The sequence below is a fragment of the Mesoplodon mirus genome (assembly GCF_964341445.2).
Source record: "Mesoplodon mirus genome assembly, chromosome: 10".
NCBI lineage: Eukaryota > Metazoa > Chordata > Mammalia > Artiodactyla > Ziphiidae > Mesoplodon > Mesoplodon mirus.
The window spans coordinates 46,827,019-46,899,107 of NC_138986.1; positions in this window are offsets into that span (position 1 = coordinate 46,827,019).

A 72,089-nucleotide genomic window follows, 5' to 3' on the forward strand; every position below is an offset into this window, starting at 1 on the left:
TCAGTCTCTGTGACACAGATCTCAGCAGAGAAAGGCAGAGCTGAGCAAGCCCAGGAACGGCATGAAAAAGTTTTCATATGGATCCAACAATCAAATGTATTGAGTCAAAATTTATTATATATCCATGTTGAAGTGGCAGGTTTTTATGAAAAAAAAATTGTATTTTCTAAGAACTTTTTATGTTAATTGAGAACTATAAACTGAAATCTTAGTAGGAAAGTATAGCATTTAGTTTTTCACCAAGGAGGAATATCCAAGGCAAACAAAATTGTTGCATTTATGAACTCATTCAGCTTTATATAGTTCCTTAGGATTATATATTTATCTCAACTAATGTTAAGTCAGGCATTAAAAACCTGATATTTATTGAGCTCCTGCCCCAGTAGAGATTCGCAGTCGCCACAGTGAGTTGGTAGCCTCGCTGTTCCTCCACAGATGCCATCTTGAATGAAATGAATGTCACAGAAGGCACTCAGATAGAGCAACATAAATTAATCCCAACTTTATGGAAACCTTTATGGCATATATTTACAATACATGACGTCTTTATATCCGACAATAAAACAAACTTTTTGAATTCTGCTGAACTGATACCATTATAATCACTAGAGAGGGATTAAAAAGAAAATTCCTTTTAGATATTCATTATATACTGCTGCTTAATCTCAAAGCTTTTTGATGAAAATATATGGCTGTTTTGCCCCCATGATGACAAATAACCAGATGTTTGGGAATATCCAGAAGTTCCTCTGAATATTTTTTAACTTTCCTCACTGTTTGGAGTGACATCAACACAGCTAACATACGGGAATTGCAGCTTGAATGGCAATATGTAGCTAAGAACAAATACAACTATCTTTTTGGTAACTGTCTGTTTTGGCATATCGGCTATACTATAGTTATACAGATGGTTTTAAAAATTAGATGAATAGAAGAGTATGCCTCACTACCATTGCAATTAACCTGGAAGGAACAAATACTACAAAACCCATCCCTTTACCGTCAAGCCTTAGTTTCCCGTTTCTTTTGCCCTAACCTCCTAGTGGCATCTTCTTTCATTCTCCCTCTACTTGGTCAAATCATTATAGCTTTATGAATACTATTTATTGAAGGTCTAACACACGCCCTCTGTGCTAATCAAAAACTTTAAAACAATCTTATGATACTAAGCACTCTTTGCTTATCCATTCATTGTTTCAATCGCTTATCCAGTGTTTATTGAGTGCCTGCTCTCTGTTAAGTGCCAAGAATCCTGACATTATTTCCATTTTACAGGAAAAAGATACACATTGCAAGAGTTATTCACATTTTAAAGAAAGGAAAATTGAACTTTAGGAAGTTTAGGGACATTACCCAAGGTCACAAAATCTAGCACATGTAGCCCTAGGATTCCAGCTTACGAAATCTGACTTCAGTGTCAACAGTCTTGACTAGTATAATGGTTCTGATTCTCCTGCCTTTAGGCACTGTGTTTTCTCCTTTCTTAAGAAAGCCTTTAATTAATTTATTTATTCACACTGAGATGCACCTACTTGATAAGCATCTATATGTGGTAGACTGTGGGCATTGTTTTTTCTGGCCTATCAAGCTTTCTTAATTCATTTTCCCTAGTTACAGACCCTGTCCTTGGGTCACATGGATTAAACATAAAACCCATGCCTGACCATCTTGGTGAGTCATGGTAGACCATAATCCAGACAACAGTTACTGGCTTATGGAGAGTGTATGCAACTCAAATCAAGTAAATTAGATTACCTCTCTGGGATTAATATATGGATAATAGGAGGGAAAAAAATCACTCTTTCTCTTTCATGAGTACTGATAAGGTGAGGTTGCTGGACCTTGGTAAGACCTGTCTGCAGAAGAGAATAGGGCCAACATGTAAAGAAAATGAAAGATAAATGGATAAAGAGAAGACATGGAAAAGTAAGGAGAAAGAGAGTGAAAGAGAGAATCTCCTGACAGCGTTGAATCCCCAATTTCAGTCCCTGAGTCTTTTTCTTTTCTTTTTTCTCTCTTGTTCTGTGAATTTCTAAAGCATCTACAAGACAAAAAATTTTTTTTTGTTTGTTTATGGGAGTTTTAATTGGGTCTCTTATAATGCAAGGAATCATGACTAATTCTCTCTTCCAGTGTCATATATATTTGTATAAGACATAAAACCTTAAGCAAATGAGTCTCCAATGTGGGAAATCTTAGCATTTATAAGCCAGTACTAAAGGTATACCTTGGTGCAGGAAGACTTGCCTCGTACCACATATCTTATGCTTATTGACTTCTTCTAAGAGATTTCCTATTGTTCAGGGCTCCTTTACTTCACAGAGTCCAATTCTCTGGACCAGAATTATTTGGCTGATATAATCTGTTGAACTGGAATGCTTTTAGGTGAGATGGGAACACTTCAGTTGTTCACAGTTCCTACCATTACTATTTTTTTACATCTTGCCTGCATGGCTTCTTCCTGGCTCTGAAGACATTTACATTTATAATCCCTATACTAGAAAGTTCTTTGTCACTCTTTGCATCAAAAAAGTGATTAATTTCTTATTTATCAGTTTATAATTTGATAACTCCTATTTACATGTCTGACTCCTATGGAGGGAAAGAAACTTAAATTTTACCATAAAGTCTGAAAACCTGACTACTCAGAAGAAATTACATGTAAAATCTTATCAGTTATTATTCATGTTTATAATCGTCAGGTATTCAGTTGCTAAAGTTAAGCAGCATGCTACTGATGTTATGGATTATAATCCCAAGGTCACATCATTTTCTCCATAATAAAAGTTAGCCTACAACTATTATACAGGGTGGTTTTAAAACTAATTGGATACTGGACATAAATCTTAAAAGTCAATAGCGTATTGGCTATGGAGACAGGTGGAATGGTAGCTGACTCTTTTAGTTCAAAAAAATGATGTTTAGCTGCTTCAAGGAGGTAGAATGGAAATGAGTACTTGAGTTCATTCAGTCTCCATTCAGACAAATTCAATAAAAAGTCAAGGAAAATAGCATTTGGCGATATTGGCAAGGGTATAATGGGAATGATAAATTATGAATTCTAAACTGGATTGTGAGTGAAGTTATATGAGACAAGGCTTAGTTGGTTGAAAAAAGGAGAATCATATGAATAAAAAGATGGATGGATGGATGGATGAATAGATGGGGAATCATCTAGAACAAATGCAGGCATTTGTCAATTGACGTTATATATGTCTTAAAAAACACTGAGATTTTTTTGTAGTACAAGTTTGAGAGAAAACTAAGAATACCCTATCCTGACTGTCAAGAATTCCTTTCTGTTGAAGTCCTAATATTCAATATAAATCTTTGGCCAGGAATATTTTCATCACTTCCTGTAGAAAAGCCCTGGGGGAATTACACTGAACACCTTAGCATACCATACGGTGTTTTCACAATGAGATTTAATTTCAGATCATCTGTTTCTAGCCAGTTTTAAGTGGGAACACTTCCTAGATATGCTGCATGTAGTGCAACAGGAGTAGTATCAAACCATCCCATTTGAACAGGAAATTAATGTTGATGGAATCTATATAGGCTGATTTCTTTTTAATGGGACCATCCACTCCATTTATATGCAACTAACATCTTTTAAGCTTATAATTTGATAGGTTCCGTGGTAGATATTAGGGATATAAATCTTAATAGATTGTTTCTTCTCTTTAGAAGCATAAAGTCCAGGAGGGGAATCATATATGTAAGCAGTGTAATGACATAGGTATAGCAGAGTACACTGGGATCACAAAAATAGGAAAATCTGACTGCCTACTGAATTGGTGAAAGTTCATAAAGTAGTCAACATTTGTGCTGGGTCTTGATGGATAGATCAACAAGTGAGATTGTGTAAGATCTGAGTATTAATCATAAAATATTCACTTCTGCACCTCTCCCCCTTTGCATGGAGCATATTTCTCTCCCACATTGATACTGGGTTTGACCATGTGCATTGTTTTATCCATATGAGCTCAGTGGCCATGATGCAAGCAGAGTCCTTAAATGTGCTACTGTGATCTAGGGTAACAACTTATATTCAGTAATCTTCCAGAAGGAGAACATACCCTGGATAGCTGCTGGTTCAAGGAGAATGAGAAAATACATGGAGCTGACCTAATTTCTAATCTATAGCTTGGAGCCAAGCCTGGTAGATCCCAGCTGAGCCTTACCTAAAACAGAGCTGCCCACACAATGCATAAGAGGAAAACAAAACTGTGTGATGCTGTAAACCACTGTACTGGGTGTTGAGGTAGTTTGTTACACCTTACTATTGCCACATAACTAAATAATACAGAGGGAAAGTCTTGCCTGGTAGGGGAAATGCTGTATGAAAGAACATGGTTATTACTTTGCTATGACTAGACATTGGGTGATTATAAGGGAAAGAAGGGAACTGGAAGACACAGTTTGAAGCCCAATAGTGAATCTGAATTGTTGGACCGAATCCCATAGGTGGTGTAATGTCATCAAAGTGTTTTTCACTGAGGAAATGACATAATCATACTCCACAGAGTTAATCCTGCAATTTTATCTAGGAGGGTATCTACCAGAAAACTCACTCATTCAACAGATAATTAATGAGCACCAACTATGTGCCAGACATTTGGGATATATTAGTAAACAAAAATAAGATCTCTGCTCTTACCTCTTAGTGGAGGAAAGTAGACAATAAACAACAAGTATAATAAGCAAGGTATATGGTGTATTAGAAAGTGATAAGTACTGTGGAAAAAATAAGAAAAAGCAGAGCATGCAAGGGAGGGCTGCAATTTTTAAAAGGTTAGATGGGGTAGGTCTCATTGAGAAAGCAACATCATCTTGGAATCTGCAGTATCAAGGATTTTTCAAGATTGGCAGCTATCATGTAGCTGTAAGCATCTAGCCAAAAATTCCATTAAAATGACTCTATAATTAACGGTATAAACTGTTCCTTAGAAAAAGCTTATGACTCACACAACTTGTAAAGCATCAGATAGAAAGAAGTTGTAGAACATTATGACTCCAATAGTAACAGCAAAGACGTCTTCGTCAATATGTACAGTGTTCTATTCTGTGATAAAGTGGTTCATGAATAGGCAGTAACTGCTGCTGCTGGCCCACCTGGCGTCTTGTGATGAAACATGTTTTCAGCACCAGGATCTGAGTCTTCACTGGTGAGAAACGGTGATTTATGTTCACCGAGGCATACCGCAAAACCTTGGCAGTCAACACCAACTTGGCATTCTGGAAGGTATCTTTATGCTGGAGAATTCAAACACTGTGCCAGGCCTTCCTCTTAAGAAACAGTTGAACTGACTCCGTTATGGTTTCAAGTTATATATTGTTTTAAGGAAGATAGCATGAAGTTATTCGAATGGTGCAAAAAGAGTCTAAGTCCTTTCTTTGCTTTACGGTGGACACATCATGGAATACAAGTATCTTAGTGTTTTGTGCTAAGTGGAACTCTGCTGATAGGAGCTGTACAATATAGATACTGTGGTATAAGGTGCTACATGATTTTATTCATTTCCTAGTTTGCTCTCTGAAGTAGCATAGATTTGTGGAAATCTTTCGGCAAGACAATTCTTTTTTTTTATAGATAAAGTAAAAATCTATTTTATTTTTATTTATTTATTTATTTATTTTTGCGGTACACGGGCCTCTCACTGTTGTGGCCTCTCACGTTGCGGAGCACAGGCTCTGGACGCGCAGGCTCAGCGGCCATGGCTCACGGGCCCAGCCGCTCCGTGGCATGTGGGATCTTGCCGGACCGGGGCACAAACCCGTGTCCCCTGCATCGGCAGGCAGACTCTCAACCACTGCGCCACCAGGGAAGCCCTATTTTATTTTTTAAATTTATTTGTATGTACTTATTTGTGTATGTATTTATTTTTATTGAAGTATAGTGGCTGTACAATATTATATAAGTTACAGGTGTACAATGTAGTGATTCATAATTTTTAAAGGTTATACTCCACTTATAGTTATAAAATATTGGCTATATTCCCCATGTTGTACAATATATCCTTATAGCTTATTTTATAGCTAATAGTTTGTACCTCTTACTCCCCTACCCCTATATAGCCCCTCCCACCTTCCCTCTCCCCACTGGTAACCACTAGTTTGTTCTCTATATCTGTGAATCTGCTTCTTTTTTGTTATATTCACTAGTTTGTTGTATTTTTTAGATTCCACATAAAAGTGATATAAGTATTTTTATTTCTCTGTCTGACTTATTTCATTTAGCATAATGCCCTCCAAGTCCATCCATGTTACCGCAAATGGCAAAAATTCATTATTTTTCATGGCTGAGTATTATTCCATTGTGTATGTATATCACATCTTCTTTATCCATTCATCTGTTAAGGGACACTTAGGTTGCTTTCATATCTTGGCAATTGTAAATAATGCTGCTATGAACATTGGGGTGCATGTATCTGTTTGAATTAGAGTTTTGGGGTTTTTTTTTTTTTTGATATATACCCAGGAGTAGAATTGCTGGATCATATGATAGTTCTATTTTTAGTTTTTTGAGAAATCTCCATGCTGTTTTCCACAGTGGCTGCCCCAGTTTACATTCCCACCAACAGTGTACAAGGGTCCCCTTTTCTCCACATCCTCACCAACACTTGTTGTTTGTGTTCTTTTTGATGATAGCCATTCTGACAGGTGTGAGGTGATATCTCATTGTGGTTTTGATTTACATTTCCCTGATGATTAGCGATGTTGAGCATCTTTTCATGTGCCTGTTGGCCATCTGTATTTCCTCTTTGGAAAAATGTCTATTCAGTTCTTCTGCCCATTTTTTAATTGTATTGTTTACTTTTTGATGTTGAGTTGTGTGAGCTGTTTATATTGTTGGGTATTAATCCCAACATATCATTTGCAAAGATTGATCATATCATTTGCAAATATTTCCTCCCATTCAGTAGGTTGCCTGCAAGACAATTTTAGCTAGTCCATCTTGACACCTCCCTCACCCTCATCCTTCACATGCTGCCCTACTAAGTCCATCTCTCCACTGCTGATTCTCTGTCTTCTCTGACGTCAACACAGTTCACAGCCACTCTCATCTCAGAATCCTCCCAGCTCTCCTCACAATGTGTGTTCTTGTACACCTACCCTCTGTGCTCTGCATTACAACTTGAGTGATCTTCAAAAAATGTAAATCAGGGCCTCCCTGGTGGCGCAGTGGTTGAGAGTCCGCCTGCCGATGCAGGGGATACGGGTTCGTGCCCCGGTCTGGGAGGATCCCATATGCCGCGGAGCGGCTGGGCCCGTGAGCCATGGCCGCTGAGCCTGCGCATCCGGAGCCTGTGCTCCGCAACGGGAGAGGCCACAACAGTGAGAGGCCCGCGTACGGAAAAAAAAAAAAAAAAATGTAAATCAGTCACTGACCTGTGTAAATCTCTTCACTAGTACTCCACCGTTGTTTTCTGTTTTTCCATCTTCTATTTTTAATAAAAACTTATTTATTCATTACACATTTAGATGTTTCACATTCTATTTCCAGTCTAAAAAGTTACTCTTGAATTTTGAGAATACACATGTAACAAAGTCTACCCTTTGGATATGAGTTAAAAAGTCACTTGGTCAAGGAAAGTTTTCTCTTGACATAAGTGCTCATAACATCCTGTTTTATTATTTCATAGAACTTATTTTTATCATACATAGAATTAATTATGTAATTAATTTATTACATCTGTCTCATTCCCTCCTCCTTCACCTTACCACCAGCAAAGGCCATTAACACCAAGGGCAGGTTCCTATCGAGTTCATGCCAAATCCTTAATGCCAATCATAATACCCAGCATTTAACATTTATTTAGAGAGTAGATGGTTAAATGGATTAATGAATCAATCAATCAATCAATATATCATTCATATACCAAACTACAATTTACCACTGAAAACCAGCATAAAACAGATAAGAACTCCCTAACAGAGATGTTTCATTGTGTAAAGCAAAAGTTGTATAGAGATAATATCTTTCACACAAAGTTGTAATGTACAATTCAAGCTGTAAGTAATTATCTTCATGAAGAAAGAAAGAAAGAAAGAAAAAAGAAAAAGAAAGAAAGGGAAAGAGACAGAGACAGAGAGAGAGGGAAGAAAAGAAAAGTAAAGCAAAGCAAAGGAATCAGAGAAGTCTATGGAACCCATCTCACTAAAACTGCAGAATAGACACTGAGTTGAGAAAAAACACATGCAAAGTTGTAGGACATGGAATAACATTTTGATATAACTAACATATTTTTGGTTCTAAATTATATCAATTCCATTTTTAGTCTCCTGGCCTTTTCTCCATGAAAACAAAACTATGCAATTGAGCCATTTGAAGCTTATTGGCTCTGAGCCAATAGAGGACTGAGTGACAACTGGAAGAGAATTCACGTTGGGGTGCATTTCTGAGAAAGGGATTCTATAACCTTTCTCCTATTCCTGAAGTGAGTTTGAAGGGAGGGCATGTAAAAAGAAACTCCAGTTAAATGTTGGTGATTCTGAAAATAGAAACTATCCTCTTCCCAACTGGATTTTGGAAATAACATTCTCAAGAAAGCGTCTACTGCCTTGGTAGGGTTACAAAGAAGAGATGGATCATAGAGGCAAGTCTTGGCAGGGAGGGCCTGAAGAAGCACCATCAAGTCTCCATGACCCTGGAGTTCCATGAGAAAACAAACATGGCGGGACTCTGTGGTCAGGCTGGGCAAAACGCAGGTGCAGAGGCCCACCCCACCCCCCAGCCATAGGAACACATCCCTCTTGGAAGAAGTGAGCATGAAGACCATCCATAGGGCTAGAGAGGATAAGTTATAGTTCAGTGGATATACCACTGTGACAGAGGATGGCTGCCACAAAGCTGATGCCTGCTGCATGTCATTATGGCATGTAAGTGCCTGGAATGTTCCCCTACAGAGAAGATGCAGTGAAAGTGGAATCTGGAATTGAGTGAATTTAAGCTTGAAGTGATTGATGATATTCTGGGATGGCTGAGTCTACCTAGACTTGAAAAAATTAAGTTTTCTGCCATCAAAAATAATAATAGCTCAAAGTAAAGATTTAGTTAAGTTGAAAGAAAAGAAGGTAGTTATATATTTGCACACCTGAGTTTGCGTCTTGAAAATTCCTATTTGTTCCATTAGCAAATGTGCAGATGTAACCAGCACTTTATAGATTTTATATCCCAGCTGCATATTAAAGTAGCTGGCATTTGTTTCACTAAAAAAGAGAAAAAGCATAAATTTTATCGTTGGTGCTAATCCCTCCTAGAAGGGAATCCTGTTCCCTAATAAAAATATTTCCCTGCAAAAAATACTTAGATCCCCCTAATATCTTTCTTCAAGCATTATGGAAAGGGGGCAAACTTTCATTTACCAAAGACAAATACCCATATTTGTAATGCTACAGGATATGTTTCAAGGACAGCCTCTCCCCGCAAATAATTCAGGCACATAAGACTCAGCTCTATTGTACACATGGCATTCTCCCTGGGCATGATCATGAATGAGTCTGAATATTGGGAAATGTTCCCACTTCCTTCTTCTGGGATATCATACCTATTCTAGGAGGGCAGTCCTCTAGTTCTTTGTCCTTCTGATTCCCTCCTCTGCCCCTCTCCTAGTCCCCTTTGGAGATGGGATATTGCACATGATTAAGGCCTGAGATACCTGGACAGCAGCAGCCTCCCACTCCATGCTCCTATGGCTCCCCAACTTCCCAACTTTGACCCCAAAACAGCATTCTTCAGCTTCCACTTGGGAGGTTACTCTTTGCCTGTCTTAGCACTTGTCCACCATTTTGAAGAGTAGAGGATCATTCTTCACAAATTAACCCATGGATCACATTAATTTCCTGGGGCCATTCTCTGCCAGCACTTCTGCATAGGTACAGGTCCAAGTCTCTTGAAAGCATCATAAAGAGTAGCTCTCAACACATTGCAAATTCAGGGCTTACTAGGGAGTTCCACTTTCTATGACAGTTCTAATTTGCTTCCTTGCATTTCTGGGCTCTGTACCCGGCATTATGTGGGTGCCCTCCTTCCTTCCCTCCTTCCTTCCTTCCTTCCTTCCCTCCCTCCCTCCCTTTCTTTAATGGTTGTTATACAAGAGACTAAGGTAAGCTTTCTAAATTTGCACTAGATTTGGCTGGTACTGAATGAAGATTCCCAAAGTTTCATTTCTCTCATAAATATGCATAAACCAATAGAGAGTCAACATTTCCACCCAGGAATGAAAAAATAGTTTTCAGGGCAGTGGCATCATTTGTAGAGACTATTTGGGCTTTATTTAAAATAATACATGTTGGCTTATTGATATTTCTGCATAGGTTTTAGTGAATCCTACATTTTTGAAAGTTCAGCTAAGCCTCTCTGGTTTGGGGGTGTTTTAGAGATAACAGAGTGGCTCTGGATTTTGTACCCCAGTCAGTTGAAGTAATTCATCCAATAGGCAAACCCACACACTAAGAATGCTCCATAGAATCTCAACTGTTTGGATGAAACATGAGGCCTCTTTTCCTCAAAAATCTGTGGAAATTGTGTTGTTGCAAATAATACTTTGAGAAGAAGCCTGAGGGGTTTTTTATCCTTCTTTTTCAAACCATATATTTATTCTCTCCCTCTAAATCCCTCTCCACATATAACTAAATGTGTGTATATATTTTCCCATGTTGTACCCATCCTCTGATGCTCACATTATATATCATTATATATTAGATACTATATATACATCATATATATTAGTAAAAATTCTCAATTTTTTTCTTTTAATTATCCCTTCAAGGCAAAAGATTATGCATCAACTCTGGGGGGTCTCTTCCTAGTTTATCCAGATTACATGGAATCTGTAGGATTATCTTCCAAGTTTGTTGTCTGAGCCTACACTGTTCCCTTGTCTTAATAATGAGGATATTTTCTTTAGAAATGTTAAAGATTTTTTAAAAATATACCATTGAATTTTGGAGAGACCATTTACAAACTTGTACTTTTCTCAACTTTCCTGAATGTAAATCAATTTTTAAAATTGTGTGTTCAACTCATATTTTTAAAAATAATAATCCTTTCTAGATGGTGCTTGAAATGAGATAGGTGTGAGTTTTAAATCCCATTTAAGCCACTTGTATTGAATGGCCTTGAGCAAGCTCTCAGCTTAATGAACCTAAGTTTTCCCACATATAAAATGGAGATAATATGGAAAAGTATTCATCTAGAAAAGATGTTTTGAAGATTAGATATGACGTATATATAGCATCTAGGCAGCATCTGATATATGAGGTATATAAACAAATAAATACATTATCTGAAGCTACTTGTTTCAATTATTTGTAATTTTATTATTATTATTATTTTTTTGGTACGCGGGCCTCTCACTGCTGAGGCCACTCCCGTTGCGGAGCACAGGCTCCGGACACGCAGGCTCAGCGGCCATGGCTCATGGGCCCAGCCGCTCCGCGGCACGTGGGATCCTCCCAGACTGGGGCACGAACCTGTGTCCCCTGCATCGGCAGGCAGACTCTCAACCACTGCGCCACCAGGGAAGCCCCAATTATTTGTAATTTTTTAGCTCCATTTTAAGCCACTGAGTATTTGGATATCATGATTCTTATGGTAGAATATTCTATTTACAAATGGTTTTTGAAACATGTCCTCAATAACCATATCGGATGGTGGTGTGTGAGCAAATTAGAAACTACTTCTCTAAAGTCTTCTAAGGATACTGAACTTCCATCTTTTTAAAAGAAGGCTTTTGTGATAATTGATCAAAATGGCATTTTCAACTATTTCTCATGCTTTTACTTTTCTTCTATATTCTTCATGAACCTGTGGGAAATACTGAATTAAAAAGTTCTAAGTTATCATCCATAATTGTTCTCTCACTTTTGTATTATAAATAATCATTCTGTATACTCAGCAATTCATACAGGCAGGAGTAATTATAGGTGTACTGTAGAAATAAATCACTTTTTTAGGAAAAGGAATTAAAGGAGTCATGACTTTAATTCTGTAATTTGAAATTTATAAACTGTATGTATAGGTAAGATATCACTAGGGCATACTAAAATAAAGCAATATTTTAGTAAAACTCTTTAAACATAGGGTTTAAATTCTTTTGATTATTACTTTAATGCAAATAGGAAAGCTTAGTTCTTATTCTGAATGCCACCAAGTAGACAATTCTGCATGTTCATGTTTTCCAGTAAGCTGTTGAACATTTTCATCCCAACTCTAAGAAAGGGCAAAGTCACGAACTTGAAATAGTTTATCTGAAAATACATATTCTTGTCTTAAACATAGGCTTTGTTTTACTGGTCCATGTTACTTCTGACCAAGATCCATCAAGAGAAATAGTTATATTTTTCATAAAGTAGCCAAGCTACATGAAATAATCCATACACGTCCTGCTGTCTTCCTACGTAGGAAGGTTATTTTGCCATTTCCTCTGGTGGATCTATAATTTGGCTTTACAGGGAAACAGCCTGAGAAATAGCACTCTCCCAGGAGCTGACTGAGCTGGCCTGGGGCAGGAAGTCACAGTCGAAGCCGAGAAGGAACTGAAAGGAGACAAGTAGTGTGCTGACTCTTGGAACAACCAACGAATGTCAATTAAAGTGAGATGACCTCATTTAACACTTTGTGCTTTTGACCACAGCTTCACAGGTCTCATTTCAAATCCACAGCATGAGATGAAGCATAGACCCTTGTGTAATCTTTGGAGTTCCTTACTTGCTTTCACAGGTCAGGAAACATGAAGGGTGAAAGAGAACAAGGGGAAATAATAGCTTCAGCAGTCTGTTGGCCTAACTCTATGGTTACATCCTTTCTACTCCTTTTCCTGTCTTGATAAGCAAATCCCTATAATTAATTGTAAAATGTGAAAGCCAGGGGTAGCTTTCATGTCTGTTTTTCCTAGACAAATCTCATGAAATGTCTACGAGGTTTTAATCACAAGCCTCAGAAGTGGAGTCGAGTAGTGGTCAAGTAGACACTCTGAGTTCAAATTCCAGCTCTGCCTCTTACTAGCTGTGTGATTATTGACAAGTTAATCAATTCCTCTGTCCCTCACTTGTCCAAAAATGAGGAGTAAAATCATAGTACTTAACACATAAAATTTTTGTGAGGCTTAAATTAGTTAATGTACTTTTAGAGTACTTAGTTTCATAGGTAATACTCAGTAAATGCAATCTATTATTAATAATATTAAAATACTCAAAACGGACCTAATGGAATATATATTTGAGTGTCTGTCTTCAAAACACAGAACCTAGGCTTCTAAACTCAGAGTATGTGACTTAAGAAAAGATACAAGTACCTTGGAATGCTCAATGTCAAGTCATGAGGCTGAGAGCACCTGAATATTAAACTTTTTTTAAGTTCAAATTCCTAAATACGTTCCCCTTTTCCCATGTTTTTGTCCATATTCACAGAAAAAAAATGTAATTGTGTTTTTGACCAATTAGCAAAATATCCCACACTATTCCATAGCCAGGGCCATATGAAATGCAAATTAACTTGCCCAAAATAGAGTTGCCAGATAAAATACAGGACACCAAGTTAAATTTTAATTTCAGATAAACAATGGATATTTTTTAGTATAGGTCCGCCCTATGAAATATTTGGAATATACTTAGACTAAAACAATGTGTAGGTTTATCTGGACTTTAAAATTAACTGAATGTTCTATATTTTATTTGTTAAATCTGGCAAATGTAATCCAAGAAGATGCCAAGACTGTGTTGGTTCTGTGCTAGCCAATGTGAAGATAAAACACAAGAATATCCAATATTCTGCTTCCTGGTTAGGAATCACTTAAAATAACTTATAGAATTGATATTTTCAGTAAGATGATAATCAGTATACAAAAATATTTGTATTCCATTTTGAGTTTATTTTTGTGCATGGTGCTAGGGAGTGTTCTAATTTCATTCTTTTATATGTAGCTGTCCAGTTTTCCCAGCACCACTTATTGAAGAGGCTGTCTTTACTCCATTGTATATTCTTGCCTCCTTTATAAAAATAAGGTGACCATATGTGCTTGGGTTTATCTCTGGGCTTTCTATCCTGTTCCATTGATCTATATTTCTCTTTTTGTGCCAGTACCATACTGTCTTGATTACTGTAGCTTTGTAGTATAGTCTGAAGTCAGGGAGCCTGATTCCTCCAGCTCCATTTTTCTTTCTCAAGATTGCTTTAGCTATTCAGAGTCTTTTGTGTTTCCATACAAATTGTGAAATTTTTTGTTCTAGTTGTGTGAAAAATGCCATTGGTAGTTTGAATGGGATTGCATTGAATCTGTAGATTGCTTTGGCTAGTATAGTCATTTTCACAATGTTGATTCTTCCAATCCAAGAACATGGTATATTTCTCCATCTGTTTGTATCATCATTAATTTCTTTCATCAGTGTCTTATAGTTTTCAGCATACAAGTCTTTTGTCCTCTTAGAGACAAAATATCTCCTTTGATATTGATCTGCAATAAATATAACTTGTAATACATAGTCCTGAAATATATAGTACAATTATTATTAATATTATTTTAACACCTTTATTGGAGTATAATTGCTTTACAATGGAGTGTTAGTTTCTGCTTTATAACAAAGTGAATCAGCTATACATATACATATATCCCCATACCTCCTCCCTCTTACATCTCCCTCCCTCTGTCCCTATCCCACCCCTCTAGGTGGTCACATAGCACTGAGCTGATCTCCATGTGCTATGCGGCTGCTTCCCACTAGCTATCTATTTTATGTTTGGTAGTGTATATATGTCCATGCCACTCTCTCACTTTGTCCTGGCTTACCCGTCCCCCTCCCCATATCCTCAAGTCCATTCTCTAGTAGGTCTGTGTCTTTATTATCATCTTGCCCCTAGGCATGACCACTTTTTTTTTTTAGATTCCATATATATGTGTTAGCATATGGTATTTGTTTTTCTCTTTCTGACTTACTTCACTATGTATGACAGTCTCTAGGTCCATCGACCTCACTACAAATAACTCAATTTCGTTTCTTTTTATGGTATTCCATTGTATATATGTGCCACATCTTCTTTATCCATTCATCTGTTGATGGACACTTAGGTTGCTTCCATGTCCTGGCTATCATAAACAGAGCTGCAATGAACATTGTGGTACATGACTCTTTTTGAATTATGGTTTTCTCAGGGTATATGCCCAGTAGTGGGATTGCTGGGTCGCATGGTAGTTATATTTTTAGTTTTATAAGGAGCCTCCATACTGTTCTCCATAGTGGCTGTATCAATTTACATTCCCACCAACAGTGCAAGAGTGTTCCCTTTTCTCCATACCCTCTCCAGCATTTACTGTTTGTAGATTTTTTAATGATGGCCATTCTGACTAGTGTGAGGTGATACCTCATTGTAGTTTTGATTTGCATTTTGCTAGTGATTAATGATGTTGAGCATTCTTTCATGTGTTTGTTGGCAATCTGTATATCTTCTTTGGAGAAATGTCTATTTAGGTCTTCTGCCCACTTTTTGATTGGGTTCTTTCTTTTTTTATTGATATTGACATTCATGAGCTGCCTGTAAATTTTGGAGATTAATCCTTTGTCAGTTGCTTCATTTGAAAATATTTTCTCGCATTCTGAGGGTTGTCTTTCCATCTTGTTTATGGTTTCCTTTGCTGTGCAAAAGCTTTTAAGTTTCATTAGGTCACATTTGCTTATTTTTGTTTTTATTTCCATTTCTCTAGGAGGTGGGTAAAATAGGATCTTGCTGTGATTTATGTCACAGAATGTTTTGCCTATGTTTTCCTCTAAGAGTTTTATAGTATCTGACCTTACATTTAAGTCTTTGATCCATTTTGAGCTTATTTTTGTGTATGGTGCTAAGGAGTGTTCTAATTTCATTCTTTTACATGTAGCTGTCCAGTTTTCCCAACACCACTTGCTGAAGAGGCTGTCTTTTCTCCACTGTATATTCTTGCCTCCTTTATCAAAAATAAGGTGACCATATGTGCATGGGTTTATCTCTTGACTTTCTATCCTTTTCCATTGATCTATATTTCTCTTTTTGTGCCAGTACCATACTGTCTTGAATACTGTAGCTTTGTAGTATAGTCTGAAGTCAAGGCGCCTGATTCCTCCAGCTCCATTTTTCTTTCTCAAGATTGCTTTGGCTATTCGGGATCTTTTGTGTTTTCATACAGATTGTGAAATTTTTTTGTTCCAGTTCTGTGAAAAATGGCATTGGGAGTTTGATAGGGATTGCACTGAATCTGTAGATCGCTTTGGGTAGTATAGTCATTTTCACAATGTTGATTCTTCCAATCCAAGAACATGATATATCTCTCCATATGTTTATGTCATCTTTAACTTCTTTCATCAGTGTCTTATAGTTTTCTGCATACAGGTCTTTTGTCTCATTAGGTAGGTTTATTCTAGGGATTTTATTCTTTTTGTTGCAGTGGTAAATGGGAGTGTTTCATTGAATTCTCTTTCAGATTTTTCATCATTAGTGTATAGGAATGCAAGAGATTTCTGTGCATTAATTTTGTATCCTGCTTCTTTACCAAATTCATTGATTAGCTCTAGTAGTTTTCTGGGAGCATCCTTCAGATTCTCTATATATACTATCATGTCATCTGCAAACAGTGATAGCTTTACTTCTTCTTTTCTGATCTAGATTTCTTTTATTTCTTTTTCTTCACTGATTGCTATGGCTAAAACTTCCAAAACTATGTTGAATAATAGTGGTGAGAGTGGGCCACCTTGTCTTGTTCCCAATCTTAGTGGAAATGGTTTCAGTTTTTCACCACTGAGAAAGATGTTGGCTGTGGGTTTGTCATATATGGCCTTTATCATGTTGAGATAAGTTCCCTCTATGCCTACTTTCTGGAGGGTTTTTATCATAAATACGTGTTGAATTTTGTCAGAAGCTTTTTCTGCATCTATTGAGATGATCATGTGGTTTTTATTCTTCAATTTGTTAATAGGGTGTATCACATTGATTGAGTATATTGAAGAATCCTTGCATTCCTGGGATAAAACCCACTTGATCATGGTGTATGATCCTTTTAATGTGCTGTTGGATTCTGTTTGCTAGTATTTTGTTGAGGATTTTTGCATCTATGTTCATCAGTGATATTGGCCCGTAATTTTCTTTGTGACATCTTTGTCTGGTTCTGGTATCAGGGTGATGGTGGCCTCAAGGATGAGTTTGGGAGTGTTCCTCCCTTGGCTATATTTTGGAAGAGTTTGAGAAGGATAGGTGTTAACTCTTCTCTAAATGTTCGATAGAATCCGCCTGTGAAGGCTTCTGGTCCTGGGCTTTTGTTTGTTGGAAGATTTTTAATCACAGTCTCAATTTCAGCGCTTGTGATTAGTCTGTTTATATTTTCTATTTCTTCCTGGGTCAGTCTCCGAAGGTTGTGCTTTTCTAAGAAATTATCCATTTCTTACAGGTTGTCTATTTTATTGGCATATAGCTGCTTGTAGTAATCTCTCATGTTCCTATGTATTTCAGCAGTGTCAGTTGTTACTTCTTTTTCATTTCTAATTCTATTGATCTTAGTCTTCTCCCTTTTTTTCTTGATGAATCTAGCTAATGGTTTATCAATTTTGTTTATCTTCTCAAAGAACCATCTTTTAGTTTTATTGATGTTTGCTATTGTTTCCTTCATTTCTTTTTCATTTGTTTCTGATCTGATCTTTATGATTTCTTTCCTTCTGGTAACTTTGGGGGGTTTTTGTTCTTTCTCTGATTGCTTTAGGTGTAAGGTTAGGTTGTTTATTTCATATGTTTCTTGTTTCTTGAATTAGGATTGTATTGCTATAAACTTCCCTCTTAGAACTGATTTTGCTGCATCCCATAGATTTTGGGTCATCGTGTTTTCATTGTAATTTTTTTCTAGTTATTTTTGGATTTTCTCTTTGATTTCTTCAGTGATCTCTTGGTTATTAAGTATTGTATTTTTTGGCCTCCATGTGTTTGTATTTCTTACAGATTTTTTCCTGTAATTGATATCTAATCTCATAGCATTGTGGTCAGAAAAGATACTTGATACAATTTCAATTTTCTTAAATTTATCAAGGCTTGATTTGTGACCCAAGATATGATCTATCATGGAGAATGTTCCAAGAGCACTTGATAAGAAAGTGTATTCTGTTGTTTTTGGATGGAATGTCCTATAAATATTAATTAAGTCCCTGTTGTTTAATGTATCATTTAAAGCTTCTGTTTCCTTATTTATTTTCATTTTGGATGATCTGTCCTTTTGTGAAAGTGGGGTATTAAAGTCCCCTACTCTGATTGTGTTACTGTTGATTTCCCCTTTTATGGCTGTTAGCATTTGCCTTATATATTGTGGTGCTCCTATTTTGGGTGCATAAATATTTACAATTGTTATATCTTCTTCTTATATTAATCCATTGATCATTATATAGTGGCCTTCTTTGTCTCTTGTAATAGTCTTTATTTTAAAGTCTAATTTGTCTTATATGTGAATTGCTACTACAGCTTTCTTTTCACTTCCATTTGTATGGAATATCTTTTTCCATCCTTGTACTTTCAGTCTGTATGTGTCCGTAAGTCTGAAGTGGGTCTCTTGTAGACAGCATATATATGGGTCTTGTTTTTGTAACCATTTGTATCTGTGTCTTTTGGTGGGGGCATTTAATCCATTTACATTTAAGGTTATAATCAATATGTATGTTCCTATTACCATTTACTTAATTGTTTTGGGTTTGTTTTTGTAGGTCTTTTCCTTCTCTCATGTTTCCTGCCTAGAGAAGTTCCTTTAGCATTTGTTGTAAAGCTGGTTTGGTGGTGCTGAATTCTCTTTGTTTTTGCTTGTTTGTAAAGGTTTTAATTTCTCTGTCAAATCTGAATGAGATCCTTTCCGGGTAGTGTAATCTTGGTTGTAGTTTTCTCCCTTTCATCACTTTAAATATGTCCTGCCAGTCCCTCTGGCTTGCAGAATTTCTACTGAAAAATCAGCTGTTAACCTTATGGGGATTATCTTCTATGTTATTTGTTGTTTTTCCCTTGCTGCTTTTAATATTTTTTCTTTGTATTTAATTTTTGATAGTTTGATTAATGTGTGTCTTGGTGTGTTTCTCCTGGATTTATCCTGTATGGGACTCTCTGTGCTTCCTGGACTTGATTAACTATTTCCTTTTCCATATTAGGGAAATTTTCAACTATAATCTCTTCTAATATTTTCTCAGTCCCTTTTTCTCTTCTTCTTCTGGGACCCCTATATTTCGAATGTTGGTGTGTTTAATGTTGTCCCAGAGGTCTCTGAGACTGTCCTCAATTGATTTCATTCTTTTTTCTTTATTTTGCTCTACAGTAGTTATTTCCACTATTTTATCTTCCAGGTCACTTATCCATTCTTCTGCCTCAGTTATTCTGCTATTGATTCCTTCTAGAGAATTTTAAATATGATTTATTGTGTTGTTCATCGTTTTTTTGCTCTTTAGTTCTTCTAGGTCCTTGTTAAATGTTTCTTGTTTTTCTCCATTCTGTTTCCAAGATTTTGAATCATCTTTACTATCATTACTCTGAATTCTTTTTCAGGTAGATTGCCTATTTCCTCTTCATTTGTTTGGTCTGGTGGGTTTTCACCTTGCTCCTTTGTCTGCTATGTGTTTCTCTGTCTTCTCATTTTGCTTAACTTACTGTGTTTTGGGTCTCCTTTTCACAGGCTGCAGGTTCGTAGTTCCTATTGTTTTTGGTGTCTGCCCCCAGTGGCTAAGGTTGGTTCAGTGGGTTGTGTAGGCTTCCTGGTGGAGGGGACTAGTGCCTGTGTTCTGGTGGATGAGGCTGGATCTTGTCTTTCTGGTGGGCAGGTCCATGTCTGGTGGTGTGTTTTTCGGTGTCTGTGACCTTATTATGATTTTAGGCAGCCTCTCTGCTAATGGGTGGGGTTGTGTTCCTGTTTTGCTAGTTGTTTGGCATGGGGTGTCCAGCAGTGGAAGTTGCTGGTCGTTGAGTGATGCTGGGTTTTAGCATTGAGATGGAGATCTCTGGGATAGCTTTCACCGTATGATATTACCTGGAGCTGGGAGGTGTCTGATGGACCAGTGTCCTTAACTTGGCTCTCCCACCTCAGAGGCACAGGCCTGACAACTGGTCAGAGCACCAAGACCCTGTCAGGAAGGGAGGAAGGGAGGGAGGGAGGGAGGGAAAGAAAAAGAAAGAAAGAAGAGAAAGAAAGAAGGATGGAAGGATGGAAAAGAAAGAAAGAAAAAGAAAGGGAAAGAAAAGAGAAAGAATCTAAGAAAGAAAAGTTATTAAAATAAAAAATATTAAAATAAAACAATTAAAAAAGAGATCAACCAAACCAAAAAACAAGTCCACCAATGATAACAAGTGCTAAAAACTATACTAAGAAAAAGGAAAAATGGACAGACAGAACCCTAGAACAAATGGTAAAAGCAAAGCTATACAGACAAAACCACACACAGAAGCATATACATACACAGTGACAAAAAGAGAAATAGGAAAAAAATATATATATCCTACTTCCAAAGTCCACCGCCTCAATTTTGGGATTATTCATTGTGTATTCAGGTATTCCAGAGATGCAGGGTATGTCAAGTTGATTGTGGAGATTTAATCCGCTGCTTCTGAGGCTGCTGGGAGAGATTTCCCTTTCTCTTCTTTGTTGGCACAGCTTCTGGGATTCAGCTTTGGATTTGGCCCCGCCTCTGCATGTAGGTCCCCTGAGGGCATCTGTTCTCACCCAGACAGAATGGGGTTAAAGGAGCAGCTGATTAGGGGGCTCTGGCTCACTCAGGCCGGGGGAAGGGAGGGGTACAGAGTGTGGGGCGAGCCTGCAGCGGCAGAGTCCAATGTGACATTGCACCAGCCTGAGGCGTGCTGTGTGTTCTCCTGGGGAAGTTATCCCTGGATCATGGGACCCTGGCAGTGGCGGGCTGCACAGGCTCCCAGGAGTGGAGGTGTGGATAGTGACCTGTGCTTGCACACAGTCTTCTTGGTGGCGGCAGCAGCAGCCTTAGCGTCTCATGCCCGTCTCTGGGGTCCGTGCTGATAGCCACGGCTCACGCCCGTCTCTGGAGCTTGTTTAGGCGGTTCTCTGAATCCCCTCTCCTTGCGCACCCTGAAACAATGGTCTCTTGCCTCTTCGGCAGGTCCAGACTTTTTACCAGACTCCCTCCCAGCTAGCTGTGGTGCACTAGCCCCCTTCACGCTGTGTTCATGCAACCAACCCCAGTCCTGTCCCTGGGTTCTGACCTCTGAAGCTGGAGCCTCAGCTCTGATGATTTCTTTAAGGGTTGGGTTGAAATATGCTAATTCACCACTGCAGTGGCCATATGAACATATTACAACTATACTGTTCAAATACATTGTCAGAAATTATTTTAAAAATTAGACATTGGTATGAACTTTTTGTTTTGCTTTGTTTGAAGTAGAGTTGATTTACAATATCATGTTAGTTTCAGATATACAGCAAAGTGATTCAGTTATACATATACATTGTCTTTTTTCAGATTCATTTTCATTATACATTATTACAAATATTGAATATAGTTCACTGTGCTATACAGTAAATCATTGTTGTTTGATATGAAGTTTTAATCTCTTACTTTAATATTAGAGTTTCTTAACCATGTTGTTTTGCTTGAACCATCAGTAGCTAACTATAGAAGAAGGAAAAATGGGATAATTAACAAAGATTAAATTTTTTTAAAAAATCTGCCAAATGCTGCCTAAGGGAAACAAGTTTGTGTCTTATCCCAGTAAGTTCAAGTAGAAAAACCTTCTTAGGAAAATTGTATTGCAATAGTACTTTAGATTCAGTACACCTGTACTTATTAAACAACTAGTGTATCTTAGACTCTTGGAGTGGGGAATACAGAAGTGAATAAGACATGGTTCTTGATCATGAGGAACTTCTAATCTAGCTGGCTGGCTATATAAACCTGTATACATAGTAATAAGGAAAGTTTAGGGCTATAAGACAGTTACAACCAAAGTATCATAGTGGAGAGAGAATTTCCAATTGGAATGATCAAAGAAGACTTTTTGGAAGAGGTATTATTTGAATCAATTTGAATTTTAATTGGTGAAGGTGAAGAAAATGGAAGCATCGTATATTGAAATAATTGGTTTGGAATCTCATAGCCCTATATTCAAATCTTAAGCCCGCCATGGTATAGATGGAAGCAACCTATATAGTTTCCTCATTTACAATGTAAAACTGGTTAAGAAACTTTGTCAGTCTTTTAATCTCTAACATACAACTTGTACGTTAAATTAGATGAATGGATGTGAGAAAGAGCGGGGAGAGAGAGATAGAGAGGAAAAGGGGCAGGAGAGAGATATGAGGTCAGAAGTGTAATGTGCTACAGGGAACCTAGGTAAAATGAAACTCCAAAGACAACTACATAGCTGCAGACCTCAACTAGCTGACCTTCTCTAGGTAGCCAGAGTGAAGGAGAAAGGGAAGGGAATTCAGGAGGCAGAAACCTTGTCTCCTATGTATATTTCCCAGTGGTAATTCAAGGTAGTTCAACTTTAAAATTCTTCTCTTTAAGGCTCTCTTTGCCAATTTCAAAGCTTTTCTCCTAAGAATCCAATAGCAATTCCATGATATTAAAACGTATAACACATAACCTTTGAGAGCAGAATAAAATAGTAATAATAAGCATGTCATGAGAGCACAGTAGTATATTTGAATATTAGTGAGTATGGAAGGAAAAAATTTGAAATCAGATACTGGGGTAGCAAATGTGAAGCAATCTGATTCTAGCCATTACTAGTTACATATCAAAGTGTGTTTATGTTGCAGTGAAAAATAAACACGTGCAAATTTAATATTTCTGACTTTAGAATTACCCATCTGACAGTTTCTCTATGCTGATTTAAGAACGATTATGCTTATGGAAACATGTACAGATGTTGAATTTGATGAATTTTTATTAACTGTTGGCACAGGCTTTCTATTTAATTTCAAAGAAACACTTTTCCTGATTTATTTTGAAAAAAATTATTAACAATTCAGTTGTGGGAACATGCTTTGGGGAGGTCATTGCTTTTTTCTCCTTTAAGTAAGCATTCATTTTAAAATTAAGCAGGAAGGTGTGAAAAGGGAACTCACTGACTGGTGTTGAAAAGAATTTTTAAAAAATAGCTCATTTTGAGGGCTTCCCTGGTGGCGCAGTGGTTGAGAGTCCGCCTGCCGATGCAGGGGACACGGGTTTGTGCCCCGGTCCGGGAAGATCCCACATGCCGTGGAGCGGCTGGGCCCGTGAGCCATGGCCGCTGAGCCTGTGCTCCGCAACGGGAGAGGCCACAACAGTGAGAGGCCCGCGTACCGCAAAAAAAAAAAAAAAAAAAAAAAAAAAGCTCATTTTGTTGCTAGTATATTTAGGAAGACAGGGAGTCATTATGCCTTTGTATTTTGTACATTGAAAATACCCAAGGCCAGGTGTAAAACTGGGGAAATATGAAGACAGGTAAATTTGATTCAACAATGAATTGACTATGACATCATGGGTATATAATGGCTCTTCCCATAATTGCTAATAAAATGTCACTTTGCCAGCACAGGAAAGGAAAGTGCCAGATAAATGCCATGAAGAACCTTAAACTGTATAAATTTAGTACATTTTCAATCTCTCTAGCTACTGATGAGTTAAAATGGTGTTCTTTCTTTGTGAATGTTAAAATCACACACACCAAATGTATTAATTACTGGCCAAAAGGTATACTGGATTTTATTAGGCCTACTGAAATTTTTTGTCCTCTAATACCACAAGTTAATGTAAATGAAAAAGGAATTGGTAATAATGATTCAAGACATATGTTATGCATTAATTTATTCATTCACTCAATTAATGTATATCATGTATATTAAATTATTAGACAGCTGTGTAAATGATTCTGACATGTATCAAGGTTTGGAAATCCCGGGCCTATATAAAATAAGCTTATATAAAATAAAATTATATAAAATAAACTCATTATATAAAATAAATTAAAATTTTTTATTATATAAAAATTATATAAAATAAACTACTTATACTACTAATCTTACTCAGTTTCAAAACGGAAAGGTAAATAGAGGTGTCCCTAATATCTTCCTGTTCTCTCCCAATTCTACTGCCATGATGCCACATCTGACCCTCATTAGCATTAACTTTCATAGGAGCCTCCTACCTGGTTTCCTTTTCTCCATTCTCTTTATTTGGCTATTAAAATACCCAGATTACTAAAGCCTTAATCCTGACTCTAAATTGACTCTCTAGAGGATGTCAGACAGTCCAGTGATTTCAATCACCACTTTACAAACATAACTCGAACATTTTTACATCCAGCCCAAATCTCTTTCCTGAGCTTTATGCTCATACATTTCACAGTTTAATGCACACCTCTCAAACGAGACACGAAGACATCCCAAAGTCAACTCATCTAATGCCCTGCCAAGCTGGTCCTCTTCTGCCATATCAAAATTCAGAGTGACCACAGGTTTACTCCCCTGACCATTCTTCTAGTGACTCCATAAGCTGGGCCCATGGATCTTTCCATGTTTTTCATTGGTTGAACTTTTTTTTTTTTTGATACATCCTTTTTCACATGAATCTGCCTCCTTCCCCTTAGCAAAACACTCTGTCTCTGCCTGCCTGGTCACCTTTCTGGATGTTAGTCCCTTGATCCGGACAGTCTTCCTCTCATAGTTAACATTCTTGCTGGTCCTGATGGCCATTCCTGAGAAACACTCTCTAATCACATCCCAGGAAAAGAACTTTCCCATCTCTGTAGCTCATATTCTTCATGATAATTTACAAAATTCCATCTTTAATTACAGTTATTTGTAAACATGACTTACTTATACAGTTAAGTGTAGAAACCAGATTTTTTTGGGAAAACCTAACACATGCTGCAACAGTCCCAGAAACATATAAAACTCTAAATAAGTAGTTATGAAAGAAATTAATCATTCCACTCTCTGCAGCTTTGTCTTGCTCTTAAAGGCAATTTATTTTCCCAGTTGTTCAGTGGTTTTGTGGATATTTGTTTTTAATGTAAAAAACAATGCATTCATTTCATTTTATATAGATTGGAAATGTTGAAAAACATGAAGAAGAAAATGAAAATTGCCTATTATCCCATTACCCTTGGGTAAATACCTTTAATATTTTGCACATTTCCTTCTAAATTCTTTTCCTATGCCTATATGTAGGTATTTTGTATAGTTACACATACCATAGATGTTTTTATGGTACGCTTTTTAGTTTTATGGTGTACCCTATAGATCTCCACAATTTTTAAAGCAGTCAATTCAACATAACTTTATTAATCATAAGTACAGATATTAGCAGCAATGTTTCTAATGGTTTTAAAACATTTGTTAGTAAAACCTGAAATACTCTAGAAATATTATAGAGTAAATGCAAATAAGGGCTCTAAGGAACTAAGATGGCTCTGTTTATAGTCTTATGAAATGTATATAATTCAAGCTTAGAAACTGAAGTATTTGGGAAATTTGTATTAACGTTTCCAAGAATACAAAGCAAGAGAAAACAGTAATTGTGAAATGTGTGCCCTTTCATTCCTTAATTTTAAAAACTTTCTGAACACTTGGCACTGTATTAAATAGGCAGTGAACAAGATACACCAGGTGACTGTGCTTAAAGAACTTACGTAATAAATGGGAAACAGACAATATATAGTTAAACAAATAATGGAAATCAATACAATCTGTAGTAAGTGCCAAGAAGGAAATAAAAATGATGCTGTCTAAAGAACAGCTAGTGGGACCTGCTTTAGAAACAATAATCAAGGAAAGAACCAGCCTCCAAAAGAACAGGGGAACCTCTCTTGAAAAAAAGAACAGAAAGTACATGGTGCTGAGGACAGACAGGTGTGCTGTCTTCTTGGAAAGGACAGGCCAGCCAGTGATGCTGAAGTTGGCAATAAAGGGAAGAGCATATGAGTGGAGTATGAGGGGAGTTGAAGGCATGGGCAAGCGTTGGATCATAATGGGCCATATATTTGGCCTTAGCTATTCTGCAAGCGTATAATATAGCAGATCTGTAATACGTCTAAATATAAAAGCTGCTAAGACTGCAATTCCTCCTATCACTTCTTGTGTTTACTTATATATGTGCGCATACAAAAACAGCAGTTAATATCCACAAGTCTGATTACAAATGAGTACATTTTCTAACTCAGTCATTTACATAGCATATTGTAAAAAATTTTTTTTCAAACTTTGGGTAAAACTGAATGCACTTAATGCAGTGCTGCACACAGAAATGTTGATTGAATCTGAATTGCTGTTATTACAAAGATGAGGATGTAAAATTCAAATATATTGGAGGAAATTTATACCCAATATCAACCATGCTGGTTTGTATTTTATCTTCTTTAAACAAAAATAATTGAAATAGGAATCCATGGAAATGGAAAATAAGTCTGAATATCACTTCAATAATTTACTTTGTTAATTGTTTACGCCATTAACATCTCATTAAATCACACAGATGATTCTAAAATGTATGAATTATTCAGTCAACTTTTAATCTGTTAGCCATTTCTTTCCACTTAGACTCTCCTTGGCTGCTTTCTGCCCTCATATATTTCAACTGAATTATGAACCTGCCTGAAGCTGAGTAAACCTGGCCAAAATGTACTTTCCACTAGTGCTATGGTAAACATCCACTGCTCACATAATATATTGTACACCACCTCCTTCCATCTTAATGCTGTTTTCTGTCTGTATTTCCACCTACTTTCTTTTCATCAATTTCTCATTCATCCAACATGTCCAGATTCATAACTTCTGGTAGTCAGGCGGGAGAGCAACCCAGAGGCAGAAGGGCCCAGGAATTTATTTTATTTTGTGAGGTTTTTTTCTCCCAAAGCCACACATCTTATTGCGGAGCGGGACAAGTGGAGTATGGTGGGTTGGGTGGGATAGGTGTTATTTTCCTCAGGGATGGCAGCCATGATGATAAGAGAGGGCTACATGATGCCAGCACCAAGGACCTTCTCTGCACACAGTCTCTGACCAGGGGGCTGAGAGACCAGGTGGGCCAGAGACTGAGCAATGATGTCAGCTGAGCTTACCTCCAGCTCTACAGGTGGCTGGAGCACCAGCATCTCCATCTTATCCATGACTAGTCTCCAGGGCTTGAGCTGTCATGGATTGAGGGTCTCCACACCATCCTGGACCTCCACATTGACCTTTTGCCTCCTAACGCGCTCATAGGATTCTACAGCATCAGCTCTAGAATTCACCTTCTGTGAATATACAAAAAGCCAGGCATACACCTTTTCTTCCAGGTCAGTATTTATTGAATATTGATAGCCAGGGGTACAGGTTTGCAAAAGCAGATCCTTAGGCTCAACCCAGACCTACTGAATCAAACCCTCTTGGGCCAGGAATTGGTATTTGCTTTCCTAACAATGCCTCTGGTAATATTTATTTGCACTAAGATTTGAGAACTCCAGTTGTTTAGACTTAATTTATATGCATTTGTATCTGATATCTGCCTCTTTCCATGGAGAATTTTAGATGGTTAAATTCCCTAAAAATCAAGAAAAGTCAAAATATATAAGCAAAAACTTACTTTACATTACTATGGAGAGTACAGAAAAAATGTTTATTTAGTTGTTTAATTTTTCTAATATATTGGTACCTGAGAGCTTGGGAAATTTACTTCAAACTAGATATTTTTTGAAGAACAGAGATAGCATTTGAGCTGGAACTCAAAAGATTCATATTCCTTTTCTTTATTATTTTATTGAAGTATAGTTGATTTACAATGTTGTGTTAACTTCTACTGTATAGCAAAGTGATCCAGCTATACATATATTTTTTTTTCATATTCTTTTCCATTATGGTTTATCACAAGATATTGAATATAGTTCCCTGTGCTATACAGTAGGACCTGTTGTTTATCCATCCTATATATAATTGTTTGCATATGCTAATCCCAAACTCCCAGTCCTTCCCTCCCCCAGCCCCCCTTCCCCTTGGCAACAAGTCTGTTCTCCATATCTGTGAGTCTGTTTCTGTTTCACAGATATGTTCATTTGTGTCATATTTTAGATTCTACATTTAAGTAATATCATATAGTATTTGTCTTTCTCTTTCTGACTTACTTTGCTTAGTATGATAATCTCTAGGTCCATTCATGTTGCTGCAAATGGCATTATTTCATTCATTTTTATGGCTGAGTAATATTCCATTGTATATATATACACATATTCTTTATCCATTCATCTTTCGATGGACATTGGTTGTTTCCATGTCTTGGCTATTGTGAATAGTGCTGCTATGAACATAGTTTGCCCTGGATATATGCCCAGGAGTGAGATTGCTAGATCATATGGTAACTCTATTTTTAGTTTTTTGAGGAACCTCCCAAACTGTTTTCCATAGTGGCTCTACCAACTTACATTCCCACCAACAGTGTAGAAGGGTTCCCTTCTCCACACCCTCTCCAACACTTATTGTTTGTAGACTTCTTGATGGTGGCCATTATGAGCAGTGTGAGGTGATACCTCGTTGTATTTTTGATTTGCATTTCTCTAAAGATAAGTGATGTTGAGCATCTTTGCATGTACCTATTGGCCATCTGTATGTCTTCTTTGGAGAAATGTTTATTTAGGTCTTCTGCCCATTTTCTGATTGGGTTGTTTTTTAGTTATGGAGTTATATGAGCTGTTTGTATATTTTGGAGATTAAGTCCTTGTCAGTTGCATTGTTTGAAAGTATTTTCTCCCAATCCATAGGTTGTCTTTGCATTCTGTTTACAGTTTCCTTTGCTGTACAAAAGCTTATGTTTAAGTCCCATTTGTTTATTTTTGCCTTTATTTCATTTGCCTTGGGAGACTGACCTAAGAAAACATTGGTATGCTTTATGTCAGAGAATGTTTTGCCTATGTTCTCTTCTAGGAGTTTGATGGCATCATGACTTATATTTTAAGTCTTTAAGCCATTTTAAGTTTTGTTTGTGTGTATAGTGTGAGAGTGTGTTCTAGCTTCAGTGATTTACATGCAGCTGTCAAACTTTCCCAACACCACTTGCTGAAGAGACTGGCTTTTCCCCATTGGATATCCTTACCTCCTTTGTTGAAGATTAATTGACCATAGGTGTGTGGGTTTACTTCTGGGCTCTCTATTCTGTTCCATTGATGCACATGTCTGTTTTTGCGCCAATACCACACCATTTTGATTACTGTAGCTTTGTAGTATTGTCTGAAGTCTGGGAGGGTCATGCCTCCTGCTTTCTTAAAAGATTCACATTTCTGAGTGAGCAAGAACAACACAGAGAGAAGCATTAGGGTTTAAGAATCTCAAAAGCCTGCAGACATATATAAATAGAGTAAAATTTAGATAAATATCTAGGTGGAGAGAGTAAAAGTTAGCTGCTAGAATTCTTTGGGGTCTGGAAATGAAAGACCACTTTCTGAGTAATTCAGCATAGCCATAATTATGGGAAGACTTGGGAATGCACAAAAAATAACCTCAGCTCTTTTATACCTCAAAAGCAAAGCATCCGAGATCTAGGAAACATACCTGCCTTCCAGAACTAATTCTTTACCTATCGTAAAAATGAAGAATATGGTAAGCTGGATGGCATAAGGCTGCTTTGTCTAGAAAGTGGAGTAAATGTTCTGGAGGACGTGGCCCTAGATTAACACCTTTAAAGAAGAAAACACATGCCTCAATTCTCTGTGAAAGAGATGCCACTAGGTGTGTGCTTTGAAAAACTGAGCAATCATCCATCCGTGAATCTCATGGAAAGAAAAAAAAAAGATTTGCCTCAAGTTTCGAGGTAACTGAATATATGAAATGAAGAATTGAAAAACATTATTTAAATTAGAAGTTCACATATTTTACTGTATTCTGCTATTCCAAAATTTCATTCCCTTCTCAACAACCATGATGGATATAATGTTTGACACAGTGTACAAACAGCCAGAGGGCTATGGCAACACTGGAATTGGTTAAGTCAACCTACCTGAGATAAAATGGATTCAAAGCATCTCTACAGCCAAAAGGTCTAAAAACTAAGCCCCTCTGTCCTTTGGCTCTAAAGACCAGAGACTAAGTTTAGGGTCATACTCTTGAATGAGAAGCTCTGAGCCCTAAGCCTTGCCTCCTGCACACTGGCTACACAGTCTTGGGCAAGTCATTTAGCCTCTCTGTTAATTGATTTTGTTATCTCAAAACAAAAATAATAATACCACAAAATAAGGTTGATAAGAAATATATGTGTAAGTGCTACATGCTGCTGTTGAGTATAGAAGACCTAACATAATTAATATGCTGTTAAAGTTATTTTAATATGCCAAAGCAATTCTTAATTTTCCAATGGCTGCCAACCATTACAGTATTAAAAATATATATATTCTCTTGTGTAGCACTCAATTATATTTGGGGGCAAGCAATCCAAGAGGCCTGATATTGAACTTGTATGTTCAAGCTCTATTACACATGGCATAGCATTCTTCATTACCAAGTTACACAGGATGAAAAGCATACTACGTATCAATACTTTATATCTCTTGTCTTATTGATTGCATTTGTAAACAGAAAAACTAAATTATTATTTGGTGGTTCATAACAGCTTATTTGTTTGCTGCTTTTTTTTGTTAATACTCCAGTTACACGCAGATTTTGTGCCACACTGGAGCAAGATTTAGTACACTCTTTGCAGTTTAGAAGTGCTTAAGCACCCTTCCCTCACATCAGCAAACCCAAGCATAGCTGCCATTTTCCAGAGTCAGCCAGAAGAGTGATGAGCTTGCAACAAATAGGATTTAAAAAGCTAGAATCAATGAGTATACTCAGCATTACTGCGCTGCATACCCCAAAGGAATGGCAAAATGACCCATGAGCAGGAACTAATAGTTGATGTCTTATGGAGCATAACAGTGATTTTCCAACAGTTGGCCACATGGGTTTGGAGACTATTCTTTGGAAGACATATCATCCATCCACAGACATTATAATTACTGCATATTCCAGGCTGAAATTGTTGGAGCCAGCTTTATTTGTGTATCATTTGTTTTACATTTCCTCTGAGAATTTATAAAATAGATAACTATTGCAGATAACTGTGCATACACAAACACACACATGAAGAAAAGAGATTTATAACCATTTTCAGATTCTACTTCCACCCTTGTTAATACATTTATCCATCACTAATAGTTCTCTAATCCCAGGGCCAGAACAAATTTTTGATAATGAATTTAAATTCCATGCATTTTTTTTTTTTTGCTTTTCCAATGGACATTTTTCTGTTGGCATGTATGAAAGTACACACATGTCTTCTGTAATAAGATTGGAAGCAGGAGGATTTGCCAAAGCACTTTTTTCAAAATTGGACGCAGTTTTAACAATTCAGAAAATTGCTATTACCGGATTTATGGCTTAACTTCACTGAGGTAAATAAGCGCTTTAATTCCATTTTAACTGGGAAAACATTTGCTAAGCTAGTCTGACACCTCGATGGACATTATCTGCTTCATCTCCTTGAGGCATCTAGGCTACAGTCAAATTTCTCTTTTCTAACATTTAATGCTACATAAAATGATTCTGGTAGTGTTTGTCACTAAGTAATAATTTTAGAGAAAGTGAAAATCAAGATAATTATAAAATACATTTGAATAATTTCTTTAGGGGAGGGGAAGTAAAGGTTCCTATATACTCTGGTATTTTACCTGCTGTTTTTCTAGCATTTACTTTCTGTTCCCAACCAGCTCAACAATTGGCTTCAGCCTCTCATTGTCACAGAAAAAAAAACCCCAAAATAAAAACCATACTAGCCTCTCCCTGTTGAGAATTTTATTTTCTTTTTATACTTAATTTGAAAGATCCGATCCTCGGAGGCTAAGTAATAATTATATGTGAGTTGATGATTCTAATCCTCACCTAATAGCTACTTTTATGTGGCAATCTAGGTAACTCACAAGTTTTCTCTTTTATGAAATGATTTTAGCAACTCTTTTGCCTTAGTTATATAGTTATATATCTTGAACACTAACAGATTTTTGAAATATATAATATATACAGAGTTGTATATGTATATATAGCGCCACATGTAGCATCAGATTTGTTAAGATACATGAATTATTCAAACAATTTTGATTAATGTTACTACTAGCATTCTCTTTACAATACTTTTCCATTTTGGAAATATTTACAGAAAAGATAACAAAGAAGAATTACACATAATTCCAACTGGCTAACCAATGCTATCATTTTATGTTTAAAACTCAGATTTCAATATGTCTCTAAACTAAATTTATTCTGACCTACCCCTTAACCCACATTTCCTAGAATTTGAGATCAGTTTCAATTCCAAAAGCCTCTCCACCATATCTGGAGGTCTCACAAATATTCCCAAAGTCAGAACTTGGGTCACCAGGAGGGAGCCCATAGAATCAATGGTTCCTGGGAAATTCCTTGGCAGTCCAGTGGTTAGAACTCTGCTTTCACTGCTGAGAGCCTGGGTTCAATCCCTGGTCTGGGAATTAAGATCCCAGAAGCTATGCCACGTGGCCAAAATTTTTTATTCCTTTCTTCATTTATTTATTTATTTATAAATAACCTTTGGTAACCATAAGTTTGTTTTCTATGTCTTTGAGTCTATTTCTATTTTCTAAATAAGTTCATTTGTGTCATTTTTTTAGATTCGACATATAAGTGTTATCATATGATATTTGTCTTTCTCTGACAGTTCATTTAGTATGATAGTCTCTAGGTCCATCCATGTTGCTGCAAATGGCATTATTTCATTCTTTTTTATGGCTGAGTAATATTCCATTGTATATATATACCACATCTTCTTTATCCATTCCTCTGTTGATGGACATTTAGGTTGCTTCCATGTCTTGGCTATTGTAAAGAGTGCTGCTATTAACATCATGGTGCATGTCTCTTTTCGAGTTAGAGTTTTCTCCAGATTCAAAATTATACACAAAATAATAATAAATGTCATCATTTATTGAGTGGTAGCCATTACCATATGTTTTACTAGAAATTTTCAACATATTACCTTATTATTTCTGAAAATAATTAAGTGATGTAGGTATTATTATCTCCCTTTTAAAGGTAATAAAGAAACTGAGAAATAGCAATGCTTGGTAAATTACAATTAAGGTACAGTGCTTCTCACTTTAGTGTTAAAATATCCTATGATTTAGCACCAAAATGGATATACATTTCTCAGGCAGAGCTGTTTGAAAATCCAAAATTTATTGTCACTCCGTAACAGTTTACTCCTGTTGATGATGATGAAAACATCCTTCTTTTGCACTTTGTAATTGTACTACATATATCATTACATGCAGCTCTATTCTCTATTTTTCTGTACCAAATAAATGTGTCACTCCTTTACATTTGAGTATCAAATAAACTGCCATTTATAATGGTACTTCCATGTGTATAAGTCTTGCCTTTCCCAATAGATTTTAACTTCACTGTGGGCAGATTGTTAGCTATGTAGTGAACTCCACAACATCTAGGACAATGCAGAGTACATAAGTATTCACTGAATACCCACTGTCTCATAAGTTTATTTTTTAAGAATGTTACAAGAGATATGTAATAAGTATGACCAACTGCTCAGTCTTTTAACATGAAAAATTTAGTAACTTTGAGGTATGTTTACTTCATTAGTTTCTCTGCCCTTCAGTGGTTAGATCCTTTTTCTGCTTGGAGGTTATGCAAGACCAATGGTAATATTTTTAACATCCATTTAACATCCATTAGTTTACCAGACAGACTTCATGAAGATGGTAGAATTATTGATTTAGATGTATTTTTTCTTCCTATTCCCTTAACACACTTCTCCAGCCAAGTGCCAATTTACACAGAATATGTAAATAAAGAAACTTTATATGAAACATGCACCAAAAACATTGCACTTCCTAGCATCACTGAAAAGAACAAAAACTACCACTTTATAGTTGGAAAAAAATCAATACATTTTGAAGAGCAATTTATGACTAATAATTTTTAAAAGTCATATAATGTTGGATTAGCTAAACAGAAATAATACTTTCAATGAATATTAAACCCTTGTTCACGCATGCTCACATATATAATATAGATATTATTTAAACATGTTCTTTTGGCTGGGAAACCATCAGGCATATTTTTCTCAATTTAAGGAAAGTACAGAGTCAACAAATAATGTTATTAGGGATGAATGTCAACTTCGAATAAATAAGGAGTACAACATGAAGCAATTTATTTCAGTGAGAATAACTCATTTTTGTATGGCTCTGAAATGTCAAAGATTTTCTGATGATGAAGAGGCCCTTTAAGACACTGCTGCCTTTTCTAGAATGTTAAATGCTTGGACATGACCCGAAATAGTCCACATACCTGTAAACTGAGAACAAGATTCATCATATACTAGGAATGCAGAAAAATGAAGCGCAGTTAAGGAAAACACATATGGCATTTCACATGGTAGATCATGAGGCTAAGTTGCTCTTAGTATTCAAACTGCAGATAACAATCCAGAGTTTATAAAATCAGAAGGCCTAAAACAATAATAAAAGCCACCAAGGATTTCTCAAGCTTCTCCCAATTCTGATATATTGAATCAGTTCAAATGAAGAATATGAATATTTAATTAGTTAATCCTTGAGTCAAATTTCACTTCTATGCAGCTCAAATTCTAAATATAGAAGGGAAAAGGAAAGAAAAGGGGAAAAGCTGAATTTTAATTCAATAGACAAGATGCACATTTAAAGAACTCACTGAAGTGATAAGTGTAACTTTATAGATTATTCATATGCAAAAATAAGGCATTTAGGCATAAACAAATATATACAAGTTCACACATAGAGTCTCTCTCTCTCTCTCTCTCCCTCTCTCTCTCTCTTCCTCTGTCTCTGTTTGTCTGTGTGTCTCTCTCTTCCTCTTTTTCTAATTAGCTGTGTGATGAATCTTAGGACTATTTGAACTATAGCTTTCAGGCAAACAGATTCAAGTGCAAAGCATTATTGCCTCAACCTCAGAACATCTATTTCAGTTGCTAACATATTTCTCTATTGTCTGTTTTGGGGACTAGGTTATAGAGGGTTGAGTTTGGTAGAAATATGAACTGCAGATAAAGCTTTATTACTATAAACTACCTTCAGTGTATCAATTACCAGAATTGAAATACAAGCTTACTCTATCTTCCTACAAAAGGCCCTTTACAAAATTTAACTGGACCTGACAATAATTTACCATATCTTCATGGATGTAATTAAATGTACAAGAGAGAAAAATCCCTTCTTGAAGAATTAGATTGCTTATTTCACTTTTTAAAGGATTTTAGAAGATATTGATAATTTATCCTAAAAGTATGCTTGAAGTATTTTGTTCTATTTAATGATAAGAAATTACCTATATGTCTTTCTTACTCCCCACTTTATGAATTAGTTCAAATAAAAATCAAATAAAAAATTATCAAAAGATTCATTCAAATCTTAGTCTGTTACCTTTATGATTTCTATTTTTTAATAAAAACAATATAATAACTTTACATGTTGAGCATTACTCAATATAGAATTACATAATTATTCTGCAGATCTATGAAGAAGGAAACATTTATTCTCTGGGGAGCTATAAAGAAGGAAACATTTATTCTAGTAAAGTAGAATAAACCTCCACAATTCTTTTCCTCAAACATCCACTTACTGTGACTTTTGAATTCTACCCCACAATTTCCTCTCAAATTAACTTTCTCCTACATTTCTTGCATTTGTCCATTCATAGAATACTTTTTCAGTGTCCCCTGTGTTTCAAGTGCTAGCCTATTCTCTAGGACCGCAGAGATTAAAACAAGTGATAGACCTCACCCCCAAAGAACTTCCAGCAACTGTAGGAGACATTCAAGAACTGGCAATAACAACATAATTGAGAGTGTCCATGGTAGAGGCTCACAGTCACGAAATTTCTGAAGGCACTTGTCTTGATCCAAGAAAGTTAGAAAAGTCTTTGAAGAAAAGGTAAAATTTGATCTGACTCTTTAATAAGTATTATTTAAGAAGGTTGACAAGGCATGTAAAGATGTTCCAGGTAAAGGAAATACTAGCTGAAATGACTCAAAGGTACAAGGAAGCACACCTCACTCAGGAAACTGCAAGAATTTCTATAAAGCTGGTTAAGAAACTGTAGCAAGAGATTAAAATGAAAATGTGTAAAGAGGACTGATCTTAAGGGTTCTTATAAGCATATCTAAAAAGTTTGGGCTTTTGCCTGAATGCAAAAGGGAGCCACTGAATGATTTTAAGGTTTACGTTTTACAGCTGTGTGGATAATCAGATAGATCGGAGTCAGAGAAATCAATTAAAAAGCTATTCTAACAATATTAATTTGTCCAATCCAAGAGCATGGGATATCTTTCCATTTCTTTGAATCATCTTCAGTTTCCTTTATTAATGTTTTATAGTTCTCAGCATATAAGTCTTTCACCTTCTTGGTCAGGTTTATTCCAAAGTATGTTATTTTTTTGGATGTGATTGTAAAAGGGATTTTTTTATAGTCCTTTTCTGACATTTCATTTGTTAGTGTGAAGAAGTGCAACCGACTTCTGTATGTTAATCTTGTATCCTGCTACTTTGCTGAATTCATTTATCAGTTCTAGTAGTTTTTGTATGGATTCTTTAGGGTTTCCTATATATAATATCATGTCATCTGCATATAATGACAATTTTACCTCTTCCCTTCCAATGTGGATACCTTTTATTTCTTTTTCTTGTCTGACTTCTGTGGCTAGGACTTCCAGTACTATCTTGAATAGAAGTGGTGAGAGGGGGCATCCTTGTCTTGTTCCAAATCCTAGTATCCTAGGTAAGAAATAGGGCAGGCTCAGCTAATGAAATCCAGTTGCAATGTGGAACAGAAGACAGATTTGAAACATATTTAGAAAATAGAGAAGACAGTACTTGGTAATACTGAATGACATAAGGGAAAAAGAAGAGTTTAGGGTGAGCCCAAGTTTCTATTTTAGGGAACTGGATGAATGTGGTATGATAAGATAGTAAATACAGGGTTTGGAAGTGAAATGTGCACTTGGGTTGAAATGTGGTGAGTATGGTTTTGACATGTTGTTGGATCTCAAACAGTTTTGATATAACTAGGTTAAAATGTTGATTAGATAGCTGGAAATATGAGTCCGGATCTCAAGACACAAACATTGGCTGGAGAGAGAACACAGATGATAGATAAAAAAAATTTTTTTGGTGGGTAAAATCTCAAGGAACATGTTCTGTGTGATGGAGCAGAAGGCCACTATCAACTTATATTCTCATATATTGAATTTATTTTTGTAACATTTCTTGAGAGAAGGGCAGAGAGAGAATAATGATCCAAGCATGAGTAAGACTGAGTTTCCTATTGAGGCTTTCAGAGTGCATAGATAGAGTCACTGGATCAACCCCAGAGGGAAGAGTTTTAATTTCCACCCCTGTTAAGGCTGTACGTAAGCTCGCCCTCCCAGGTGTTCAATGAAGGACTCAGTTTTTGTCTTTTTATGTATGATCTGTATTATCTACCTGCTGTTTTTGTCCTGTTTGTGGAAACAGAAATGAAGCAGAATGAGGAAATAACTTGTTGAAACTCATCTAATATATTCAGATGAAAGCCAGGCCTAAAAACGAAATGTGATTGACATTGTTCTCTAGGGATCCCATATTAGAGTTATTCCATTTATCAGTCGTGTGAGAAAGTGAAATGAGTAATCAGAATAAATACTAAGTGAACATCAGGACGTATATTTTAAAGGCCCTTGAGAATGTGGCTTGGTTACCTTTGGCTAAAATAGATAATAGTGGCAAAGTCACTGCTGTGTGGTCACCAACTCATTCCCTTGCTTCCCACCCAACCCCTGCCAAAAGACAAAACAAAACAAAGCAAAACAAGCTGACGTACAATTCCCAGCTTCTGCAGTTAGATGCTTGGACTTTGGCTAATGCAGTGTGGGTGAAAGTGAGGCACATCACTTCAACCAGGATTAGTTTCCTGTTGCTGCATAGGAAATTGTCACAAGCTAGGCAGCTTTAAGTAAAACAGATTCATTATTTTACTGTTGCTGTTGGGGCATGGCATGACTTGATTCCCTGCTCATTATCTGATTGGGTGTTGGAGTGAGAGCAGCACTCATGTGGGGCTGGAGGAGCTCCTCCAAGTTCATGGTTGTTGGCAGACTTCATTTCCTTGCAGCTGTAGGACTGACATCCCCGTTTTCCTACTAGCTGTCTGTCCACTGGGAACTGCTCTCAGGTCCTTGTCATTGGCCCCTCCATCCTTAAAGCCCGCAATGGAAAATTTGTTCTGCATCAACTCCCCCTCATTTTGAGTCTCTGGTTACCACTGTCTCTGATCACTAGACCCAGGTTTCCTGTAATTAGATCCATCCCACCCCAGTGATTTTCCTTTTTAAAAATCAACTCTGCCCTATAGGATAACCTAATCAAAGGAGCAAAATCCCTCATATTCACAGGATGTGGATACTAGGGAGAAGGGAATCTTCAGGACCATCTTAGAATTCTGCTTACCACTCTGGCTAACACACAAAATATTCAGTGAGACCTTCTACTCTCTTTCCTGTTTGCTGCCAGATGCAGAGAGTCAGCTGAGGACTCTGAGGCCATGAAAGATGAGGGGCCACCAGACAGAAGGGGCATAGATCTGGAATGAGCATCAACACCATCTACTTCCTCTTCCGCCACTTTCTTGCACTGCCCTGGAAAGTGAGTAAGAAACAAATCTTTGTTGCATTAGATTTTTGGAGTTCTTTGTTCCAGTTGATAACCTGTTTTGGTTAATGCAGAAATTGGTACCAAAGAATAATATTGTGATATATTAAGAACTTGCTGTTTTCCAGCTTTTTATCTATTCCTTCCTTTCCCTAATAATTCAGGTAGCATCTCTCGCTTTCTGTGTGTGGTGGGCTTGAGCAAAACTCTGTGTTTTGAGCCACTAAGTAGATTTTGTAAATCTTACTAAACATAGACATCAATTTGAAAGCTAATGTGCTTTTGATATGCCATGTGCAGGATTTATTGAGAAAGAAATCCTTCTCTTGGAGTTATAAAAAACTGGTCTGCATATCAAGAGCAAAGTTGTGAGGTTCAGGATATAGACTACATACAGTGTATCATAGATTAGTGAAAAATGCATATTAATATGCAATCGTTTACTTGCCTAAAAGGAGAAAAAGCATGATTACTGAAGGAAGGAGGCGGATTGAGGGGTTGTAATGAGATATCCCCCTGGTCTAGGAGACGTGGAGAGACCCACATTCCTGGGTGAACTTCAAGCCACATAGAGAAGCCCCTTGTGCATTTAGAGGTTGAAATGGTGGAAGAACTACAGTTGATGGAGGTGCTCAGGTGCATCTCCCAGACTCAGTGCTAGTAAAGCACCTGAGGGTTCCAAAGTATTCTCCAGAGTAATGAATGGGCTGACAAATCTGAAGGGGCTGGGGGCCAGGACAAGGATCTCATAGCAGGTGTGAACTTGTCCACTAGAGGCTGACGCTGGGCCAGTGAGAACAGAGGCCGATGCAAGGCAAGGTAGGTGATAACCCTGCGGATGCTGCTGAAAATGCAGGATGACACTCAGTGCAGACAACACTCCTCTGATAATAGAAAGATATATTGTACAACCCCCCTCCCTCCGTATTGCAAGTAGATTACTTTCAGGGAGAAGGGGAGAAAATGAAGAGAGAGAAGGAGAATAAATTAGTTTGGATTCTTAATACAAGGGACTGGGTTTATGGACTGGCAATATTAGGCTTTCCACCACCAGCTGAAATAGAAGCCCAATTTGAAGTTACTTGGAGAAATATGCAAAATCACATCTATGAAGATAAAACATCTTCCCCTCAATCACTTAAAGGAATACTTTTTAACTTAGGTTTCAATAGCAGCTGATATTAAAAAGGTAAGAAAAAACAACACAAGACTTCTCAAATAAAAACCTAATTAATTTCATGAGGAAAGGGGGCCAGCTAAGGCATACTCTCTCACATCTTACTGGCTTCTTCTTCTTCGTTTTTTTTTTTTTTTTTTTTTTTTTGCCTAACTCTTAAAAGTTCCCTTGAATTTTATCCTCTGCCATCTATGTTTTATATTCCAAATACCACCCTAAAGAAGGCTCATCCACACCCATGTTATGCATAGTTGACTACCAAATCTCTGGCTTCAGCACTGATCTTGCTTCTGAGTTCCACACCTACATTTTCAAATTCTTACAGGTCTGCATTATTGACCTCTATATAGTGGGAAGCTCCAAGTCAACATGTGTCCCTTCTTTCATCTGCAACTCCTCTTGCTTTTTCTACCTCGACCACTGAAATAAATTTTAAAAAATCTAAACATTGTCTGAGATTTCTATTCCATCTTCTCCAACTACACTTACTTGTATGAATTCTACTTCCTGAATCTCTCACTTCTGCCTCTTAATCTCACTCCTCATTGCCTTTGTCTGATATTAGACTTCAGTGACTTCTTTGCAGGATTATGGCAATATCTTTGGAATGGCCTCTCTGCATCAGGTTTGGCTACCCTACTCCCCAAACTATATACCCAGTTCCACCCAGTTCATTCTCCATATTTTTTAGAGTGGTATTCCTAAAAGACAATCTAACCGTATTACTTTTCTACTTAAACTGTTCAGAGGCTCTCCTTCAGGATAAACTCCATGATATACTAGGCTTTTCATGGTCTGTCACTTGCCTACATTTAAACTTCATCCTCCTTTTCTCAATATTATGAATTACAAAGAGTTCCTTGGATGTGCTTTGTTCATTCAGCCCTCTGTATTTGTTAACAGGAAATACAGTACCTACATTCTTGAAATCTCTTTTCCTAATAATTTTTGTCAAATATATTAACTCCCATTTGTCTTTCAAGATTCACTTCAAGCTCTACATCCTCCTGACTTTTCTCCCCCAAATCATCATTTAGATTGAAGATCTCAAAATCATTTTCTCTCTCACTCAGCCCCCACCAAGAAGAACATGCACTGATTATCTGTTACTTGCCTTTATAACTCGATTATCTGTTACTTTCCTTTATAACTCGTGTTGAAATAATTGTTTTCCCAATTCTATAAATGGAATTGGTAGTATACCTCTCATGATATTCTATAATCATCCAAACAAAATCCATTTTTTGTTGGCTTTTAAAATAATTTTTTTCTTGGGACTTCCCTGGCGGTCCAGTGGTTAAGACTCTGAGCTTCCACTGCAGAGGGCACAGGGGCAATCCCTGTTTGGGGAACTAGGGTCCCACATGCTGTGCCGTGTGGCCAACAACAACAAAATTATTTTTTTCTGTCATCTTCATCTCACTTCAACTCCCTTCTCATCAGTTACCTCTTTTATCGCTTTTCAAATATGTATATCATATCTAATTGTCTCATTTGAAAAGTTATATTGTTGCAGAGACATGTAAATGTTTGGGCCCCCTTTCTATATATAGGATACTACTTTAAATATCATTGTTTCTTAATATTTTCATGAAATTTATTTTTGAGCTCCATCCATGGTGCTATATGTAAATCTAGTTCTCATTTTGGAATACTGAATGGCATTCCTTATACACATATAACATATTTTGACTACGGTAAGGTATTCTATTATATGCGTATCCTGCATTTTAACTGCTGTATCTTCTCAGCAGTGGTCAACTAGGTTGCGTCCATTTATTCTCCTCCAAACAATAATACCGGGAATGTCTTCATACCTCTTTACCAGTGTGAGGTTTACTCTGAAATATCTTGAGTAGAATCGGTTACATCTTAGGGAATATGCATACCCTATTTTATAGAGTATTTCCTGATTCCTTTTTAGAAGGAATCCTCCAATTTACATTCCCAGCAACAGTGCAGAAGTGTCTTTATATACCCATGTTAAAATTCCATGTAAATTAGATATTTGAATATTGTAAATAATTTTTCCCACTTCTACATTCTTTAGTTTTTTTTCTTTGGTATCTCTCTTGGAACAAAAATCTTCAATTTTGATAAAATCATTTGCTTCAATTTTTTTCTTTCGTGTTTGTGCTTTTTGGAGTCTTGTTTAAAATCTCCTTTTTAACCCTCAGATCACAAAAATATTTTTTTCTTTATTTTGGTGACTCCTATTATCCAGTTGTTGACAATTCTGCCTATATCCATTTTTACTCATTTATTTTTCTTCTATCCTTCTCCCATGTCATCCCAAATTAATCTCTTCCAGTGCCTTCTTGAAGAGTCTCCTACCCAGTCTTCACCTTACTAATTCAGTTTCCTACAGTATATATTTTGTCATTCAACCCACTCCTTGTCCTTTCTTATTTCCTCATTTCAGATTTTTCTCCCCATACCTGCACAGTTTCTTTACAATATCTGTTTTGTTTCAAGTTTAATGTTTTCCTTATGTGTTGAATATATTTTTAATGTGCACTTTAAATATTTGTTCTTTCTGATGCATTAGTTCTGCTTTTTCAGGTAACAATTTTTCCATTAGTGATTTTTACTGCATAGTGTTTGAGCTCCTCAGTAACTGGAAAATCACATTTTATTGGATCTATCTATTGCTTTGACTAATACTTGTTACTGAAGAGGCGGTTTAGAAACCTGGGCTCTAACTTGTGCTCCCCTTTGTTTAAGAGTGGAGATTTCAGTATGACATTCTACCCCTTCCATCCCTGTCCTATTTCTAGGAAACTTCTAGTGACTCTGCTCCTGTCAGTGCTTTTGGCCTGGACCCTTATTTCTGTTCTGATTAGCTCTTGCAGTGGGCATGAGGGTGGAGGTGCAGGAATGATCAGAACCTCCCCAGGCAGTGTACACTCACTAATAGGGCATCTCTACCACAGCCAGACTTGTTACTCCTTGTTACTCCACTGCATGTCACTGACAATGGGGCTGGTGCTGCTGTATTCCTGCCCCACGGAAGTGAAGGCTGAGGGACAGAAAGGGGCACAAATAGGAAATCTAACCCAGTCTGTGCCTCATTTGAGGCTCCTGTCCTTCTCTAATTTGCAAACTTCCCCATCTCCCACTACCCTGGTTCCGTGGACATCCAACCATCTTTCATCTTTTCAAAGATTTTATAGTTTTCTATGAGTGGTTGAATGGGGGCTTTCATGGCTGTTGTTCTACATTGTCTAGGGAGCACCAGTCATATTGTATTTTAAACTCCAGTGAGGCGCCATTCACTGAGAATACAATGTGAATAGTGACTTTCACAATCGTGCAGTGATGGACTTAGAATTCATTAACCGTCCTAACTCTCCTATGGCTGATTCTGTGGAGGAATATAGGAGCTTGTGGTAGTTCACCGTGTTGTCTAGAAGCAGAAGAAACCCTCAGGTGTTTTTTTTGGTTTGTTCTTTGTTTGTTTGTTTTAAGTACGGTATCTCTTAACTAACAGTTCATTTAAAATGAAGATTGTTTCAAGTACCACTCTATACCCAGCATGAGATTCAGCTCCTGGTTCATAATGAAATTTAGGGAAAAGGTTGAATCAATTTGTTAAATGAGACAGAAAGGAAAGGAAGGGGAATTTACTTGAGAGACATCAGAGAGAGAAACAGAGATAAAGGCAGAGAGAGACAGAGAAAATAAAGAAGGAAATACCGGTAGAAAGTAATTGAAAATTTCCGGGTGAATAATACTGTTGATAAGTTATACTCCTGGCTTTACTACCATTCAAAGAACCTTGTAAGATGTCATTGTTTTTCAAATATAATCACAGGGCCTGTGTTTTGCATATCATTATCTAATTGCAAAGAACCAATAAATCACAACTTGTCTCATTACTGACTTATGAAAGGGTTTAAAAATAAGACTCAGATTGTCAAAAGCTATTGGCTTTAGCATGAATGCCCACATTTTTCCTCAGAACAATTTAATTAATTCAGGGATGTGCACATCAGTGAAAAAGCTTACTAAAAATTAAATTTATACTTCTTCTTCATTGTAAAAATTACAAAAATCAAAAGCTTTGTTTGTCTGGGGTAAATTCAGGCTATAAATATGACCTCCCAGCCATCATCACCCATGCTCTGAATCCATAACCATACAGAGACCATAATTTAGAGGATTATTGACAAAGTCAACTTCTTGTCACAGAACATCAGTGCAGTTGGTGGTTAGCATGTACATTTTGATTCTTCAGGTTTATAAACTTGTTCTACTGGATTTCTGATCACTCTTGGACATGAATATAAGTAAATGTCTATCAGAGGTATTCCATTAGGGTCATCTTGCTTGAGTTGAAACTCAAAGCATAAGTAGATTTTTTTTCAGCTTTGGTTCATAAGAAACCATAGATTTTTTTTTTTTGCAGTACGTGGGCCTCTCACTGTTGTGGCCTTTCCCGCTGCGGAGCACAGGCTCCGGATGCACAGGCTTAGCAGCCATGGCTCATGGGCCCAGCCGCTCCGCGGCACGTGGGATCTTCCCAGACCGGGACACGAACCCGTGTCCCCTGCATCGGCAGGCGGACTCTCAACCACTGCGCCACCAGGGAAGCCCCAAGAAACCATAGATTTTTAACTGAAACCTTGGATTAATTTTAGTGGCATAAGGGAAAAATGCACCAGAACACATCCAAGGAAGTTTTACTTCCAATACAACCTAGTTATAAGGAAGCTTTATCTAGAACAGGGAAAGTATGGTAGGTAGCAGTGTACACAGTTCAAGGTCAGAGTTAATGGATATAAATGGCTTCAGCAGACTACAAGAAGACAATTTGGATCACAGCCTTTAACAGGAGAGTAGAGAAAGGAGGGGGGAGGGATTATAGAGTTGCATCTATTCTAAGTATCCAATACTTTTGAATCAGGGAAAGAAATAGAATAAAAGCTACCAGTGGTTAAAAATCCACCTGCCAATGCAGGAGACACGGGTTCCATCCCTGGCCCGGGAAGATCCCACATGCTGTGGAGCAACTAAGCCAATGTGCCACAACTACTGAGGCTGCGCTCTAGAGCCTGTGAGCCACAACTGCTGAGCCTGTGTGACACAACTACTGAATCCCGCACACCTAGAGCCCGTGCTCTGCAACAGGAGAAGCCACCACAGTGAGAAGCCCGCACACCACCACGAAGAGTAGCCCCCGCTTCCTGCAACTAGAGAAAGCCTGCATGCAGCAACACAGCCAAAAATAAAAAAAATAAGAAATAAATTTAAAAAAGAAAGCTACCAGTGGGGAGAAGGAAAAAGTTCTCTAAATTAAACATTAGTTGGAGTTAAGTAATGGGAGAAAATAATTTTTTGGCTTTAAAGAGTATCTAATTTTGCTCTTTATTTTATAAGCTATTGGTCATTTCTTATTTTCTTAAATATGATATTCTCTTATATCCATTTTTTTTCCTTGTAAGAAAGGAGTATAACCAGACTACCTATATTTTAGTCAGTTTTCAGACAGAGTTAATGTTTTTGTTCTTATCTGACAAATGCATTCACTGAAGTTGTGGTTTGTATTTCAGGTAAATATAGTACAGAGACCTAGGAAAGCAATGTCAGTATTAATCAATTTTCTGTTCTGTGTTAAGCTGGAATAAAGCATTCCTGAGTGACATGACAAACCCACACTTTATAAAAAGGAGACAAGATCCAGAGAGTTTTTGGTTTTTCTCCTCAAATCTTGTCAGATATGTCCAGCTAAAAAGCCTTTCTTTAAACTAAAATATGGGATCTTAATACATATATTTAAATTCTGATAGTTTCATCAAAACATGATTTCCTTCTTTCCTTCCTTCATTGAGCAGGTCTCAGGCAGTTGCTTTCTTTAAGTTTGTTTCTCTTCTTTGATTTAATGACAAATGATTTTCATCATGTTATGCTCATAGTTTTCTTTAAAAGCAAATAACAATTGACTACATGCTGTAAGTGATAATCTCACAATATAAAATCGAGTCTTCACAAAATATTTGACATGTACAGCCCCCAGAATGGAAGACCTTTTCTTTCAAAAATTTTCCAACTATGCCACATTAATATGTATATTAATATATGTATATCGATATCATTTTATCTTTTTAAGTCCTCTTAGTCGTAATGCAAATTAATAAGCACCATATAACAAACATAAAATACTGGCTAAAAATGAAAGAGACTATAAAGAAGTTAAATAATTTATCACAATTTAATTCTCATAAACAACTTTATATGAGATTTTAAGCTCGGGTAGAAAAAAAACTTTAGGTAGAAAAGTTTGGGAACCTAGAAATATACCCTCTTATTGTGTGTGTGAGTATTTGTGTATAAGTTAATTTCTATAAAGACATCATGGTTTATATATAAAAATATTAAAGGCTTATATGAGTATTATTGAACTTGAGATTACTAAATATGCACTCGAAATAATGTGAACCCAGGAGGGATTGTGAAAATTACAACCACGTTTGCATAAAGTAGAAAATATTTTCAGGTAATTATAATTGATGTTTTAATTTTTTTTAATAAATTATATTATGAATATAAACATTTCTAACACAGTTAAATAGCAAATAAAATTTGGAAAATGACCATATAAAACAGAAGTCACTGTTATATGTCTTATTCACGTTGAATATATAGGATTAATTTTTTAAAAATAGAAAAAGACTCAAAGGAGATATATATATATATTTTTGAAATGAATGATACAAAAATTGAAAAATAATCACCTAATTGTGATTAAAACAACATTATTATAAGGATGATGTATCTATCAGTTGTTTCTGTTTTTCTTGTTTTATTTTTAATGATTAAATAAATATTCATGTTTACTATAGGGTGATAAGGCACTCTTCCACAGTCCTGGAGGGACTATGACTTGTGATACACTTTTTGGAAAACAATCAATAGTCTCAAAAATGTTCACACATTTTTTTACTCTTTTCTTAATTGAAGTATAGTTGATTTACAGTGTTTCAGGTATACAGCAAAGTAATTCAGATATATACATAATTTTTTTTCTTCTTCAGATTCTTTTCCATTATAGGTTATTATAAGATATTGAATGTAGTCCCTGTGCTAAACAGTAGGTCTTTTTAAAATCTATTTTATGTATAGTAGTATGTATCTCTTAATCCCCAATTTATCCCTCCCCCCATCCTTTCACCTTTGGTAAGCATAAGTATCTTTTCTATATCTGTGAGCCTATTTGTTTTGTAAATAAGTTCATTTGTATCATTTTTTTTAGATTCCATATATAAGTGATATCAAATGATACTTGTCTTTCTCTGACTTACTTCACTTAGTAAGATAAACTCTAGGTCCATCCATGTTGCTGCAAATGACATTATTTCATTCTTTTTTATAGCTGAGTAATATTCCACAGGAAAAAAATACATATATATATATACACATACCACATCTTCTTTATACATTCATCTGGCAATGGACATTTAGGTTGCTTCCATGTCTTGGCTATTGAAATAGTGCTGCTATGAACATAGGGGTGCATGTATCTTTTCAAATCAGTGTTTTCATCTTTTTTGGATACATGCCCAGGAGTAGGATTGCTGGATCATATGGTAACTCTATTTTTACTTTTTTAAGGACCCTCCATACTGTTCTCAATAGCAGCTGCACCAATTTACGTTCTCACTAAAAGTGTAAAAGAGGAAAAGTTTCCCTTTTCCACACACCCTCTCCAGCATTTATTATTTGTAGATGTTTTGATGTTGGCCATTCTGACCGGTGTGAGGTGATACCTCATTGTAGTTTTGATTTACATTTCTCTATTAGCAACATTAAGCATCTTTTCATGTGCCTGCTGGCCACCTGTATATGTTCTTCAGAGAAATGTCTATTTATGTCTTCTACCCATTTTTTTATTTGTTTGTATATTTTGGAAATTAAGACCTTGTCAGTTGCATTGTTTGCAAATATTTTCTCACAGTCTGTAGGTTTTTTCATTTGGCTTGTGGTCTCCTTTGCTGTGCAAAAACTCATACATTTGATTAGGACTCCTTTATTTTTGCTTTTATTTCTATTGTCTTGGGAGACTGACCTAAGAAAACATTGGTATAATTTATGTCAGAGAGTGTTTTGCCTATGTTCTCTTCTAGGAGTTTTATGGTGTCATGTCTTATTAAGTGTTTAAGCCATTTTGAGTTTATTTTTGTGTATAGTGTGAGGGTGTGTTCTAACTTCATTGATTTGAATGTGGCTGTCCAACTTTCCCAACACCACTTGCTGAAGAGACTGTCTTTTTCCCATTGTATATTCTTGCCTCCTTTGTTGAAGATTAATTGACCCTAGGTGTGTGGGTTTATTTCTGGGCTCTCTATTCTGCTCCATTGATGCATATGTCTATTTTTTATGCCAATATCACACTGTTTTGATTACTGTAGCTTTGTAGTGTTATCTGAAGTCTGAAAGGGTTATGCCTCCACCTTTGTTCTTTTTCCTCAGGATTGCTTTGACAATTCTGGGTCTTTTATGGTTCCATATAAATTTTAGGATTATATGTTCTAGTACTGTGAAAAATGTCATAGGTAATTTGATAGGGATAGCATTAAATCTATAGATTGCTTTGAGTAGTATGGCCATTTTAACAATATTAACTCTTCCAATTCAAGAGCATGGGATATCTTCCATTTCTTTGAATCATTTTCAATTCCTTTATCACTGTTTAATTCTTCTCAGCATATAAGTCTTTCACCTCCTTGGTCAGGTTTATTCCTAAGTATTTTATATGTTTATGAGATTTTTATAGGGATTGGCTTTTTTTTTTTTTTTACTTTCCATTTCTGATATTTTGTTAGTGTAAAGAAATGCAACTGATTTTTTTATGTTAATCTTGTATCCTGCTACCTTGCTGTATTCATTTATCAGTTCTAGTAGTTTTTGTGTGGAGTCTTTAGGGTTTTCTATATACAGTATCATATCATCACATCATATAATGACTATTTTACCTCTTCCCTTCCAATTTGGATACCTTTTAGTTCTTTTTATTGTCTGATTGCTTTGGCTAGAACTTCTAATACTACGTTGAACAGAAGTGGTCAGAGTGGGCATCCTTGTCTTGTTCTATATTTTAGCATAAAGGCTTTCAGCTTTTCACCACTGGGTATTCTGTGGCTGTGGGTTTGTAATAAATAATATCTTTTGTTGAGATACGTTCCCTCTCTACCCACTTTGGTAAGAGTTTTTATCATGAATGGATGTTGAATTTTATCAAATGCTTTTTTGGCATCTATTGAGATGATCATGTGGTATTTGTCTTATCTTTTGTTGATGTGGTGTATCACATTGATTTGCATATGTTGAACCATCCTTGTGACCCTGGGATGGAACCAACTTGATCATGGTGTATGATCTTTTTTTAAAATTTTATTTATTTATTTTTGGCTGTGTCGAGTCTTCATTGCCGTGCTCAGGCTTTCTCTAGTTGCAGCGAGTGGGGGCCACTCTTCATTGCGGTGCACAGGTTTCTCATTGTGGTGGCTTCTCTTGTTGTGCAGCATGGGCTCTAGGCATGGGGGCTTCAGTAGTTGTGGCTCATGGGCTCTAGAGTGCAGGCTCAGTAGTTGTGGCACACGGGCTTAGTTCCTCTGCTGCATGTGGGATCTTCCCGAACCAGGGCTTGAACCCGTGTCTGCTGCATTGGCAGGTGTATTCTTAACCACTGTGCCACCAGGGAAGTCGCTGGTGTATGATCTTTATGTGTTGTTGGATCTAGTTTGCTAATATCTTGTTGAGAATTTTTGTATCTTATTTATCAAAGATATTGGCCTGTATTTTCATTTTTGTTAGTGTCTTTGGTTTTGGTAGCAGGGTGATTGTGGCTTCATATAGTGACTTTGAGAGTGTTCCTTTCTCTTCAGTCTTTTGGAAGAGTTTGAGAGGAATCAGTATAAGTTCTTCTTTGTATGTTCGGTATAATTCCCAGGGAAGACATCCAGTCCTGGAATTTTGTTTGCAGGCAGTTTTTTGTTTGTTTTGTTACAGATTCTATATCACCTCTGGTGATCAGTCTGTTCAAATTATCTATTTCTTCTTGATTCAGTTTTGGTGGGCTGTTTGCTTCTAGAAACTTCTAGGTTGTCCAACTTGTTGGCATGTAATTGTTCATAGTATGCTCTTATGGCTTTTTGTATTTCTGTGTTATCAGTTGTGATTTCTCCTCTTTAATTTCTTATTTTGTTTATTTGGGTTTTCTCTCTTTTCTTCTTGGTGAGCCTGTCCAGAGATTACCCTTTCAAAGAACCAGCTCTTGGTTTTATTGATTTTATCTATTTTTAATATCTCTATTATATTTATTTCCTTTCTGATCTTTATGATTTCCTTCCTTCTGCTGACTTTAGGTTTTGTCTGTTCTTTTTCTAATTCTTTTAGGTGGTAAGTTAGGTTGTTTGAGATTTTTTTTGTTTTTTTGAGCAAGGCCTGTATCACTATGGACGTCCTTCTTAGGACTGCTTTTGCTGTATCCCACAGATTTTGTGGGTTGTGTTTTTATTGTCATTTGTCTCAAGGTATTTTTTAAATTTCCTCTTTGATTTCATTGTTGACCCATTAGTTTTTTAGTAGTGTGCTGTGTAGCCTCCATGTAATCATTTTTTTCTCATTTCTGTTCCTGTGGTTGATTTCTAGTTTCATGTCATTGTGGTCAGAAAAGATGCTTGAAATAATTTATATCCTCTTAAATTTGTTGGGGGTTATTTTGTTTCCTAGTATATGGTCTATGGTAGAGAATGTTCCATGTGCACTTGAAAAGAATATGCATTCTGAGTTTTAGTTTTTTTTTTTTTTTGGATGTAATGTCTTGAAAATATCAATTAAATCTAAGTGTTCTATTGTATTATTTATGATCTCTGTTGCCTTATTGATTTTCTATCTGGAAGATCTGTCCACTGATGCCACCAGTTGGGTGTTAAAACCTCCTACTATTATTGAATTCCCATCAATTTCTCCCTTTATGTCTGTGCTTGTTTTATGTATTTAGGTGTACCTATATTGGGTGCATATGTTAATGAGTATAATATCTTTTTACCATTATATAGTGTCCTTTTTAATCTTTCTTTATGGCCTTTGTTTTAAAGTGTATTTTGTCTGATATGAGTATTTCTACCCCCATTTTATTCTCATTTCTGTTTGCATGAAATCTTTTTCCATCCCCTCACTTTGAATCTATGTGTCCTTCACCTTAAAATGGGTCTCTTGTAGGAAACATATTGTAGGCTCTTGTTTTATTATCCAATCTGCCACTCTACATCTTTTGATTAGAGAATTTAGTCCATTGACATTTAAGGTAATTATTGATAGATATGTATTTATGGCCATTTTAAACATTGTTTTCCAGTTGATTTTGTATTTCTTCTTTGTTCCTTTCTTTTTGTCTCTCCTTTTGTGGTTTGATGGTTTTCTTTTGCATTATGCTTGGGTTCTCTTCTTTTTGGTTTTTGTGAATCTATTGTATGTTTTTGATTTGTGGTTACCCTTGTTTTCAAGTATGTTAACCCATTACTATACTTACTTGCTTTAGACTGGTAGTCATATAGGCTTATACATATTCTTAAAAAAAATCTACATTTTCTTACTCCCCCACACATATTTTATGATTTTGAGGTCCTCTGTTACACCTTCATGTTTACCCTTTTGCTGTTCATTGTAGTTATAACCACTTTCGCAAATTTTTTTTTGATTTTTTAAAAACTCTATGTACTGGTTTATTTAAGTGATTTACTTTCCTATTTTGATTTTCTCTTTTATATAGTTTCTTGATTCTTTTCTATTTAGAGAAGACCTTTCAATATTCCTTTTAGGATAGGTTTAGTATTGCTGTGTTCTTTTGCTTGTCTGATAAATTCTTTATCTCTCCTTCTATTCTACATGATAATCTTACTGGGTAGAGTATCCTAGGTTGCAGGTTTTTCCCTTTCAGGGCTTTGAATATATCTTGCTACTCCCTTCTGACCTGCAGTGTTTCTGTAGAGAAATAAGCTGATTGATAGCCTTATGGGGGTTTGCTTTTAACTAACTCTTTGTTTTCCTCTTACAGCTTTTAGAATCATCTCTTTACCTTTAACATTTGCCATTTTAATTATAAAGTATCTTGATGTGAATCTGTTTGGGTTCATCTTGTTTGGGACCCTTTGTGCTTCCTGTACCTGTGTATCTTTTTCCTTCTATAGGTTTGGGAAGTTTTCAGCCATAATTTCTTCAAATACATTTTCAATCCCCTTTTCTCTTTCTTCTCCTTCTGGGATCCCTATTATGTGTAGATTGGCATGTTTTATATTGTCCCATAGGTCTCATGTTGGTTTAATTTTTTTCATTTGGCTTTCTGTCTGCTGTTCGGATTGTGTGACTCTATCTTCCAGATCACTTATTCATTCTTCTGCATTATTTAGTTTGCTATTTATTGCCTTTAGCTCAGCTTTTGTCTCAGGAAATGAGTTTTCTAATTTTAATTATTTCCTCTTTATAGTTTTTATTTCCTTGTTATAGTGATCTGCATTTCTATAGAAAGCCTTTCTTAATTCCTTCAGTATTTTTATTACCTTATTTTTGAACTCAGGATCTGGTATACTGGAGAGGTCTGTTTCATTATTTGTTCTTTCAGGAGAATATTCTTGTTCTTTGAATTGGGAGTGCTTCCTCTGCTTCTTCATTTTACTTATATTTCTCTGACTCCATGAATTTAGGAGAAACAGTTATCTACTGTGGTCTTGAAAGACTGTTTTCAACTTATAATTCTGAAAATTTTTAGTGACAGAGGAAAATTATTGCTATATACTATCAAGTAAAATAACAAAATACCATCAACTAAAAATGTGTGAAAAAATTTTTAATTGCATACAGATGGATTTAACCCCTGTACAAAAGTTTTCTATGTCTAAAATGGAGAAAATACTAGTATCTGGTTCATAGACTTACATTGTATGTTAACTAAGATACTACAGTGAACTAACTGGTTTTAGAACTAGTACATGGTAAACATTTTATAAATGTCAGCTACTGCTGGTAAGAGTTCTTATCAGAATATTAGGTCAAAAACAGGAGGGAAATTCTGTTCTTATTAAAGAGTTCATAGAAGTCTTTTCTTTCTCTATGTATGAAGAAAGCAATTATAATGAATAATTTCAAAATTAGGAAAGGGAAGGTAAAAATTTCATCTTCCTGTTTTGAGGTAATGAATGAATGAACATGATCCACATGGCCAGGACAATCAAACAGTAGATGTTAAGTGTCTGTCAGATTTCAAAGGAAGTATCTGTTAACAAATGTGTCCACAGACCAAATGTAAAGAGTGAAAAGAGCTAGTTACCTGCATACTTGGTGGTGACCTTCTGTGTTAGGCTTCCTCTTGATAGTCACCTGAATGTTCTCTACCAAATGGGCTCTTTGGTGTCTGTCACAAGAGAAGGATCCACTATTTCCAAGCCCCTTGGGAAGGAAAACAGTAGTCAAGTGTCCTGTCAGTGGCTGGGAAGTTACTTAAGATGTGGTAAAGCTGAAAAATGGGACCCAAATTTCTATTTGTGTGATTCTGTCAATAAATTGGTGAAGGGAGGGAGGGAAAGAAAGATGGGAGGGAGCAGAGAGAGAAGAGGAGGAGGAGGAAAGGAAATGGATAGCTCCTACACATGTGTAGGACGTGAGGTGGCTGTATTTAGCATGCACTTAAGTCCTCTAGCATTTCCTTTTTTTTTTTTTTAGCTTTTTTGTTTATTTACCCACAAATCTTTCTACGTATTTGGAAATTGAAGTTCAGTGAGTTTAAATGACTCACTCAGTGACTCAGCTAATAAATTCAGGGACAATGATCAGAGATTCCTTGTTGGTTCCAGTCTTTTCACCCTGTCATACTAGAAATATAGGTCACCTTCACTGGGCTCATAGAGTGCAGTTCAGCTTCTTAGTTCACATTTGGAAGAGGTCTCCACAACCCTTTACGTCTAAAAAGCCAACATTCAGCTTCACCCTCTGACGGCAGGGTGGAGAGAGACACAGATGCCCATTCTCCATTGTGATATCTTTATAATATTGCATTTACACAGTCTTATTTTTCATATCTATTCTAGGCATGTATTTCTGAAATTGCTTTCTTTTTGAAATGGGGTTAAACAGGGTTATGACTAGAGACGGAGAATAAAATGAGATCACAGAGTCAAAAAACAATCCCCCACTAAAACAAATATGAATAAAATATCTGAAAAGTCACAGCTCTGATTCCAGCCATAGGTAACAATTTACAAACAGCTCATTTTCTTCTCAGACAATTTCAGTGCTTTCTCCAGAATATTGTTGGGCATTTGCTTTTCATTCATTCAAGTAAAGAGACATTTTAGGATTTTTCCCAAAATTGACAGAAGGTGACTAAGTTCCACCTCTAGAAAGACCAATGTTAAGCAGCAGCTTTTCCAGCTCCCACTCTTTGAAGCTGTGACAATCTTGGGTCCATTTTCCAGCACTATTTTATCAAGCATCATGATACATAAAGAACATGACTTATTTAGGTCTCACTTGAAAAAAAGATATTTTGATTGACCTAACAGTTTTCAAATTGAAAGTGGAATTATGGTATTAGAATTAGAAATAGTATTTAGGAGTTTTCTCTTCAGTCATTGTGCTTTTAAAAACTTTTGCACAATTTCTCCTTGCATCACAAAATAAAATATACCATGTCTCTAATACTCCCTTTTACTATAGTCTAATTAGGCCCACCAGGTATAAATATATAACATTTGAGGTTGAATTTGTGTGGACTTCATATAAGGACAGTCAAAACACTTTCAATTGGAGTATTTTGAATAGAGTGAAAAAAATGGATTGTTTTAATAGGTGGAAGATTTTAAAGGATGTTCAGACCCAGTTGTATCATTCATTATAAATGGCAGAGGGATTGCTACTAGAATAATGCATCTCAAACTAAAGTTTCAGAATATCTTCCAAGGACTTCAACTCTATAAGAATATATTTTGATGATCATCTGAAGATAATTCACTCATATTCTGGATTACCTGATGGTCCTACCTGTAATCAAGTACTGCAAGGTTTCAGCACTTGCATGTCTTATTATGGAGTTCAAAGCTGAGTGAACAAATGTTTTCCAAAACTCAGATTTAGGAAAAGGTAAAAGTATTTGTGCAATTGAGTTATCATATAGTATATGATAAACTTGAACAACAGCCACGATGACAAAACATGTGTGACAGCAGGCATTGTTGTCAACACGTTTGAGGCAAACTATTGCACTGTTCCTATGTTTATATTGGCAGTTAGCAACAGGTTATTAACATAAGTGTAGAAATAAATACGCAGTAAAATTTTTTCATAGGAAAATCAGAACCAGACATTCATTTAATGCAAATTTCAGTAATACTATAGCACGTAAGTGAACAGGACCACTTTACAGAATTAGCAAGTGATATCTCATTAAACAGTCAAGAATTACTGTCAGTTTTATTTAAGTAGGAAATCTGATTGTCCTTTACTAGCAAACAGGCTCTTAAACAGTATTTTGACAATATGCATAAGCAAGTCAGCATTCTCTGAATTTATATTGTTAAATTCAAAATATAGAAATAGATTAAATGTAGAACTGGATCTGAGATGCCATCCTTCCACCATTAGCATCATGTTGTAAGGATGCCACTGGAAGGGAATTCAGAAGGCCAGAGGTCCAGTCTTGGCACTTCACCTCCTTGTATTATTTTGAGCACAAAACTGAACCATCCTTAAACCTCAGTTTCTACACTATTAAAGCAATGAGACATAAGATTATTTCTGATGTCTTCCAATCCTAACATTCTATGTAAAAAGATGCCCTAGGCATCTGTTGTAAATTCATGTGTTCTATTTTCAGTTCTTTGAAATATCTAAACTCCACGAATAGTGTATTTTTTATCATATTCCAACATATTCCTTCATCTTCAAATTGAAGAATAGGGGGAATGATTCCAATGTTATTCTAAATACAATGCCTAAAAGAAGGAGTCCCAGCAAACTCATTTAGTCCCTTTTATTTGAAGACTATGTTACAGTAATCTTCTAAGAGAGCACAAAATATGTTTAATTGTAGATGTTTTATTTTTTAATTTTTATTTTATATTGGAGTATAGTTGACTTACAATCTTGTGTTAGTTTCAGATGTACAGCAAAGTGATTCAGTTACGTATAAATATATCCATTCATTTTCAGATTCTTTCTCCATATAGGTTATAACAGAATATTGAATAGAGTTTTCCTGTCCTTGTTGATGATCTATTTTATATATAGTAGTGTGTATCTGTTAATCCCAAACTCCTAATTCATCCCTCCTCCCCACCTTTCACCTTTGGTAACCATAAGTTTGTTTTTGAAGTCGGCAAGTCTGTTTCTGTTTTGTAAATAAGTTCATTTGTATCATTTTTTTAGATTCTACGTATAAGTAAGTGTTACCATATGATACTTGTCTTTCTCTGACTTCACTAAGAATGATAAGCTCTAGGTCCATCCATGTTGCTGAAAATGGCATTATTTCATTCTTTTTTTATAGCTGAGTAATATGCCATTGTATATATGTATCACATCTTCTTTATCCATTCATCCAGTGATAGACATTTAGGTTGCTTCCATGTGCTGGCTATTGTAAATAGTGATGCAATGCACACTGGGGTGCATGTATCTTTTTGAAGTATGGATTTGGTGTAACGTGTCCTTTAAGGCCTGTTTCCTTACTGATCTTCTGTCTGGATGATCTGTCCATTGATGAAAGCAGGGTGTTAAAGTCCCCCACTATTATTGTGTTACTGTCTATTTCTCCTTTTATGGCTGTTAGCATTTGCATTATATATTGAGGTGCTCCTATGTTGGGTACATATATATTTACATTTGTTATATCTTCTCCTTGGATTCATTTCTTGATCATTATGTAGTGTCCTTCTTTGTCTCTTGTAACAGTCTTTATTTTAAATTCTATTTTGTCTGCTATGAGTATTGCTACTCCAGCTTTCTTTTGATTTCCATTTGCATGGAATACCTTTTTCCATCCCCTCACTTTCAGTCTGAATGTGTCCCTAGATCTGAAGTGGGTCTTATAGACAGCATCTATACCTGTCTTGTTTTTGTATCCAAGCAGCCAGTCTATGTCTTTTGGTTGGAGGATTTAATCTGTTTACATTTATGGTAATTATTGATATGTATGTTCTTATTGCCATTTTGTTAATTGTTTTGTATTTGTTTTTGTAGGTCTTCTTTCTTCCCTTCCTGTTTTGTTCTCTTCTCTTGTGATTTGATGCCTATCTTTAGTGTTGTGTTTGGATTGCTTTTTCTTTTTTGTGTGTCTGTCTATTGTAGATTTTTGGTCTGTGGTTACCATGAGGTTTTGGTATAGCAGTCTATATATATACAAGATTGTTTTAAGTTGCTGGTCTCTTAATTTCCAATGCATTTCCAATATCCTGCATTTATACTCCCCTCTTCTCACAATCACTGGTTTTGATATCATACTTGTGTATGGACAATTTCCCACCTTTAGTTTATGTTTGCCTTTACCAGTGAGCTTTTCCATTTATAATTTTCTTGTTTCTAGTAATTTTCTCATTTCTAGTTGTGACCTTTTCTTTTCTGCCTAGAGAAGTTCCTTAGGATTTGTTGCAAAGTTGATCTGGTGGTGTTGAATTCTCTTAGCTCTTGCTTGTCTGTAAAGCTTTTGTTTTCTCTATGGAATCTGAATGAGAGCCTTGCTGGGTAGAGTATTCTGAGTTGTAGGTTTTTCCCTTTCATCATATATTGTGCCACTCCTTTCTGTCCTGCAGAGTTTCTGCTGAAAAATTCGCTGATAACTTTATGGGGATTGCCTTTTATGTTATTTGTTCCTTTTCTCTTGTTGCTTTTAATATTTTCTCTTTGTCTTCAATTTTTGTCAGTTTGATTAATATGTGTCTCAGCATGTTCCTTCTAGGGTTTATCCTGTATCTGACTCTCTGTGCTTCCTGAACTTGAGTGTTACCTTTCCCATGTTAGGGAAGTTTTCGGTTATTCTCTCTTCAAATATTTTCTCAGGCCCTTTCCCTCTGTCTTCTCCTTCTGGGACCCCTATAATGCAAATGTTGGTGCATTTTATGTTGTCCCAGAGGTCTCTTAGACGGCCTTAATTTCATTCCTTTTTTTATTCTGTTCCACAGCAGTGATTTCCACCCATCTGTCTTCCAGCTCACTTATTCATTCTTCTGCCTCATTTATTGGGCTATTGATTCCTCTAGTATATTTTTCATTTCAGTTATTGTATTTTTCATCCTTGTTTGTTCTTTAAATCATCTAGCTCTTAAACATTTCTTATATTTTCTTGGTCTGTGCCTCCATTCTTTTTCCAAGATCTTGGATCATCTTTACTATCATTATACTGAATTCTTTTTCAGGCAGATAGTCTATCTCCACTTCACTTAGTTGTTTTTCTGGGGGTTTATCTTGTTTCTTCATCTGGAATATATTTTTCTGCCATCTCATTTTGTCTAACTTTCTGTCTGTGGGCTCCATTCCACAGGTTACAGGATTGTAGATCTTCTTGCTTCTGGTGTCTGCCCCATGGTGGGTGAGGTTGGTCCAGGGGCTTGTGCAGGCTTCCTGGTGGGAGGGACTGGATCTTGTCCCTCTGGTGGGCAAGGCTGTGTCAAGAGGAGTGTCTAGAGGTGTCTGTGGGCCCAGAACCACTTTAGGCAGACTGTCTGTTGATGGGTGGGGCATGTTCTCACCCTGTTGGTTGTTTGGCCTGAGGCACTGAGCGCTGGAGCCTGCAGGCTGTTGGGTGGGGCCAGGTCTCTGTGCCAAAATGGTGACCTCCAGGAGAGCTCACGCCAATCAGTATTCCCTAGGAGCCTTCACCACTAGTATCCTTGCCCCCATGGTGGGTCACAGCTAACCCCCACCTCCCTAGGAGACCCTCAAAGACCCACAGGTAGGTCTGGCCAAGGCTCCTATGGAGTCACTGCTTTGCCCTGGGTCCCAGTGCATGTGAAACCTTGTATGCCCCCTCCAAGAGTGGAGTCTCTGTTTCCCCCAGTCCTGTGGAGCTCCTGCACTCAAGCCCCACTGGCCTTCAAAGCCAAATGCTCTGGGGCTCCTCCTCCCAGACCGCCAACTGGGGAGCCTGATGTGGGGCTCAGAACTCTCACTCCAGTGGGATAACCTCTGGGATAGAGTTATTTTCAACTTGTGGGTCGCCCACCCAGGATGTATGGGATTTGATTATATCATGAAAGTGCCCCTCTTACCATCTCATTGTGGCAGCTTCTTCATCTTTGGGTGTAGAATATCTTTTATGGTAGGTTCCAGGGTTTTTTTTGTCCATAGTCGTTCAGCAGTTAGTTAGTTGTGGTTTTGGTGCTTTCATGAGAGGAGAGGAGGTGATCTCAAGTCCTGCTACTCCACCATCTTGTCTCCAATCTCTGCTGTAGATGTTTTAATATAGCAGGAACTTCATTAACCATTTTATTGCCTGATAAGTGTTTAAAGGGTAATATGTTCTCATTCCAAACAGAAAAGCATCATTCGGGAATGTTTGTGTATTTGGGTGTATACAGGTGGTAGATATGAACTACCATGTCTATGACAAAAGCACAGAATTTCTACGTCCTCCAGGTCATCATTTAGAAAATGAACTCTAGCACACTATTTTCATGAATAGGTTATCACCAGGATACTCCTTAAAATTATTTTCTCCTTTGTGTATAAAAAAACGTATGACTTTACAGCAGCAGTTCTCAACCAGGAGTGATTCTACCTGCCAAGGAACATGCAGCAATGTCTAGAAACAGTTTGGTCATCACAACTGGGGGTAGGGATGGGGAAGTGCTCCTGGCACCTAGTGGGTAGAGGTCAGGGATGATTTTAAACATTCTACAATGAAGAGGACAGCCCCTGTAAACTAAGAATAATCATCCCCAAATGTCAGTAACACCAAGACTGAGAGACCCTGCGGTAAACTGCATGTTCCCATTGCCTTCTGTACCAGGTCTACGAAAATGCTAAAGGATACTTTTCTCCACTTCCTCTCATTACAAATCAGGAACTTAAGGCTTTTAGTCAACTGTTATAGAAGTGCTAACATGGGAACTATTTCAGTTACTTGGCAAATACAGTAATTTCATTACAGGACCTGTTTAGTGTCTTGTATTTCCAGAAAGACTTAATTTTTTAAAAATATAGGGCTTCCCTGGTGGCGCAGTGGTTGAGGGTCTGCCTACCGATGCAGGGGACACAGGTTCGTGCCCCAGTCCAGGAGGATCCCACATGCCGCAGAGCGGCTGGGCCCACGGGCCATGGCCACTGAGCCTGTGTGTCCAGAGCCTGTGCTTCGCAACAGGAGAGGCCACAGCAGTGAGAGGCCCGCGTACTGCCAAAAAAAAATTTTATATATATATATATATAATATATATATATAATATATATTATATATATATATTATATATATATATATATATATATATAAAAAACTGACAAATAATGCCTTTCCATGCTTTTGAAAACTCAGTTGAGGAAGCCAGTGCAGCTTTTTTATTCCTTTGTCATTTTTCAATGTGTGAGAATTGTGGTTGCCAAGAGTTCTAGGAAGGATAAATTGGGAGTGTTTGTTAGGGGTTGAGAAAGACTTGGTGTTGATGTTTAAAATGTGATGTATATGCTTATATTTATTTCCAGATTTGTTCAACATAATTTCTCATTTTTTCCTTAAATTGGGCAAATCACTCTTGCTTAGACTTAACTACATTTTTATTAGTGTTTCCATTTATCTGAAGGACTCCCAAATCAATATCTAGGTAAACCATAATGTAGGCCTGTTGGTGGCTCTCCCATTATTCTCACAGGATTGTAGCGCCACCTACAGGAGTCCTTATACATACCACTATTTGACCAGCTCTGCTAACAGCAAGCATTGATTGATATTTGTATAGTACAAAGGAGAAATGAACAAGTCTGGAAAACAAAGGAAGACAACAAAACCCCAAGGGAAACACTTATGTTATACCGTATGCCTTTCAAGTATGAACTTTACTGAAGACTTTTGAAAGCAAGTAATTTGATTTCCAACACCAAAGGGAAATATTAGTTTCAAAAATTTGGATTTTTAAAAAAATAACTTCAAGTTTAAAATAAAACTATACATTTATTTTTTAATGTGCTGAAAAGAAATGAGTGATGAATATTTAATGATATGGAATTTTGAAAAATCAATACAAAATTTTATAGATAAAATTGACCTGGACTTTTTTAAAAATTAAAGAAATCCATAAACGACTGCCAACATAAAGAGAAAATTGGAATACGTTTATGTTTTCCTTTTCCATTTTCTTCAAAACATGGGTTTATTCAATTGAGTACCTTTCTCTTTTTGGCAAAAGCCAGTATTTTCTGGCTTTAAACTCACACTGCCTATTTTTGATGACAAAAGACATCAAGTTCATGTTCTTGTCCCCTGTGCTCCTCTGCTTTATGCATGTGGACTTTACTACAGAAAACTGGTATATAGATGCATCAGCATAAGATAGCATCTGTGAGAACCTTTAAGAACATTAAGGGCAGATTTAGACCAACACACAGGTAGTTGTTTAGTAAAAAAGAAGTCGGCATTCTAAAATCTACATCTTATCTCCTGTGAAAAGGATACTTAATTCCTGAAGACCTAGTTTTTACACCAACTAAAGAGGTAAAATTTGGTAATTACATCATCAAAATCTGCCTGGCCACACTGCATGTGCCATGCAATCACACTCTTCTTTTTCACCAACAGAATGTTCATTGGTTCCTTTTGGTAACTTTATGTACTGTGGATTAAAATCAGACCTTGTCTGTTCCTATCAGGGAAGGAAAAGTAAAAGGAGAAGAAGGTATTTTTAGAGTAAAGACCAGCCAAGAAAATTAAACCAGACCATTGAGCTTAATGGAGTTGGAGAAACCAAGGGGCAATTATTAGTTCAAAATAATGACCTTCCATCCAACTTCAAGGAAATGTGGGATAGCAGAATTCCCTCAATTCTCTCTGCATTTCTCTCTCCTGTGCCTAACCACGGAAGGACACAAGGAATGAAGGTGGTAGGGATCAATAACCAACTATGCTAACCATGAAGTATAGTTATATAGCTTAAATATTTTTTCCAATAGTATCAATTCCCTCTGTAAGGATTAAAATAGCACATCAAAAGTTAGCCATATATTCCCTGGTGGCGCAGTGGTTGAGAGTCCGCCTGCCGATGCAGGGGACACGGGTTCGTGCCCCGGTCCGGGAGGACCCCACATGCCACAGAGCAGCTGGGCCCGTGAGCCATGGCCGCTGAGCCTGCGCTCCGCAATGGGAGAGGCCACAACAGTGAGAGGCCCGGGTACCGCAAAAAAAAAAAAAAAAAAAGGTTAGCCATATGGAGCTTTCTAAGAATATAGGTAAAATAATTCTCAGTTGGTCCCAAAGAGATTTACAGCTATTTATAACCTAAAACCAGCACACTGTCTGTGATAGAATAAAAGCTGTTGGGGGTAGTGTCATGAAAACAATTAAATAAAAGATCCAAATAGTTTTAATGGGATGACACTTGTCTTAAAAGTGGTGGGAGAAAGTTTGTCCTTTCTCTGTTCTGTCATGCTGAAATAGTGAATATAGAACAGATTATGTTGCCCAGTTTAGGGAATTTTAAATTGCCCAGACAAGCAGGTTGGAAGTAGAATTTGAGATCTATCTGTATGTACATTTTGGGAGTTTATTTTCTTATTAAAATATAGTGAATAATAAAACTAAACCATTGAATGAACCCATCTCCCTATTATACAAAATTGCTTTAGTAACCTTAATATCTAGTTTATGTTATAGTGAATTATAACTTACAATATAGAGTTAATTGTAGCATACTTATATAATGCCATTGCTATATAATTTTGTTAACACACAAGCAGGAATTTCTCTCTTGCCACTTTAGATCAATTTCAGAATTAAAATAATCTACCTAGTACATATTGAGAGAATATAGCATTAATTTCTTTAAATTTTGTCTGAAGTTGTATAAATCTATAAATATTTCTTACATGATCCTGAGAGCTCCTGAGAAATAAATAAACAGTCCAAAAGATTCTGTGATTTGAAAAAGCAAAATCTGTTGTAAAAAGGAAATATAAATCAAGAGGAAAAGCCACACAAAAGAAGTATGTATTCAAGCTTTGCTTAGGATCAAACTACATTTTTCACATAATTTAAACAAAATTCACAGAGACTAAGATGCCAAATTGATACATGACTTGGAATATATTGAAGTTATAACAAATTCTGGAACACTGTTGAAAAAGAAAATGCTAATATTAAATTTTTGATGCTACAAATGGGAATGCTTTAGTATCATAAAACATCTTAGTCTAAAAAGTGCATCTTAATAAAGGTAAGTATGTTTCAATCATTTTTCTGGATCTCTTCTTTAAGATAGATTTTAAAAACCTAGAGTCATGTCTGCCATCATGCTAGTCTTACGTCCTTAATTGGGAAGACACTTCTCTTGGTAAAAGCTTGAAGCTACTTCTTCATGTGTGTGATTTTCTTTGGCACTAGGGACTCTGCCTCTAGTTTGTCAGAGGAGAACTTTAAAATGGGAAAACTTTAGTCAACCAACATTATTTTCATTGACAAATATCCATCCTATTTAGCTTAACTTTTTTATTGAAGGGACAGTTGTTTTAAACTCAATTTATCAGTTACCATCATGAGCTGTGTTATAAGCATCTCAAAGCTGAATCCACTAGTGCCTCTATGTGCAAGTTCACGGTTACCCCCTAAGAAAGTAGTACATGCACTAAATGTAATTTTGACTTTGTCTATAAGGGTAAGTAAAGTACAAGGGCTTAGTCCCTTACCAGGAAGGACTCCATCTTACTGCAGAGATGATTAGGAATACAGTTAGAACCAGTATATTGTACAGACATTTCTCATTTTTCCCACTTGACTGACCTTTGGTTATATCAGGTCCCTGCTCATAAGCATCCAAAATGCCCTCTTCTTCCTGTCTTTTTCTCCGTCTTTTATGACACCTTTTCTTCCTTCTTCTTCCTGTCCAATTACCCACAAGCACACACCTGCCTGGATTATTGCATTCCTCTGGGCATCATTGTCTTTGAGATGCTAGCAATGATATTAGCAAAGGCAAGTCCTCTTTCCCTGGTGCATCTTATGCTTTAGAGTGGAGTAAATATAAGATTGGCCTTTGGTTTCACTAATATTCATTATTCTTCTGTGTTATAAGCATTACTCTGATGCATTAATACATCAAAAGCTATCCTTATTTTTCAGAGGACCTAAAAAGCCACTTGAACACTTCCAGGTCTTTTAAATGAAATGACCATGAGAAACAGGGTGAAAGAGAAAGAAAATTATCTCACATATCCCCCTCTTCCCACTAATTACCAAAGGCTTCAGGCCTTGGAATCAAATCACTTCTGGGACCCAAGAGCTAATGGCCCAAAATACCTGGCAGTTAATACCAATACTTTTCATTTTATCATCAGTTTTAGTCTTCCTAAGATGCCAAGTGATTAGTGATGACTCAGTGAAAGTGCTTAAATTGCCAAAACTTTGAATTTTACACATTTTTCTTAATAGAGAAGTTGAGACTAAGCCAATATTTCCTGTACCAACACTAAAACATAGCCATTTGTAAGTATTCATTTAAAGGGAGAAGTGATTATTTTTCAAAAAGAATTCTACCCCAAATCCAAATGAAACAATTTGCTCATTTCTGCTCCTGTTTTCTGGTCTCCAGTTTAATTTCTCTTATTTGGGTGTCTGAATTTACTCATAACTCTTATGTATCAGGAGATAAAAGGAATGGGAAAGCAAGCCTGCCATTTTATACTTCAAAGTCAGAATCAGCATGCTAAATCTACTTCCCAAGTCCTCCTTGAAAGCCTTCAGTAAATTATTCTGTAAATTATTCCAGGGGTATTGACAGAGAGCGTAGCTTTCATTTTTAGCTTTTATCCATAGCATAGAGGTATGGAGCTAACTCTTTAAGTTCTTTAACTGTAGTTGGGGTGGGAGGTGGGGAGAAGAACACAAATTGAAAAAAAAATATCTCTGAGTGCATTCATCTACTGATTTTCCATTCAGAGGTTCACAGATAATCAATAAGATATAGAATAAATTTGTCTGTTGGGAGTTCTAATCAGCTGAAGAAAAACCAACTCCAAAGTTCTAATAAGTTTTTAAAACACAGGATTATGGCAAGTCCATACACTGACTCTGACTCTATCCACTGGATTTCTTCACATTGTCCATTATTCTGATTCCATTTCTACACACAATCCTTTAGTTCTTAATTTTTCTATACAGTTGACTCTCTAACAACACAGGGGTTTGGGGTGCCAACCATCCCACACAGTCGAAAATACGCATATAGCTTTTGACTCCCCAAGGACTTAACTACTAATAGCCTACTTCTGTTGATCAGAAGCCTTGCCAATAACCTAAACACTTGATTAACACGTTCTATAAGTTATATGTATTATACACTCTATTCTTACAATAAAGCTAGAAAAAATGTTATTAAGAAAATCATAAGGAAGAGAAAATACATTTACAGTACATATATGTGTTTATTGAAAAGAATCTGCATAGAAGTGGACTTTTGTGGTTCAAACCTGTGTTGTTCAAGGGTTAACTGTAGTACCAACAGTCAATGGCAAAGGTTTTCAAATTTTATAAGGCAATAATAGTTTTAAAATACTGATAATGGTTTTTCAATCCACCTTCTAGAGTAATGAAAACAAAAACAAAAACAAATGGGACTTAATTAAGCTCAAACCTTTTTGCACAGCAAAGGAAAGCATAAACAAAAAGATAATCCTCAGAATGGGCAAAAATATGTGCAAATGAAGCAACTGACAAGGGTTTAATCTCCAAAATATACAAGCAGCTCATGCAGCTTAATATAAAAAAAACAACCCACCCAATCAGAAATGGGCAGATCTAAATAGACATTTCTCCAAAGAAAACATACAGATGGCTAAAAAACACATGAAAAGATGCTCAATGTCACTAATTATTAGAGAAATGCAAATCAAAACTACAATGAGGTATCAGCTCACACCAGCCAGAATGGCCATCATCAAAAAATCTACAAACAATAAATGCTGGAGAGGGTGTGGAGAAAAGGGAACCCTCCTACATTGTTGGTGGGAATGTAAACTGGTACAGCCACTATGGAGAACAATATGGAGGTTCCTTAAAAAACTAGAAATAGTGCCACCATATGATCCACCAATCCCACTCCTGGGCATGTATCCAGAGAAAACCATAATTCAAAAAGATACAAGCACCCTAATGTTCACGGCAGCATTATTTACTAGCCAGGACATGGAAGCAACCTAAATGTCCATCAACAAAGGAATGGATAAAGAAGATGTGGTCCATATATACAATGGAATATTACTAAGCCATAAAAAACAATAAAATAATGCCATTTGCAGCAATATGGATAGACCTGGAGATTGTCAGACTGAGTGAAGTCAGAGAAAGACAAATATCATATGATATCTCTTATATGTAGAATCTAAGAAAAGGCTACAAATGAACTTATCTACAAAACCAAAATAGAGTTACAGATGCAGAAAATAAACCTATGGTTACTGGGGGGTAAAAGGCAGGGAGGGATAAATTGGAAGATTGGGATTGACACATACACACTACTATACATAAAATAGATAACTAATAAGGACCTACTGTATGGCACAGGGAACGCTATACTCTATAATGGCCTATATGGGAAAGAAGCTAAAAAAGAGTGTATATATGTATATGTATAACAGATTCACTTTGCTGTACACCTGAAACTAACACAACATTGTAAATCTATTATACCCCTATAAAAATTTAATAAAACATAAAACAAAGTAAAATTTTGGCACTTTCTAAAATAAAATAAAATAATAGTCTCAAAATAGCTTCATTTATAGGAAAGTCACATATTATTAACTACTTGACAAGTGTGGAAGGACAGGATTATTAAATAAATGATGTTGGAAAAAACTGCTTATCCTTTTAAGATCTTTACCTCAGTGTTTTCAAATAAATATAGATTAATCAAAAAGGTAAATTAAAAAATTACAGAGAAATTAGAAGAAAATAGAAATTAAAAATATCAAATGTTAGGAATGGCATAATATCTAACATAAGAGATAATGGGATAAAATCCAAATAAAAGATAAACAATTTTGTACACAAATAATTTTTGATCATTAAAAAATTAAGAGAGGAACGAAGATGGCAGAGTAGAAGGATGTGCTCTCACTCCCTCTTCTGAGAACACCAGAAGCACAACTAGCTCCTGGACAATCATCGACAGGAAGGAACTGGAACTCACCGAAAAAGATACCCCACATCCAAAGACAAAGGAGAAGCCACAATGAGATGGTAGGAGGGGCGCAATCACAGTAAAATCAAATCCCATAACTGCTGGGTGGGTGACTCACAGACTGGAGAACACATACCACAGAAGTCCACCCACTGGAGGGTAGGTTCTGAGCCCCACGTCAGGCTTCCCAACCTGGGGGTCCAGCAACAGGAGGAGGAATTCCTAGAGAATCAGACTTTGAAGCCTAGTGGGAGTTGATCACAGGACTTTGACAGGACTGGGAGAAACAGAGACCCCACTCTTGGAGGGCACACACAAAGTAGTGTGCACATCGGGACCCAGGGGAAGGAGCAGTGACCCCAGGGGAGACTGAACCAGACCTACCTGCTAGTGTTAGAGGGTCTCCTGCAGAGGCAGGGTGGGGAGAGCGGGGTCTATGGCTCACCATGGGGACAAGGACACTGAGAGCAGAAGTTCTGGGAAGTACTCCTTGGCATGAGCCCTCCCAGAGTCTGTCACTACCCCACCAAAGAGCCCAGGTAGGCTGAAGTGTTGGGTTGCCTCAGGCCAAACAACCAACAGGAAGGTAACCCAGCCCCACCCATCAACAGTCAAGTGGATTAAAGTTTTACTAAGCTCTGCCCACCAGAGCAACAGTCAGCTCTACCTACCACCAGTCCCTCCCATCAGGCCTCTTAGATAGCCACATCCACCACAGGGCAGACAGCAGAAGCAAGAAGAAATACAATCCTGCAGCTTGTGGAACAAAAACCACATTCACAGAAACATAGACAAGATGAAAAGTCAGAGGGCTATGTACCAGATAAAGGAACAAGATAAAACCCCAGAAAAACAACTAAATGAAGTAGAGATAGGCAAACTTCCAGAAAAATAATTCAGAATAATGATAGTGAAGATGACCCAGGACCTTGGAAAAAGAATGGAGGCAAAGATCAAGAAGATGCAAGAAATGTTTAACAAAGACCTAGAAGAATGAAAGAACAAACAAACAGAGATGAATAATACAATAACTAAAATGAAAACTACACTAGAAGGAATCAATAGCAGAATAACTGAGGCAGAAGAACGGATAAGTGACCTGGAAGAAAGAATGGTGGGATTCACTGCTGTGGAACAGACTAAAGAAAAAAGAATGAAAAGAAATGAAGACAGCCTAAGAGACCTTTGGGACAACATAAGATGCAACAACATTCGCATTATAGGGGTCCCAGAAGGAGAAGAGAGAGAGAAAGGACCAGAGAAAATATTTGAAGAGATTATAGTTGAAAACTCCCTAACATGGGAAAGGAAATAGCCACCCAAGTCCAGGAAGCACAGCGAGTCCCATACAGGATAAACCCAAGGAGGAACATGCTGTGACACATAGTAATCAAAATGGCAAAAATTAAAGACAAAGAAAAATTATTGAAAGCAGCAAGGGAAAAATGACAACATACAAGGGAATTCCCATAAGGTTAACAGCTGATTTCACAGCAGAAACTCTAGAAGCCTGAAGGGAGTGGCATGATATACTTAAAGTGATGAAAGGGAAGAACCTACAACCAAGATTACTCTACCCAGCAAGGAACTAATTCAGATTCGATGGAGAAATCAAAAGCTTTACAGACAAGCAAAAACTAAGAGAATTCAGCACCACCAAACCAGCTCTGCAACAAATGCTAAAGTCACTTCTCTAAGTGGGAAACACAAGAGAAGAAAAGGATCTACAACAACAAACTCAAAACAATTGAGAAAATGGTTATAGGAACATACATATCGATAATTACCTTAAACATGAATGGATTAAATGGTCCAACCAAAAGACACAGGCTTGCTGAATGGATACAAAAACAAGACCCATCTATATGCTGTCTGCAAGAGACCCACTTCAGACCTAGGGACACATACGGACTGAAAGTGAGGGGATGGAAAAAGATATTCCATGCAAAGGAAATCAAAAGAAAGCTGGAGTAGCTATATTCATATCAGGTAAAATAGACTTTAAAATAAAGAATGTTACAAGAGACAAGGAAGGACACTACATAATGATCAAGGGATCAATCCAAGAAGATATAACAATTATAAATATATATGCACCCAACATAGGAGCACCTCAATACATAAGGCAACTGCTAACAGCTATAAAACTGGACATCGACAGTAACAAAATGATAGTGGGGGACTTTAACACCTCACTTACACCAATGGACACATCATCCAAAATGAAAATAAATAAGTAAACAGAAGCTTTAAATGACACAATAGACCAGATAGATTTAATTGATATGTATAGGACATTCCATCCAAAAACAGCAGATTACACTTTGTTCTGAAGTGTGCATGGAACATTCTCCAGGATAGATCACATCTTGGGTCACAAATCAAGCCTCAGTCAATGTAAGAAAACTGAAATCATATCAAGCATCTCTTCTAACCACAATGCTATAAGATTAGAAATGAATTACAAGTAAAAAAACGTAAAACACACAAACACATGGAGGCTAAACAATACGGTACTAAATAACCAAGAGATCACTGAAGAAATCAGAGGAAATAAAAAAATACCTAGAGACAAATGACAATGAAAACACGATGATCCAAAACCTATGGGATGCAGCAAAAGAGGTTCTAAGAGGGAAGTTTATAGCTATACAAGCCTACCTCAAGAAACAAGAAAAATCTCAAGTAAACAATCTAACTGACACCTAAAGGAACTAGAGAAAGAAGAACAAAACCCAAAGTTCGCAGAAGGAAAGAAATCAGAAAGATCAGAGCAGAAATAAATGAAATAGAAACAAAGAAAACAATAGCTAAGATCAATCAAACTAAAAGCTGATTCTTTGAGAAGATAAAGTTGATAAACCTTTAGCCAGACTCATCAAGAAAACGAGGGAGAGGACTCAAGTCAATAAGATTAGAAATGAAAATGGAGAAGTTACAACAGACACCGCAGAAATACAAAGCATGCTAAGAGACTACTACAAGCAACTCTATGCCAATAAAATAGACAACCTGGAAAAAATGGACAAATTCGTAGAAAGGTATAACCTTCCAAGACTGAACCAGGAAGAAACAGAAAATATGAACAGACCAATCACAAGTAATGAAATTGAAACTGTGATTTAAAATCTTCCAACAAACAAAAGCCCAGGACCAGATGGCTTCACAGGTGAATTCTATCAAACATTTAGAGAAGAGCTAATACCCATCCTTCTCAAACTCTTCCAAAAAATTGCAGAGGAAGGAACACTCCCAAACTCATTTTAGGAGGCCACCATCACCCTGATACCAAAACCAGACAAAGATACTACAAAAAAAGAAAATTACAGACCAATATCACTGATGAATATAGATGCAAAAATCCTCAACCAAATACGAGCAAGGAGAATCCAACAACACATTAAAAGGATCATACCCCATGATCAAGTGGGATTTATCCCAGGGATGCAAGGATTCTTCAGTATATGGAAATCAATCAGTGTGATACACCATATTAACAAACTGAAGAATAAAAACCATATGATCATCTCAATAGATGCAAAAAAAGCTTTTGACAAAATTCAACACCCATTTATGATAAAAACTCTCCAGAAAGTAGGCATAGAGGGAACCTACCTCAACATAATAAAGGCCATATATGACAAACCCACAGCAAACATCATTCTCAATGGTGAAAAACTGAAAGCATTTCCTCTTAAGATCAGGAACAAGACAAGGATGTCCACTCTCACCACTATTATTCAACATAGTTTTGGAAGCCCTAGCCACGGCAATCAGAGAAGAAAAAGAAATAAAAGGAATACAAATTGGAAAAGAATAATTAAAACTGTCACTGTTTGCAGATGACATGACACTATACTTAAAGAATCCTAAAAATGCCACCAGAAAACTACTAGAGCTAATTAATGAATGTAGTAAAGTTGCAGGATACAGAATTAATGCACAGAAATCTTTTGCATTCCTATACACTAATGATGAAAAATCTGAAAGAGAAATTAAGGAAACACTCCCATTTACCATTGCAACAAAAAGAATAAAATACCTAGGAATAAACCTACCTAGGAAAACAAAGACCTGTATGCAGAAACTATAAGACATTGATGAAAGAAATTAAAGATGATACCAACAGATGAAGAGATATACCATGTTCGTGGACTGGAAGAATCAACATTGTGAAAATGACTATAGTACCCAAAGCAATCTACAGGTTCAATGCAATCCCTATCAAATTACCAATGGCATTTTTTACAGATCTAGAACAAATCATCTTAAAATTTGTATGGGGACACAAAAAACCTGGAATAGCCAAAGCAGTCTTGAGGGAAAAATATGGAGCTGGAGGAATCAGACTCCCTGACTTCAGACTATACTACAAAGCTACAGTAATCAACACAATATGGTACTGGCACAAAAACAGAAACATAGATCAATGGAACAAGATAGAAAGCCCAGAGATAAACCCACGCACCTATGGTCAACTCATCTATGACAAAGGAGGCAAGGATATACAATGGAGAAAAGACAGTCTCTTCAATAAGTGGTGCTGGGAAAACTGGACAGCTACATGTAAAAGAATGAAATTACAACACTCCCGAACACCATACACAAAAGTCAACTCAAAATGGATTCGAGACTGGACACTATAAAACCCTTAGAGGAAAACACAGGAAGAAAACTCTTTGACATAAATCACAGCAAGATCTTTTTGATCCACATCCTAGAGTAATGGAAATAAAAACAGAAATAGACAAATGAGACCTAATGAAACTTAAAAGCTTTTGCACAGCAAAGGAAACCATAAACAAAATGAAAAGACAACCATCAGAATGGGAGAAAATATTTGCAA